This window comes from Ceratotherium simum, chromosome 29 (assembly GCF_057802395.1).
Source record: "Ceratotherium simum simum isolate JZ-2026a chromosome 29, ASM5780239v1, whole genome shotgun sequence".
Taxonomy (NCBI): domain Eukaryota; kingdom Metazoa; phylum Chordata; class Mammalia; order Perissodactyla; family Rhinocerotidae; genus Ceratotherium; species Ceratotherium simum.
In genome coordinates this window covers 31178523-31250611 of record NC_141928.1, presented here as the reverse complement: position 1 = coordinate 31250611, position 72089 = coordinate 31178523, and the positions used below count along the sequence as shown (strand labels likewise).

Here is a 72089-nt window from a genome sequence, read left to right as displayed (position 1 = left end):
GAAGAATGATTTGCTTGTCATTTGAAACGGTTAAGCTATAAAGTACTGACATGTGAAACTTACAACAGAAATTCAGAATGACCTTACTCTCAAATGATAAAAATGGAAACTTTGTGATAAATTTCTCCAAAGTAATACCTTAACAATGTACTTCAGTGTTTCAGCTCTGTAGAGTTCTTTGTAATATACTGGATTAAATCAAGTTAACTATCAGAAACTCTTGAAATGGCTCAGTATCACCTTCTCCCAGTTAGAGGAAGGTTAAACAGAGCTGGAATACCCCATACCGGATGAAACAACAGAGAAAAATTATGTTCTCTTGCTTTTTTCATCTTTGAATCTAGTCTTCTTCTACCCTATTTGTACTCCTATTTCTTCATCCTTCACAATCTCTGGACAGCCTTACTCTTCCCTTCACTTCTGCAATGCTCAGTAGATCTTATCTTCACTAATAATTGTGTGACTATTGCAGTAACTACTAACAGATTTATGTTGAGCCTCATGTTTTATAATCTATTAGATAATCTAGTATTAATTTACTTTTTCAAGGCACAGTCCTTTTCCCCAAAATATCTTCCATGCTCAAAATTATTCAGTCTCCTTAAAGAAAATATCCAGTAATATAATTATTCAAAAAATATTTATTAAGCACCTCTACGTACTAAACAATGGGCTAGGCAATGAACAGTGTGCAAATAAATACAATCCCTATCCTCATGGATTACACTCTGAGTGAGATGTAAAAGGGAGAATAGGGGATGGAAAATGAAGTGAACAGACAAAAACAGAGTAACTGAAAATTATACTAATGTTATAAAGGAAAACAATGTTAAGATGCAGAATACTAGAAAGTGTTTTTCTTCACATAGTCAAGGAAGACCTCTTTGAGAAGACCTTTAAACTGAGACCTGAAAGATAAGAGTAAGCCATGAATCTACCAAACGAAAGTGGTTGGAAGACTGCAACGATCTGGAAGAGTGAAAGAGTTTGTTATGTTTAGGAAACCAAAAGAAAAACAGTGTTGCTCCAGCATCATAAGCAAAGGGAAAAGGAAATGAAATGAGATTGTACATACAGGTAGGTGCAGAAAATGCAAGCCCTTACGGAACATCTAAGTTTTAGATTCTATTCTAACCATAATTTAAGCAGCAACTGTTTTATGTAGAAATCAAAGCCCTTCAAATATGGCCAAAACTACATTTTATGCCTTTTTACTCCCCTGCTTTGTGGGTAATCTGGCCTGCTTTGTATTCTTCACTATGATTTGTGCTATTTCTTCTTGAAAATGTTGCTGAGTCAGTTTCCTCTACTCATTATAACTTTGTTACCTTAATTCTGCCTACAGGGGCTACAGTCTTCAAAGCCTGGGGCAAATTTCACCTTCTCTGTGAAGCCAACTCTAGACATTCTAACCAGAGCACCTGTGTCTATCTGTCTGTCTTTCTATCTCACTTGCTCTCTTCTCTCCTCTCTCTTATTTTTCTTTTTACAGGCTTTACAACTTAACTTTTAAATATTCATATAAGACACAATAATAAAGAAAACTACCTTTTCATAAAGCTTGAGAATTTACAGTGATTCACATATATCCTCTAGCTATGTGGTCCATTAGCCAGATTTGAGAGATGAAGAAAATAAAGGGCACGTGAGTGAAGGGGGCTGTTGAAGTATGTTCAGCTATAAAGCAGTGGCGCTGTTATTCGAGTCCAGATACTCTGACTGTGAAGCCCATGCTCTGAATAGCTGCCATGTGTGCATAATACCTCTGCTTTGCATTTTAATCATCTGTACGCCTAACTTTTGTACTGCTTAGGCAGGCCCTTGAGATGTGAGATCAACTCTTATTTGTCTTTTTTTTTTTTTCCTTCTTAGGGTTTAGCAAAGTAATTGTCACACAATGGGCACTCAAACACCAGCTTAATTAAATGAAATAATTCATTGTCTTTCATGAATGCAACAGATGCCAACATACATCAAAGAGAAGCCGTATCTTGATTCCTTTCAAACACCACATCTTCTCTCTAACCAGCTCTACTACTTACCCATTTTCTTTCTCATTAGAATGTAATCAGCATCTTCAAGCTTTCAATCTACTTAGGTTTCTTTTCACTTAAATGGCCTCCTTCTTCACAGAGAAAATCAAGGCAACTAATTATGAACTCAGTCAGCTTCCCAATCACATTTAGAAATGTGCCTACATCTAAATGCATTGTTAATTCCTTCTCTTCTGTATCAGTCCTTTCTCGTCTCTAGTCCAAGGACAATCTCTACACATGTGCACTGATTTCTGTTTCCTCTCCTCCCTCCCAAGACCTTGTTCCATCAATGTCACCGTCATAAATATATTTGACTTCTCTCTCTCTCTCTCCTAACTTCTTCCCTTCTGTTTACCTTTATGCCTTCACATACTAAAATAAGTTCCCCTAAATCTTACCTTATTGAAGTAAACATTCAATTATTTGAAGTATTACTCATATTACCTTATTTTTTCTCTTGTGGTAGAATCATCTAACTTATCCCTGTAATGCCTTATTTTTTTTTCTCAGCAACATAAGATATTGTCTAAAAATATAGTTAGCCAAGATGTCACTTGGCTGCTGTCTATTCCAGGTCAATAAAGCTGAGGTGAGAGGAGTCAAAGGAATCTGAGGGGAGTCAGGCCTGATCAATACTAATAAAGTTAACTGGGAAAAAAATGGCAGAATCAAAATGCAGTCAGCCTAGATTGCCAGAGGTCCTACATCCATGATCGTGATGGATGGCATTGCAGATTGGAAAAGACATATAAAATCTTTCCGTTGCATCACTAGTGAGCCATGACCCTGAAATGGTACATGTGTGTAAGCCAATTCAATGTGTAAAAGATTTGTTTTAGAAATTTATCATATATTGCTTAAATTAGGAAACTGATTTGATAAAATGTTCCTTTGTGATTTACCCAAATAAGAAACATAGATAAATATTTTTTGAGACATAAGTACATGGAAAAGCAAATCTAATCATCTCTATACTTTTTTTCTGTACGTTGGCATAATTTCCAGGTCAGTTTAGTCTGTAGCTCTTAATAAGTAGTTAATTTTCCTTCCATGGTCTTCTGAAGAACAATCTTTCTATAGTTTAAATCATTTCACTTAGATATAAAAATAATGTCCACATATAACATTGGACAGTATAAAATCTGTTAAAGAGAAGTAAATCATGCATAACTTTTCACCCAGATACAATTATTGTTAACATAGGTTTGTGCATCTTTTTTTCTTGTTCTAAGCATGTGTTTTTATTTTTTTTTTAATTTTTTGTTTATTGCACTAACATTGGTTTATAACATTGTATAAATTTCAGGGGTACATCATTATACTTCTATTTCTGCATAGATTACATCATGTTCACCACCCAAATACCCATCACCACACACATGTGCCGAATTATCCCTTTCACCCTCCTCCCTCCCCCCTTCCCCCCTCTGGTAACCACCAATCCAATCTCTGTCTCTATGTGTTTGTTGTTGTTATTATCTACTACTTAATGAGTGAGATCATATGGTATTTGACCTTCTCCCTCTGACTTATTTCACTTTGCATAATACCCTCAATGTCCATCCATGTTGTCACAAATGGCTGGATTTCATCGTTTCTTATGTCTGAGTAGTATTCCATTGTGTATATATACCACGTCTTCTTTATCCATTCGTCCCTTGATGGGCACTTAGGTTGCTTCCAAGTCTTGTAAGCATGTGTTTTTAAACATTTAAAGCTCATCCTATTACAAATTTTGCATGTGGATTTTATTTTTTTTACGTAATCTAAATATTTTAGTTTAATTTAAACACTTTTTTTACTTTCTAAACATTACAAATTCTCCATAAACATAATTTTCAATGACAGAAGAATTGCTTATTTACCAATCTTCCATAACAATTATTGCATTAATACTCATTAAGAATGTTTCCAATCTGCCTTGTAAAATAATAAACATTGCACTGTAGACCATAAAGTTTTATTCTATATTTATTTTTTTTTTTTTTTCACTTTAATTTTTGTTTATTGCAGTAACATTGGTTTATAACATTGTAAAAATTTCAGGTGTACATCATTGTACTTCTGTTTCTGCATGGACTACATCATGTTCACCACCAAAATACTAATTACAACCCATCACCACACACATGTACCGAATTATCCCTTTCACCCTCCTCCCTCCCCCTTCCCCTCTGGTAACCACCAATCCAATCTCTGTCCCTATGTGTTTGTTTATTGTTGTTATTATCTACTACTTAATGAAGGAAATCATATGGTATTTGACCTTCTCCCTCTGACTTATTTCACTTTGCATAATACCCTCAATGTCCATCCATGTTGTCACAAATGGCTGGATTTCATCAAGTTTCTTATGTCTGAGTAGTATTCCATTGTGTATATATACCACGTCTTCTTTATCCATTCGTCCCTTGATGGGCACTTAGGTTGCTTCCAAGTCTTGTAAGCATGTGTTTTTAAACATTTAAAGCTCATCCTATTACAAATTTTGCATGTGGATTTTATTTTTTTTACGTAATCTAAATATTTTAGTTTAATTTAAACACTTTTTTTACTTTCTAAACATTACAAATTCTCCATAAACATAATTTTCAATGACAGAAGAATTGCTTATTTACCAATCTTCCATAACAATTATTGCATTAATACTCATTAAGAATGTTTCCAATCTGCCTTGTAAAATAATAAACATTGCACTGTAGACCATAAAGTTTTATTCTATATTTAATATCATTTCCTTAGTATTGATTCCCCAACATAGGACTATGAAGTCCAAGTGATGTTTCAGTTTTATTTTTTTGGTGAGGAAGATCAGCCCTGAGCTAATGTGATGTTTCAGTTTTGACCGTTTTAACTTTTGATGCATTGCTTTCTATTTATCCCAAGAAGAAGCTCATCATCAGTGTATCAAAAAGCCTGTACCTTTGCCATAACTGAATATTGTCATTAAAGAACTATCTTTCCTGAATAAATATATTAAAAATAGCATTTAATTATTTATTGATTCTGTATTTTGTAGGTTGCTAAAATGGCTAGGAAATTTGATAATTTCATTCATCATTGTCATTTCAGATTTTGTTAATTTTATTATCATTTTAGGACTCCTCTTCAGTAGTCTTGATCTCTAGAATGACTGGAATAGTTTTGTCCTCCACTCTAGCCCTGGGCCTGTCACAGTGCCTTATTCAGTACATACTAATTGATAAATATTTTTGAATGATTTAAGAGTGAATTGATAATAAATAAATGGATGAATGAATAAATGCAGCTATCCGTCTGGTTAGCAAAAACATGAGAATCTTTTTTTTTTTTTTTAAATTTTTTGTTTATTGCAGTAACATTGGTTTATAACATTGTATAAATTTCAAGTGTACATCATTATACTTCTATTTCTGCATAGATTACATCATGTTTACCACCCAAATACTAATTACAACCCATCACCACACACCTGTGCTGAATTATGCCTTTCACCCTCCTGCCTCCCTCCTTCCCCTCTGGTAACCACCAATCCAATCTCTGTCTCTATGTGTTTGTTTATTGTTGTTGTTATCTACTACCTAATGAAGGAAATCATACGGTATTTGACCTTCTCACTCTGACTTATTTCACTTTGCATTATACCCTCAATGTCCATCCATGTTGTCACAAATGGCTGGATTTCATTGTTTCTTATGGCTGAGTAGTATTCCATTGTGTATATATACCACATTTTCTTTATCCATTCGTCCCTTGATGGGCACTTGGGTTGCTTCCAAGTCTTGGCTATTGTGAATAACGCTGCAATGAACACAGGGGTGCAGTGGAAACACAGTTCTGCAAATGGCTGGCACTAGAATATTTCAAGGTGATATAAAGGGTGTATTTTTTCTAAGGAAGACATTTCCATCCCCACTTTCTCTTATGATATTTTTCATCACTTGACAAGAAATAGCAAAAACATACTAAAGATGTCAGTAGCTTCCCCCTAATTCATAGTGCCTTCTCTTGTCTTCTTCTGAGATGTTGACATCTTGAGAATCTTTCAGCGTCTGATGGCAAGCACCTAGGGATCCTGATATTACTAAATATCTCAAGAGTGTGGCTCAGATCTCCTATCTAGCATCAATATATGTATTGAATACCAAGAAATAAATAACACATATCAATAAGGAAAAAGATAAAAAAGTCATAAGATGATAACAGAGGCAGGTTATTACTTGATGTTAATAAATTATTTGGAAGGAGATTGCTATGCAGTTCTTTCTCCATAAGATCTTCAGACTTGCTGTAGTGAAACCTTCTGTGCCTTTGTTCTTTTAGCCTCCCGTATTTTTGCAATAAGCAATATGACTACCCTCTGACTTTCGTTAGTGTGGCTGGGGTCAGAATCAGAAGTGAAGGACTCTTCATCATTCCAGGCTGCAATAGCATCAGAGTCAAGTCATATTCATGGCTGTTGTTGGGAATTACAGGAGAAAAGTACATCTGCTTTTGAGCAAACACACTGCCACTTGGCCTTACCTTAACACAGGCAGAAGGAATTAGGAAAGAACAGGTGGATAGAATAATTCCAAGGGTAATGGCTTTGCTTGTTTCTGTTAGCTCTAGTGGTACCAAGTTGGTGTGGCCTAGGGAAACTTCCATTATACAAGGACAACCTGGGACATGTAAAATATTATATTTGTCCCAAATTAGTCAAGTTGTCTAGGAAGCAGAAACTAAGACAAATTAAACAAGTAAAAAATTTATGAGAGAAAATACCTGGGAGAAAAGAAGAGAAGGGGCCCTGAGAGGCTGAGAGAGCCATCACAATGCAATGTACTGCAATGAAGGAGAAAAGGGAAAAAGGAAAGTGGAGCAGAAGCATCTGAGACTGCAGTGCAGTTGTAAAGAAAGTGCCACAAGGTTTTTGGGAAGTTCTAGAGTCCAAGTTGCCCAGCACAGTAGTTCTGTGTCTCCCAGAAGCAGACTTGCTTGTGTTTTCCCTGCTGTTCTCGACCATTGGCTGGGAGAGGCGAATAGAAAGCGCGGCCTTGACAGGAATGTGGAGATAAAGTTCAAAGCACAGCAGCTGGAGCCCTGGGTCAGTTATGCTCTCTGCAGCGAGAGATCTAAGAGGCACATTCTCACAGCCGCCACGTATCCTAAGGTGTGGTCTTTGCCAGATGACTAACTGTCTTCTACAGAACGGGAATGAGCAAAGAAAAAGCATAAACTCTCCTCTTACAACAAAACCCCAAAATGCTATAACCATCAATCAATTTCTAATTGTGTATTAGTAAGCATATTGCAATAATATCTTTCAGTTCTAGTCAGTATGGTCAATGCTCCTAATTTAAATTTCTTCAAAGTTAAGAAAAAACTCACATGAATTGCTTTGCAACCTGTTCAGTAGAGAAAACATTTGCTGTGTACCAATAAATCATGCCACTCCAGTTTTCCCAAATAGTCTTGAACAAACAGATAATGTAGCAAAACAATTTATCTTATCACTTGCCACAACAGAAAGTTTCTACTTCTTACTCATCTCTACATAATTGAAATAAATTCACTATAAAGACTGACGTCCTAAATCCATTTCACAGTCTTGCAAGCAATTCTTCATAAATCCATTTGTTAGAGTGAGTTTTATTTTTTAAAAAAATTCACCTGAAAGACTGAATTTGAACGACAGATGCAGATGCCTTATACACAAGAAAAATCATTTTACTCCTATAACGAGCACATTTTCCAAGGAAAATACCACACATTTTAGTGTCCCTAAAGCATATTTAAGATCTAGTCATTGGTTACTGCAGCAAAGGTCAGTGCTATATTTTCAGTTTGCATGTTATGAGCCCGGGGTACTTGTTACAGGCTGACACAAAACAGAGTTGAGAAAAACTTATTTTTATTTTTATTATAAATGAGTGCATCCTATAAAAGAAGCACGTATTCCATATTGCATCTTGTTCTCAGTAAATTCAGCGATCAAATACCATATAATGCTGAAGAGGTTCTGTTTTTTTCCTGCTAAAAATAGTTGACTTTCAGTTTGATGCATAAAGGACATAGTTTTAGAGTGTAATGAAATTTAATAAAGACCTCATTGGAGGATTGCTGGGAAGATGGCGCCATAGGAGGACTCTGAACTCTCCTCTTCCCATCTGGACAACAAATTTACAACTACTTGTGGAACAATTACCTCTGAGAGAGCACTGGAAACTGGATAAAAAGAACCCCCACAGCAAGGAACAGTGCTCTCTGAGGTGGAAGAGGCAGAAATACTTTTCTGCTGAAGACAAAACCACGTTCTAGCTGCAGCACTTCATGGCTAGGAGCAATCTTAAGGTATGAAGGTTTTCCTGGAGGAGGTGGGTATCTGAGTTGGAGAGCTATGCCACAATAAGCAGCTTTGAATTCAGCACAACTGAGACAAGTGTCATAATACCTTCCTATGCTGGCTATTAAAACCAACAGGGACTACTCCCAGAAAAGCTATTGAAGGTAAGAGAAAGAAAAGCCTGCTCTTAAAGGTCCCATGTGCAAAACTTCACCCGTTCCAGAGACCAACACAAAATCACCGGAAAGAAAGGTACATAGTCCTTTGGTAAAAGAGACTCACTTCATAAACTCTGAGCACATCTTAGAGAGGCAGGAGGTGGCTGGGACCACCTCCCCAGGGACTGAGACACCGGTGGCAGCCATTATTGTGACCTAGTACAAGCATGCTGACACAGACACTGGCAGACACCATTGGATTTCTTCCCCTCACCTGTTAGCACAGCGGTTTGCCCCATCCACTAGAGCACTGATTTAATCCAGCTCAGCCAGGGCAGGCAGCCTGCCCTAGGGACAGGCCCCACCCATCAGCAAGCCCACAGGGAACTTGTAGGCCTGTGTAGGTGGGGTGTATGGGACCTCTGCAGCAGGGATGAGTGGGTCTGTCTCCTCTAGGCAGGGCATCCACTAGGAGTGGGCCTGTGTTGGTAGAGTGTATGAGACCTCTGAGTGGGGAGAGTGGGTCTTTCTTGGTGGGGTGGGCTGTGTGCATGGGGCAGGACTGCATTGACTTGACAGGGTGTGTGGGCCCACTGGTGGTGGGGCTTATTGGCTGCAGCTGACTTGTGCCTCTGGCTTTCTCAAACAGCCACATAACAGATCTGCACCACCTTCCAACGCCTGAAACAATTGTGTGCTGCCAAGACTGGGGCCAGCCCCACCCAGCTGCACTCCCAAGAGAGCTGACAACAGCCTTGCAGACCTGAGGTCTACAGCAATTTTGAGCCCCTGAGCCAAGCAACCAGCCATGCTGGGGACCTGACTGACTTAACAGCCAAATAGCAGCAGATGTGTGCTATTAGACCTTACAGCAAGCTGTGCTGGGGCTCCTCATGCCCAATAAAGCAACTAAAGTAACTGAAGCAGCTGCACACAGCAAAGCCTTACAACTAGCTGGCCAGGGGACCACCCTGGCCTACCCATGCACCTAGCAAGAGCAACCCCGCTACAACAGAAGGGCACATGTAGTCCGCAGAGGGGACACTCCTGGAACATTTGGAACTGGTGATGAGAGGGAAGTACATTGCTGGGCCTCATAAGGCATGTTTTACATAAGGCCGTATCTCCAAGATCAGGAGATGTAGCTGATCTACCTAATATGTAGATATAAGCACAGAGAAATAGGCAAAATGAGGAGACAAAAGAAAACCTCCCAATAAGGGAGGACAAATCCTCAGAAAAAGAATTAAACAAAACAGAAATAAACAATCTACCTGATAAAGAGTATAAACTAATAGTCACAAGGATGCTTACTGATTTTGGGCGAAGATTAGACGAACACAGTGAGAACTTCAACAAAGAATTGGAAAATATAATAAAGAACCAGTCAGAATTGAAGAATACAACAATGGAAATGAAAATTCACTAAAGGGAATCAACAGCAGAGTAGATGATACAGAAGAACGGATCAGTGAGGTGGACAAAAGAGTAGAGGAAATCACCCAAGCTGGATAGAAAAAAGAAAAAAGAAATAAAAAGAATGAGGACAGTCTAAGGGACCTCTGGGACAACACCAAGTGTACTAATATCCATATTATAGGTGTCCTATAAGGAGAAGAGAGAGACAAAGGAGTAGAGAATATATTTGAAGAAATAGTAGCTGAAAACTTTCCTAACCTAAGGAAAGAAACAGACATCTAGGTACAGGAAACACAGAGAGCACCAAACAAGATAAACCCAGAGGCCCATACCAAGACAAATACTTAGAATGTCAAGAATTATAGATAAAGGGAGAATCCTAAAAGCTGCAAGAGAAAGGCAGCAAGTTACATACAAAGGAAACCCCACAAGGCTATCAACAGACTTCTCAGCAGAAACCTACAGGCTAGAAGGGAGTGGCATGTTATATTCAAAGTGCTGAAAGGAAAAAAACCTTCAGCCAAGAATACTGTACTCATATTTTGGTGGTGAACATGATGTAATCTATGCAGAAACAGAAGTACAATGATGTACATCCGAAATTTTTACAATGTTATAAACCAATGTTACTGCAATAAACAAAAAATTAAAAAAAAAAAAAAAGAATACTGTACTCGGCAAGGTTATTGTTCACAATGGAAGGAGAGGTAAAGAGTTTTACAGACAAGCAAAAACTAAAGGAGTTTATCACCAATAAACTAGCCTTATAAGAAATTTTAAAGGGACTTTTTAAGTGGAAAAGAAAAGATCACAAATAGGAATAAGAAAATTATCAAACGAACAAAATCACTGGTAAAGGCAAATACACAGTAAAGGTAGCAGAGCAACCACCTATGAAGCTAATATGAAGATCGAAAGACAGAAGTACTAAAATTATCTATCTCCATGATAAGAGGCTAAGGGATACAGACACACACAAAAAGAGGTTAAGTATAATATCAAAAACATAAAATGTCGGGGGAGGGGACTAAAAGAGTAGAGCTTTTAGTAAGAGGTCAAACTTAAGAGAACATCAACTTAACGTAGCTTGCTATTTACATAGATTATTATATAAGAACCTCATGGTAATCACAAATCAGAAACCTATAATAAATCCAAAAAAAAAAAATTAAGAGAAAGGAACCCGAACATAACAGTAAAGAAAGCCATCAAACCACAAGAGAAGAGAGCAAGACAAGAAGAAAGGAAGAGAGAAGAACTACTAAAACATTCAGAAAAAATGTAACAAAATGACAATAAGTACATACTTATCAATAGCTACTTTAAATGTCAATGGACTAAATGCTACAATCAAAAGTCTCAGGGTGGCTGATTGGATAAAAAAACAAGACCCATATATATGCTGTATACAAAAGACACACTTCAGAGCTAAAGACACTCATGCACTGAAAGTGAAGGGGTGGAAAAAGATACTCCATGCAAATGGCAATGAAAAGAAAACTGGGGTAGCAATACTTATCTCAGACAAAATAGACTTTAAAACAAAAAGTATAACAAGAGACAAAGAAGGGCACTCCATAACGATCAAAGGAACAGTCCAACAAGAGGATATAACACTTGTAAATATCTATGCATCCAACATAGATGCAGCTAAATATATAAAGCAATTATTAACAGACATAAAAGGAGAAATAGACAGTAACACAATAATAGTAGGGGACTTTAACACTCCACTTACACCAACGGATAGATCATCCAAACAGAAGATCAATAAGGAAACATTGGCCTTCAACAACACACTAGACCAGATGGACTTAGTAGATATATACAGAACATTTCATCCCCAAACCAAAGAATACACATTATTTCCCAATGCACATGAAACAATCTCCAGGATTGATCATGTTAGGCCACAAAACAAGTCTCCATAAATTTAAGAAGATTGAAATAATGCCAAGCATCTTTTCTGACCACAACAGTATGAAACTAGAAATCAACTAAAAGAAGAACACTGGAAAAGTAAAAAATATGTGGAGATTAAACAAAATGTTACTGAATAACTATTGGGGCAATGAAGAAATCAAAGGAGAAATCATAATATACCTGGAGACAAATGAAAAGGAAAACACAATGTGCCAAAATTTATGGGATACAGCAAAAGCAGTACTAAGAGGGAAGTTTGTAGCAATACAGGCCTACCTCAACAAACGAGAAAAGTCTCAAATGAACTATCTAACAGTGCATCTAAAGGAACTAGAAAAAGAAGAACAAACAAAACCCAGAATCGGTAGAAGGAATGAAGTAATAAACATCAGAGCAGAAATAAATGAAATAGAGACTAAAAAAACAATAGAAAAAATCAATGAAACTAAGAGCTGGTTCTTTGAAAAGATGAAGAAAATTGTCAAACCTTTAGCTAGACTCATCAAAAAAAAGAAAGAGAGAAGGCTCTAATAAATAAAATCGGAAGGGAAGAGGAGAAATTACAACAGACACCTCAGAAATAAAAAAGATTATAAGAGAATATTATGAATAGCTGTATGCCAATAAATTGGATACTACAGAAGAAATGGATAAATTCTTAGAATCATACAACCTTCCAAAACTGAATCAAGAAGAAATAGAGAATTTGAATATACCAATAATCAGTAAAGAGATTGAAACAGTAATCAAAAACCTCCCAAAAAGTAAAAGTCCAGGACCAGAGAGCTTCCCTGGTGAATTCTACCAAACATTCAAAGAAGACTTAATACCTATTCTTCTCAAACTCTTCCACAAAACTGAAGAGGAGGGGAAGTTTCCTAACTCGTTCTACGAGGCCAACATTACCCTGATACCAAAACCAGACAAGGACAAAACAAAAAAAAGAAAATACAAGCCAATATCACTGATGAACACTGATGCAAAAATCCTCAACAAAATACCAGCAAATCGAATACAACAATAAATTAAAAAGATCATACACCATGATCAAGTGAGATTTATTCCAGGAATGCAGGGATGCTTCAACATCCATAAATCAATCAACATGATACAACACATTAGCAAAATGAAGAATAAAAATCACATGATCATCTCAATGGCTACAGAGAAAGCATTCAGCAAAATACAGTATCCATTTATGATAAAAGCTCTGAATAAAATGGGTATAGAAGGAAAGTCCCTCAACATAATAAAAGCCATATATGACAAACCCACAGCTAATATCATATTCAACATTGAAAAGCTGAAAACTATCCCTCTAAGAATAGGAACCAGACAAGGACGCCCACTTTCGCCACTCTTTTTTTTTTTTAAAGATTTTATTTATTTATTTTTCCCCCCAAAGCCCCAGCAGATAGTTGTATGTCATAGCTGCACAACCTTCTAGTTGCTATATGTGGGACACGGCCTCAGCATGGCCGGAGAAGCGGTGCGTCGGTGCGCGCCCGGGATCCGAACCCGGGCCGCCAGCAGCGGAGCGTGTGCACTCAACCGCCAAGCCACGGGGCCGGCCCACGCCACTCTTTTTTAACATAGTACTGGAAGTCCTAGCCAGAGGAATCACTTAAGAAAAAGAAATGAAAGGGATCTAAATTGGAAAGGAAGAAGTGAAACTGTTACTATTTGCAGATGACATGGTTTTATATATAGAAAACCCTAAAGAATCCACCAAAAAACTATTGGAAATAATAAAAAAAATAGTAAAGTTGCAGGATACAAAATTAACCTGTAAAAATGAGTTGTGTTTCTATACACTAACAACGAAGTAGCAGAAAGAGAAATTAAGAATACAATCCCATTTACCATCACAACATAAAGAATAAAATACCTAGGAATAAATTTAACCAAAGAGGTGAAAGACCTGTACACTGAAAACTATAAAACATTGTTGGACGAAATTGAAGAAGACACACAGAAATGGAAAGATTGTCCATGCTCTTGGATTGGGAAAATTAACATACATGAAAATGTCCATACTTCCTAAAGCAATCTATAGATTCAATGCAATCCCTATCAAAGTTCCAATGACATTTTTCATAGAAATAGAACAAAGAATCCTGAAATTTATATAGAAAGACAAATACTCTGAATAGCTAAAGGAATCCTGAGAAAAAAGAACAAGGTTGGAGGTATCACACTCTCTGATTTCAAAATATACTATAAAGCTATAGTAATCAAAACAGCATGGCACTGGCACAAAAACAGACACACAGATCAATGGAACAGAATTGAGAGCCCAGAAATAAACCCACACATCTATGGACAGCTAATTTTTGACAAGGGAGCCAAGAACATGCAATGGAGAAAGGAAAGTTTCTTCAATAAATGGTGTTGGGAAAACTGGACAGCCACATGCAAAAGAATGAAAGTAGGCCATTATCTTACACCATACACAAACATTAATTCAAAATGGATTAAAGACTTGAATGTAAGACCTAAAACCATAAAACTTCTAGAAGAAAACATAGGTAGTATGCTCTTCAATATCAGTCTTAGCAGCATCTTTTTAATAACATGTCTTACAAGGCAAGGGAAACAAAAGAAAACATAAACAAATGGGACTACATCAAACTCAAAACCTTCTGCACAGCAAAGGAAACCATCAACAAAACCAAAAGACAACTTAACAATTGGGAGAAGATATTTGCAAACTGTATATCTGATAAGGGGTTAATATCCAAAATATATAAAGAACTCATACATCTCAACTACAAAGAAACAAACAACCCAATTAAAAAATGCTCAAAAGATCTGACCAGACATTTTTCCAAAGAAGATATACAGATGGTCAACAGGCACATGAAAAGATGTTCAACATCATTAACTATCAGGGAAATGCAAATCAAAACCACAATGAGATATCACGCCCCTCAGAATGGCTATAATTAACAAGATAGGAAACAACATGTGTTGGAGAGGATGTGGAGAGAAGGGAACTTTCACACACTGCTGGTGGGAGTGCAAACTGGTGCAGCCACTATGGAAAACGGTATGGAGATTCCTCAAAAAATTAAGAATAGAACTACCATATGATCCAGCTGTTCCACTGCTGGGTATTTATACAAAGAACATGAAAACATGAATGCATAAAGATATATGCATCCCTGTGTTCTTTGCAGCATTATTCACAATAGCCAAGACTTGGAAACAACCTAAGTGCCCATCAAGGGATGAATGAAGAAAGAAGGTGTGATATATATATACAATGGAATACTACTCAGCTATAAATAATGATGAAATCCTGCCATTTGCGACAACATGGATGGACCTTGAGTGTATTATTCTAAGTGAACAAGTCAGAGGGAGAAAGTCAAATACCATATAATCTCACTCATAAGTAGAAGATAAAAACAACAACAACAAACACACAGATACAGACTTTAGATTGGTGGTTACCAGAGGGGAAGGTGGAAGCAAGGAGGGTAAAAGGGATCACAGGGCACATGTCATGGGTGGATGGATGGATGGTAATTTGTCTTTGGGTGGTGAGCATGATGTAGTCTACACAGAAATCGAAATAGAAAGATGTACACCTGAAATTTATATAATGTTATCAACCAATGTTTCTTCAATTAAAAAAAATAAAGGAGGGCCGACCCTGTGGCTTAGCAGTTAAGTGTGCGTGCTCCGCTACTGGTGGCCCGGGTTCAGATCCTGGGCGCACACTAACGCACCGCTTCTCTGGCGGTGCTGAGGCCATGTCCCACATACAGCAACTAGAAGGATGTGAAACTATGACATACAACTATCTACTGGGGCTTTGGGGGGAAAAAAAAAAGGAGGAGGATTGGCAATAGATGTTAGCTCAGAGCTGGTCTTCCTCAGCAAAAAGAGGAGGATTAGCATGGATGTTAGCTCAGGGCTGATCTTCCTCAAAAAAAACGAAAGAAAGAAAGGAAGGAAGGAAGGAAGGAAGGAAGAAAGAAACCTCATAATGTCTCTGCTTTGTTTGGAGAAAGTCAAAAGAATATTATTCTGTTCATGTTGTGTAAAACATAAAGCACATCTTGCAAAAGCTAAAGGCCAAAATTTTTTATTTAGTCTTAGTTAAAAGTAAGGTAACTATAAGCATGAATTATATTTTATATGGAGGACTACTGTGAACTGAATAGTGGGGATTTCTTCCTTCCTTCTTTCCTCCCTTCCTTTTTCTCTCTCTGTCTTTTCCTTCTTTCTTCATTCTTATCTTTCTAATTATTTAGTCAACCAATTATTTTAGTTGCTAATGTTGAAGAACAAATCTATCTTGTGACTTCAAATCCCAGGCTATTTATTAAATGTCTCAATCAGATAAAAAGGAAAAGGTTGGAGACTATACATAGTTCTGTGATCACAGGAATATAATGGACAAAAATGACTACAGAGGCCATCCAGTTAGAGTAATGCAATTTTGAAATTTGAAAGTTACATATGCTGTTTGTATTCATCATAATTACAAATATTTGCTTTATGTTTACAATCAGTGTGATAGTCAATAGTTCTACAATTCTTTATTTAATCTCCCAGGAATGGAACCATCAACTCTGAAGTCTAAGATAACCACAAAAATTATATAAAATGCTTGTTTTAGCAAGTGTATTTGTTCAGTTCTACCACCAGAAAACGTCTCTTTACTGGGTAATGAAATTGCTCCCTTAAGCAGTAAGTGAACGCAATAGCTTTGTGTTGATTAATGCACTACTCTGCAAAGAAACTTAACAACTTTGTGCTCACTAACTCTAGTCTGGAAGTCTGACTTAAATCTGCAGTCTATTTGAAATAAAGATCACCTCAAGCAATTTAGATTGTTTGTCTAATTATAAGAAATATAATTAGAAGCTAGAAGGAAAGGGAAAAAAGGCCTTGATTAAACCTAATCAAGTGGTCAAGGCAAGGTAACTGATGTCTAAACACATTTACATCTGTAATGGAAATGATTGGTTACTAGGTCTTCAAAATCAGTGCTAGTCCAGGGGGTCCCTGTACCTGGAATAGCTTTCTGCTCCACATCTGTATATATGCAAATCCTGCCCATCTTTTACAAACTTTCTGCTAAATCCTACAGTTAGAAATAATCACTGCTTCAGGTAATCAAGTATCTCATGGTTATCTCTTAAATTCTTAAAAAATCTATCAGCATCAATCTTGAAGTACTGCAATATTCTAAAACTTCATTTTCTAAAGAACATTTCTTAAGAATTTTTAATGTCTTATTTATTTTTCTCAAAGGATATGAAAGGAATCTAAATACATATTTCACAACAACCAGTGTACATGTTTTCTTTCTCTTGTAGTTACATATTCTCTTAAACTACTGTTGTGTCTTTCTAAACCCTGAAATATGTCATTTCCCATTCTTTCTCTGCCAATGTCTACCAAATGTCTGTTTCTCTCATTTTCTCCCTTCTCTTATCTTTTCTCTTTTAGTTATAGAGATGATTTAGCCTTTCTTTCCTCTAGAAGTTGGAATTTTAGCAGACAAAAACAACATTATCCCTGGCAGGAAGGAAAAGCTGCAAGTCAATGAATACCTCATGTTAATATTTGTGGCTTATTATCTTCAGAGTCAATACAAATGCTCATTGAGAAACTACTGTGTGTCAGACCCTGTACCAAGTGGATACTGGAGATATAATCATGAACAATAGAGATATAATAGTGACTATCATGCTCTGCTTTCCTAGAACTGATAATGTTGTGGGGAATCCAGACAAGTAAACAAGCAGTTTCAAAACATTATGATAACTAATTTTATGAATATTTCTGAGGGAGGTACGTGGTGCAGTGGAAGGAGGATATTGAAGAGTGTTCAGGATGAGGCCCTAATGAGACAGGAATGTTTAGGGAGCTACAAGTCATTGATTTTCCAGAAACATAACGTTTGATAACTGAGATTTCAGAATGGAGAGGTAATTTGAGAACATATCACAACAATCTTACACGATGTTATGGAACTCTACCATTAAATTTTATTTTCTTTTAGTATGTATCCTTCCCCGTTATTAACACTTTGAGAGCAGAGACTCTGTTTTACTCACATTTCTATGTTGCAACATGTCAAACACAGCATCTGACACAGAGTAGGTTCTCATTAAATCTTTCTATGGTTTTCATTATATGAATTACTTCTCCTATTAATGATAAGTTATACTCTTCATTAGCCTCCCTGCCTACTAACTTAGAACTATCCTTTGTGACTCAATTGTTTTAGTGTTCCTGATCTGTTGAAACATCCTGTCAAATAACATGTGAATAATAATACTGGAGTTTAGACTTGAATGATAGCTTATATCATCCACACGAAGAACTTCAAACTGAAAGACATGAGACAGCTCATCCAAAAGCATCAATTAGAAGTAAAAATTGCCCATCTATAGCATGCCTTCTGTTTCAGGCTTCCTTCATTGTCTGCCTCCTGTCTCAGAGAATGAGACAAAAAACTGAAAGACATACTTGAGACAACCAGAAAACAATTTCTCTACCATCATTTCTCCAAATCCCTAAGGGATGTTGCATCCTAGATGGTAGTAGTTTTATAGGTAGTAGTTATTAGCAGAACTGTTTCTAATAATAGAAACTCAAAAACTTCTTATAGATGCTGTGAATTGTTGTTTTCATGGATTCAATTGAATCCAAGTCAAAAAACTTGTTCTTGGGAGCCAAAGAATATACTGCCTCATTAGAGAAGAGATGATCAGGTATATGTTCAAACCTCGAATTTAAATTGGGAGTATTATTTCCAGTTGTATATCTGAGTTCCAGATTCTAGCCACTTAGAAGAACTGAGTTCTACGAACGAACTCTACTCCCTTTCTGTAGGCAGAAACCATACCTGAATGTATTTCACATTTTTTCAAGAATAAGTTAAAAAAATAAAGGAAATTTGAGAGGAAAAGGAAAGGCAAGATCATCTAGAAAGCACAGGGTATTATTTGTGGCAGAGTAATTATCTGCTAATTGTGTAATTAATGCAATTGTCAATTGTGTTAACTGTGCCCCAGTATCCATTCTCACTGGTCTCCTTCCCCGCCAAGATTTTAGATGGGCACGTGAACACCTAGTTAGAGACATCACTACCTATCCTCTCTTGCAGATACGTGTGGCCATCTGACTAAATTTTGGACCTTGGTATGTAAACTGAAGTGATAAATGCAACTTGGGATACACATGTTTATAAAGAAATATACACAAATTTTTTTAAAAAGCATATTAATAATGACTTGGACTAAAACCTCAGAAAATAATTTCACATAAATAAGTATACAAATAAACAAAGAGTTCGCATTATTAGAGTTTGACAATGCAGAATTTGAAGTAAAAAACACTAAGTTGGAAGAAAATAATTATTTTATATTTATAAAGTTTATAATCTGTTACAAAAAGATGAGAGGATAAAAATGTATGTGCTGAGTAATATAGCACTTGAATATATAGAGGAAAACTCTTAATTCACGGAGAAATTGATAGAATTTCAATTCTATCAATTGAGATGGGAGATTTCAATTGATAGAACTGATAAATAAAAATGGGAGAAAATAATAGACATCTCAGTTCTTAATAGTTTACGTGAACACAAACATAATTACAGAGAGTACTCAAATGTTATGATTAATAAACAAGTTGAAATATATGCTATACTTTGTATACCTTTTATCACCACCACGGAAATAATTAAAATATTATAAATATAATGGTCCTTCATAAATTCCATGAAGCAGAAATTATGTAGGCCATGTCTCTGACCAAAAAAAAAAAAATACTAGAAATATATTTTTAAAAGCTTCAACAAACAGGCACAAGGAAACCATATTTTAAAAAGAAGACCCATTGTAATTTTTGAAATAAACAGAAAACGGAAAGAAGTTCTGACTATAGATATAATAAGAAAAATAATATAGCAAAAGCTGAAACGTTAGGAACGTTCACATCTAAAATGCTTTGAACTTCAACATAGAGAAGCAATAAAATGAAATAAGAACTTAACTCAAAAATTATAAAAATAATTAAAAGAAAACTCATGGAAATGTACGGGAAAGAAATAATGAAGGCAAGAGAAGTCTTGCTTCAGGATTTTGATCTGATTCTGCATCTCTTATATTCTTTATTGCAATTACAATAATAAAATAAAAACTAGGATTAAAATCACATTTTCAAAATAAAATATTAAAGAGTGTCATCCATGCTTAGAAAATTTTAAGAATTATTATACAAAGTGATATAGGTAGAACAGATTGACTGAAGGACTGACCAGTTTATAACTAATGGATTATAGAAGAAGATTTGGTCTAGGATATGAGTGATTACTTGTGTAGTAGAATCCTGTTGAATCGACATCGGTCTTAGCAACATCTTTTCTAACACCACATCTGACCGGGCAAGAGAAACAATAGAAAAAATAAACAAATGGGACTACATCAAACTAAAAAGCTTCTGCACAGCAAAGGAAACCATCAACAAAACGAAAAGACAACCTAACAATTGGGAGAAGATATTTGCAAACCATACATCTGATAAGGGCTTAATCTCCAAAATATATAAAGAACTCATGCATCTCAACAACAAAAACTACCAACCCAATTAAAAATGGGCAAAAGACCTGAACAGACATTTCTCCAAAGAAGATATACAGATGGCCAACAGACACATGAAAAGATGTTCAAAATCACTAACTATCAGGGAAATGCAAATCAAAACTACAATGAGATATCACCTCACGCCTGTCAGAATGGCTATAATTAACAAGACAGGAAACAACATGTGTTGGAGAGGATGTGGAGAGAAGGGAACTCTCATACACTGCTGGTGGGAGTGCAAACTGGTGCAGCCACTATGGAAAACAGTATGGAGATTCCTCAAAAAATCAAGGATAGAACTACCATATGATCCAGCTATTCCACTGTTGGGTATTTATCCAAAGAACTTGAAAACACCAATTTGCAAAGGTACATGCACCCCTGTGTTCATTGCAGCCTTATTCACAATAGCCAAGACTTGGAAGCAACCTAAGTGCCCATCAAGGGACGAATGGATAAAGAAGCTGTGGTATATATACACAATGGAATACTACTTAGCCATAAGAAACTAAATCCAGCCATTTGTGACAACATGGATGGACATTGAGGGTATAATGCAAAGTGAAATAAGTCAGAGGGAGAAGGCCAAATACCATATGATTTCCTTCATTAAGTAGTAGATAATAACAACAATAAACAAACACATAGGGACAGAGATTGGATTGGTGGTTACCAGAGGGGAAGGGGGGAGGGAGGAGGGTGAAAGGGATAATTTGGTACATGTGTGTGGTGATGGGTTGTAATTAGTATTTTGGTGGTGAACATGATGTAGTCCATGCAGAAATAGAAGTACAATGATGTACACCTGAAATTTTTGCAATGTTATAAACCAATGTTACTGAAAAAAAAAAAAAAAAAAAAAAATAAATAAAAAAAAAAAAAAAAAAAAAGAATGTCTAGACAATAACAAAACAACAAATGACCTTGTGAAGAGTAATGACCACAAGTATTTGACCTCATAGAGTGTTTCCCAAAGTTACCTAATAATAAGAAGCATCTTGCTGTTTGTTAAACTTATAGGTTACCAGAACTCCCCTGGAGATTCTGACTCAGGAGATTTGGGTAGAGCCCAGGAATGTACATTTGTAACAAGCACTCCCAAGTGGATCATCTTCAGGTAAGTTACTGGAAACTTTTGCTTAAGAAACCACTGTTTCTGTATAATTTCTTGCCTAGGAAATCACTTTCAATTTGCAAGGCAGATAGTTAAGCATAGCGATTAGAAGGACAGACTTTAGGCTCTGATATTTCTTTATATTGTCATTTTGGGCAAGTTACTAAATCTTTCTAAACTACAACTACCTTACCTAGTTTCCAGAATTTTAAGAATTAAATGAGATAATATTATAATGCACTTAGCAAAATGCCTGCACATTTTAAGTGCCTATTTATTGTTAGCTGTTCTTATTCTTATTTGCTCAAGCACTCAGCACAAGTTATTATATTAATTCCCACAACAACCTTGTGAGACAGAAACTATGTTTAATTCCCAATGTAATGGTAAATGGCACAGCAGGAATTCAAATCCAGGTCTATGTGATTGGAGAGCCCACATTACCTAAATATGGAATTATGTTAGATTTCACCATAAATGCCCATGTTTTAAAACATCACAAAAATAAAAGGTCAATTAAATAATAATCAAGAAAGCTATATATATATATATATATATATATATATATATATATATCAGAGTCAACACCATTTATATATGGAGCACTTACAATTGAGTAAGAAAAGACTGAAAATACCATTTTTATGTGGATGAAGACAAGTCTCAAAAACGAAATAAAAACAAAAATTGCTCTAGCAATCAAATAAATGTTTTACTTGTTGTTAGCAAAGATATGAAAAATGCTTATTCTCAAAAGTAGGGATCAGGCATAATTGTATACTGTCAGTGACATTTAAATTAGTGCAACTTTGCTGTAAGTTGATTTGACAAATATATCAAAAGCCATAAATTTGCATAATTGTTGATTCAGTTATTTCACCACTATGAAATATGGAATGTTTATCTATAAGGATCTGGATGTGACAATTCTGTATATAAAAGTGAAAAATTATAAAATAATCTAAACATTTAACATTTAAAAGTTGAGTGGATAAGATATTTGATGTTATATACGTCTTGTGAAATAGTGGGTAGCTTTTACAAGCCGTGTTTTTGGGAATTTTAAAAAAATATTGAAAATGCTTACATTATGAGTGTACTTCTAGAAGAATGACAGACTAGATACACCGGGGTTTTTAGAGTAGAGAAGTCCTTTCACTTGGAGCCTACAAAAATGTAGTTTTTGTGTTGTTGCTGGACTCTCAGGTGACAAGAAAAAAAAAACAGAAAAGTCATGAACTGAAAAGAGAGTGATGATTTTCAGAAGATGAGAAGAGATAGGATCTATTGTATGGGTAGAAGGGCTGATCTTGGCCATAAAGCATAGTTCATTCACAGTAATAAGAGGGAAGGCAAAGTATATGGACACCAATGCTCATGGGTAAGTCGATGTAGTGCCAGGTCTTTTGTGGGATATCTCTTCTGATTGCTTCTGTTTTCTCAGTGAAATTGGAAGTAATGTCATCAACAAAGAGTATCAGAGAGGTCGTGGGGGATGTTCAAAGAGAGAAGAGATGTGAAGTTATTCAGAAAAGAGCAATGAAGAACGAGAATGGACTAAAGAAATATGCCATAATTGTTGGGCAGCATTTCAGATATAGTGAAGTTATTATGGTGACTTCAAAGTTAGACCGCTGTACATGGTTATTTGTCTTGCTCCAACCACAGGTACAGCTGTTAATGGCAGAGAATTGGATTTAACCAAGGCTGAGGTATTGTCACAGGATTATAAAATAGAGGAAGGGAATTGAGACTCTATGCCATGCAGTGATTAGAATAATTAGTCAAGGGATGTAAGCAGGTAAGGAAGGAAGCTAGAAATTCAGAAGTGTGAGATAAATGAGTCTCAGGAAAGCATCTTCACACCTATAAGATTCGTATGTGCTCAATCTATAGATAACACACCTTTGAAGGTATTAACTGAGGTGAGAAAATAGCAGTGTCGTGAAATAGAAAAAAAAAGTAAAGATTTTGATTGTTTTCTTAAATAAGGTGAGGGTTCATAAGGGTTCATTTTTCAATACTTCGTAATTTATCAATATGCTATGTGTGTACTGTTTATTTATCAAGCTTTACATGATTAAAAATTTAAGAAACAAACGCGTTCTTATATAATTAATGAGAATACTATGAAAATTATAATTACTCAAAATAACACCTTCTCTCCAAGACCTTCTTGAACCAGTAAACCATTATGCCCTGGTCAGGCTCTTTGATTTTATATCACTTACTTCCACACAGAACATTTCAGCATCTGATATTATCTCACTTGCTAATTTGTGAACATGCATATTGCTGTCTCCCCTTGCTATAGTGGGAGTTCCTTCAGGCAAGGGAATCCATCTCATTTGCTATCGTATTTCCATTGCTGGTGCCTGACTTGTTGTAGATTTTCACATTTTTTGATGGACTAATCTTGTTAAAATGTATATGCTTAGAAAGAGATGTGTACAAAGATGATGTATCAAAAAGAGAGCTATTAACAGTGTTTATAATTGGGTATAAGCTTCTAGGTGATTTTCATTTTCTTTACATTCTTGTATCAAGCTTCATTCTCGAAATGAGGTAGCATATCTTCTTCAAGGTAGTTATTTTCATCTATAGTTACACAAAAGGGCTGGGAAGCTTCAGAAGAAAAAAAATATGTAAAAAAAAAAATTTTGGCGTACATAGACATGTTTCATGGTTTGAGGCACTCAGCATGTTTAGAGTTTCCTAACCTAAGGGTTGAGTTTCCAAAAGGTTAGTCATACCAAATATTGGTTGCGTGTATTACATGCCTTGTTCTTGAAACATGGTTCTAATTCAGCTTGATAATAAACAGTTGAACTAAGGAGCAAAAATACCTGACTGATGTCCATAAGACATTGTCTCAGTTACTTCTATAAACGTTTCGGATCCAAGCTGTTTTGCTGTGGATACATACCCCAGGCTGAAGGTGACTCAGTCAGAGGGAATTATCTCTTTTTGCTTTACAGGAATTAAGAGGTAGAAGGTTGATGAGTGTCTCAAGGCTTGCTGCCCAGAGGAACTAGATTAGTAATGTCTATAGCATGTTTATTTGTGGCAGAGGTCTAATTCTAGGAAAAGCATGTTATTTCCAGCTCAGATCCAGTGGGGCCAGGAGATAGTTGGATTTAGTGGAACAGACACTAATTAGAGTTATAGGGTCAGAGGTACCAACAGCTTGGTTAGCAGAGACAACGGTAATGGAAACAGATCTCTAGCTCACCTCACAACAAAGTGAGAGAATCTTGACTCAGTGGGAGAATGGAAAGTGGTGGAGTCAGCAGAGACAAGGACAATGAGCGTTGCTATTGGCAGGTCAGGGTAGGACTACCAGGGAGTCTCCAGCAAAAGTAGAGGCAGTAATTGATAACTAGAAGTAACCTAGGAAATCTCGCTACTTCCCAGGACCTTTGTTTCCTTATCTGTTTAATGAAGACAAAATAATAAGTACTTCATTCATTTATTATAATTAAAAATGATAAGATATATAAAGCCACAACAAAAATGTAGAATAGAAGGCCCTCAGTGAACTAGCTTTTGTAATGATTATTACTATCATTACTATTAAAGATATAGTTATAATATACAATAGGAAGTGGATATCGTGAATGCGTGCATAAATGTGGGTGTTGATACAGATTTAAGCGTGTCCATTATATACAAAAGTAATGCTTCATAAAAAACAATGACAAAAACCAATGTCTTAAAACAATAAGTATTTATTAAAATCTTGAATTAGAGAGCCAGCTGATGATTCTTCAGTTCTTGGTTGGGCTTACGTACGCCTCAGTGTTCAGCTGGTAGGTCATCTGTGATTGCCTTTATTGATCTCTCCCACACGTCTGGGGCTTGGGCTGGGATAACTGGGCTGATGCAGTTCTAATTCACATGATGTCTTATCCCCCAGCAGACTAGCCCATGCTTATCATGGCAGAGGCAGGGTTTCAAAAGAGGGGAAAGATATCCACAGGCCTCTTGAAGGAGAGAATTAGACTGTCACATTGTCACCTCCACTGTATTCTGTTGGCCAAAGCAAGTCAGAAAGCCATCACAACGAAAGAGTAAATGAGGAGTGAAGGGGCCTAAATGTTACTGGGCAAAAGGCATGGATCTTGGGAGGTAATTCATTGCAGCCATCAATGCAGTTAACATACTCCAATAAGTTACCATCTCTGAGTAGATAGTCTCTTTATGGTCATCATTTTTAAATTGTTTTCATATATTTTTCTCTATTTTGTAAATTTAATGCAGTGAATTTATACCTCTTTTAAGATCCAAAAATGATAAAATATTTAAAATAAGAATAGTTGCATAAGTATTTCATTGTAATTTAAGTTGTTTTTTCAGAAGTTGAAATATAAAGTTCTTGAGTAATTTGTGGGCACCAAGAATTAAAAACATAAAACGTGAGGAAAGAAGGGAAGGAATTGAATTGGAAGCTCTGTCATTTGATTAATAAACCATATTTTTTTCCCTGGCAATAATTATAGACTTTAACACCTAGAATTCACCACCATCTGCTTAATGCTAAATGAATGAATCCTGGCTAACCACTGTCACACACCTGAGATATTTTTGTACTATATTTATGGATAGCACAGTTTTGAAGGTATTAATTGAGATGAGAAAAAAAGCAGTTTCCTGAAATAGAAATCAAAAGTAATTTACAGGGGCCTGCTCCATGGCTTGGTGGTTGAGTGTGTGCGCTTCGCTACTGGTGGCCCAGGTGCGAATCCCGGGTGCGCACTGACGCACCGCTTGTCCGGCCATGCTGCGGCGGCATCCCACGTACAGCAACTAAAAAAGGGATGTGCAGCTGTGACGTACAACTATCTACTGGGGCTTTGGAGAGAAAGGGGGAAAAAAAAAAAGAGGAGGATTGGCAATGGATGTTAGCTCAGAGCCGGTCTTCCTCAGCAAAAAGAGGAGGATTGGCATGGATGTTAGCTCAGAGCTGATCTTCCTCACAAAAATAAATAAAAAGTAACTTACAAAATTTAACATCACTATTCTGTGTAACACTAAATAAGGTATCCCTATAGTCAAGGAAAGCAGCTTCTTGATTTACAAACATAACCTAATTGGAGGGAAAAAAAAAAACAATCTGGTCCTGGATTTGTCTTTTACAAAGTGACCTTAGAAAAGAACTTTCCAGAGACGAAGTCAAGATGGCGGCATAGGCAGACTCTGAACTCACCTCCTCCCGCGGACACAGCCAATTTACAACTACGTGTGGAAAAATTACCCCTGAGACAGAACTGAAAACTGGATAAGAGGAACTCCTGCAACAACGGACAATCCTAATTGAGGTAGAAGAGGCAGAGACTCCCTTCTGAAGAGGAAAAATGCCGCCTTCACAAGCCGCAGCGCCTCACGGCCGCCCAGGAGCAGCCCACAGGTACGTAGCCTCCCTGGAGGCGCGGGGCCCTGAGCCGGGGAGCGCCCCCGCTGTGGGCATTTTGTGGACCCAGCACAATCGAGACCAGTGGCCTAATATCTGACTTTGCCTGCTACTAAAACATTGGGGAATACCCCTGTTGGGAGAGAGGGAGAATCTCCCTCTGCCCTTTTCCTTAAGGTTATTATGGCTGGCCAAATAATTAACAAGACAGGTTAGCAGGAGAAAATAATACCAAGTTTAATAACATGTATACATGGGAGAAACTCAGAAATGAGCAACTCGTCCCTCTGTCTAAGCTGCCCGCTTAAGTATTGTAGCTAAAGGCGAGGAAGATGTCGGGGGTGGGTAGTGGTCTGGGACCTCAGAGGGCAAGAAGACAACTCACGTGGAGATAGAAATGCAAATGTTTGCCTGACAACTCTTCTCAGGGTCATCTATAGATAATGTGGTCAGGGAGAGATAGAGTTTTTGATAAAAGGGTCTTGGTGCCTTTCCTATTGTAACCTCTATCCTACATTATCTTTACAGCCATCATGATAATAACTCCTTCCTGAAAGAGATCTTTTGTTTTCAATTCTTTAGGCAGTTTGGGAGGGGAAACTCAAATATTCTTCCTGAGTTCTCTGAGTCCTTATTGTCTTCAGCTCGAAATAATCTGCATACCAGAGTGGTGCCTCCTGGGGTAGCTTGCCCTGAGCACCATCACCCCCAGAAAAGCTGGTTCACAAAGAAATTAAAACCGGCTCTTAAAGGGGCCACACGCAAACTCACCCATTTCAGAAAGCAACCTAAAATTACCAGAAACAAAGGTGCACAGTACTTTGGTGAAAAGAGACTCACCTGATAGGCCCTGAGTGCATCTCAGTGGGGGGTGAGACCTCGCCAGGGACTGGGACATTGGCGGCAGCCATTGTTGTGGCCTGGTGTGCGTGTGCTGACACAGACGCCATTGGAGTTCTCCCTGAGACCTGCTAGCCCAGGGTCTGCCCCACCGCTACAGCACCGATTTAATCCAGCTCAGCCAGGGCAGGCAGCCCATCCTAGAGACTGGCCCCACCCAACAACAAGCTCTCAGGCAACTTGTGGGCCTGCATAGATTGGTGACTGGATTCTCTGCAGCCTGGCAACGGAGACGACTTCAGTGGGGCAGGGCGTGCACAAGGAGCGGGTGCATAGTGTGGGGCGGTGGTGGAGTGTGTCGGGCTCCTGCTGTGGAGAGACTGGGTCCATTTCAGGAGGTCGGGGCAGGCACACGGGGCAGGACTGTGTTGACTGTGTGTGTGGACCTGTGGGTGGCAGGGCTTGTCAGCTGCAGAAGACTTGTGCTTCTCAAAGACCCACATACGGGGTTTGCCCCACCTTCCAAAGCCTGAAACAATTGGGTGCTTCCGTGCCTGAGGCCAGCCCCACACAGCTGCAATCATCAGAGAGCTGACAAGAGACCTAAAGGCTGGAGGCTTATAGCAATTGTAAGGCCCTGAGCCTAACAACCTGCCACGCTGGGGGCCTACTCACTTAAAAGAAATACTGCAACACAAATGTGGTATTAGAACTTGCAGCCAACTGTGCTCGGGCTCCACACACCAGATAAAGAGATTGAAGGGTCCACAACAACTACAAGCAGCTGAGCATTACAACAGCTGGCCAGGAGCATAACTCGGCCTCCCTGGGCGCCTACAGGGAGAGCAAACAGGCAACCACAGGAGGACACACGTAGCCCACATAGGGGTCACCCCTGGAACATTGAGAACTGAGGGAAGCACACTGCAGGCCCCCTAAGGCATGACTTACATAAGGTCACCTGTCCAACAGCAGGAGACATAGCTGACCTACCTAATACATAGACACAAGCACAGGGAAAGAGGCAAAATGAGGAGGCACAGGAATACATTCCAAATAAGGGAACAGGACAAAACCCCAGAAAAGGAACTGAGTGAAACAGAAATGAGCAACCTACCTGACAGAGAGTTCAAACAAAGAGTGTTAAGGATGCTCACTGATCTGGGGAGAAGAATAGATGATCTCAGTGAATATGTCAATAAAGAAATGGAAGATATAAAAAAGAACCAATCAGAAATAAAGAATACAATACTCGAAATGAGAAATTCACTAGAGGGACTCAAAAGCAGAGTAGAGGATACAGAAGAACGGATCTGCGAGCTGGATGAAAGACTAGAGGAAATTACCCAAGCTGAACAGGTAAAAGAGAAAAGAATTAAAAAGAGTGAGGACAGTCTAAGGGACCTCTGTGACAACATCAAGTGCACGAACATCCGTGTTATAGGTGTCCTGGAAGGAGAAGAGCGAGACAAAGGGGCATCAAAATGTCCAGAATTAAAGATAAAGAGAGAATCCTAAAAGCCGAAAGAGAAAGTCAAGTTACATACAAAGGAAACCCCATAAGGCTATCAGCGGACTTCTCAGTAGAAACCTCACAGGCTAGAAGAGAATGGTACGATATATTTAAAGTGCTAAAAGGGAAAAACTTACAGCCAGAATACTCTACCCAGCAAGGTTATCATTCAAAATGGAAGGAGAGATCAAAAATTTCCCAGACAAGCAAAAATTAAAGGAGTTTGTCACCAAGAAACCAGTGCTACAAGAAATGTTAAAGGGACTGATTTAAGGGGAAAAGAGAAGACCACAAATAGGGAGAATTATCTATTTCCATGATAAGAGGGTAATGGATACAAATGCACAAAAAAGAGATTAGATATGATATCAAAAACATAAAAGGAGGGAGGAGAGGAGTTAAAGAGTAGAGCTTTCAGACAGAGGTCAAACTAAAGACACGATCAATTCTGTATAGAAGAAGAAAGGAACAGAGAAGGACTACTAAAACACTGAGAAAAAAGAAAAAAGAAGAAGAAAAAAAAAGTTAAAAAATGGCAGTAAGTACATACTTATCAATAGCTACTTTAAATGTCAATGGACTAAATGCTCCAATTAAAAGGCATAGGGTGGGTGATTGGATAAAAAAACAAGACTCATATATATGCTGCATACAAGAGACACACTTCAGACCTAAAGACACTCACAAACTGAAAGTGAAGGGATGGAAAAACATACTCCATGCAAATGGCAATGAAAAGAAAGCTGGGGTAGCAGTACTCATATCACACAAAACAGACTTTAAAACAAAAACTGTGAAAAGAGACAAAGAAGGGCATTACATAATGATCAAGGGAACAATCCAACAAGAGGATATAACACTTGTAAACATCTACGCACCCAATGTAGGTGCACATAAATATATAAAACTGTTATTAACAGACACGAAAAGAGAAACAGACAGTAACACAATAATAGTAGGGAACTTTAACACTCCACTTACACCAACGGATAGATCATCCAAACAGATCAATAAGGAAACATTGGCCTTAAATGACACACTAGAACAGATGGACCTAGGAGATATATACAGAGCATTCCATCCAAAAACTGAAGAATACATGTTGTTTTCAAATGCACATGGAACATTTTCCAGGATTGATCACATATTAGGCCACAAAACAAGTCTCCATAAATTTAAGAAGATTGAAATAATACCAAGCATCTTTTCTGACCACAACGGTATGAAACTGGAAATCAACTATAGGAAGAAAATCAGAAAAGCCACAAATATGTGGAGATTAAACAAAATGCTACTGAACAACGACTGGGTCAATGAAGAAATCAAAGAAGAAATCAAAAAATACCTGGAGACAAATGTAAATGAAATTACGACATGCCAGAATTTATGGGATACAGCAAAAGCGGTTCTAAGAGGGAAGTTTATAGCAATACAGGTCTATCTCAACAAACAAGAAAAATCTCTAATAAACAATCTAAGAGTGCAACTAAAGGAACTGGAGAAAGAAGAACAAATAAAACCCCAAATCAGTAGAAGAAGGGAAATAATAAAAATCAGAGCAGAAATAAATGAAATAGAGAACAAAAAAAAAAAAGAAAAAAAATAAAAAAACCAAGAGCTGGTTCTTTGAAAAGATAAACAAAATTGACAAACCTTTAGCTAGACGCACCAAGAAAAAAAGAGAGAAGGCACAAATAAGTAAAATCAGAAATGAAAGAGGAAAAATTACAACAGACACCTCAGAAATACAAAAGATTATAAGAGAATACTATGAAAAGCTATATGCCAACCAATTCCACAATCTGGAAGAAATGGATGAATTCTTAGAATGATACAACCTTCCAAAACTGGATCAAGAAGAAGTAGAGAATTTGAATAGACCAATCACCAGTAAGGAGATTGAAACAGTAATCAAAAACCTCCCCAAAAATAAAAGTCCAGGACCAGACGGCTTCCCTGGGGAATTCTACCAAACATTCAAAAAAGACTTAATACCTATCCTTCTCAAACTCTTCCAAAAAATTGAGGAGGGGCGGGAAGCTCCCTAACTCATTCTACAAAGCTGACATTACCCTGATACCAAAACCAGACAAGGACAACACAAAAAAAGAAAATTACAGGCCAATATCACTGATGAACATAGATGCAACAATCCTCAACAAAATACTAGCAAATCGCATACAACAATACGTTAAAAAGATTATACACCACGATCAAGTGTGATTTGTTCCAGATATGAAGGGATGGTCCAACATTCACAAATCAACCAGTGTAATACACCACATTAATAAAATGAAGAATAAAAATCACATGATCATCTCAATAGATGCAGAGAAAGCATTTGACAAGATACAGCATCCATTTATGATAAAAACTCTGAATATAATGGGTATAGAAGGAAAGTACCTCAACATAATAAAGGTCATATATGAGAAACCCACAACTAATATCATCCTCAATGGTGAAAATCTGAAAGCTATCCCTCTAAGAACAGGAACCAGACAAGGATGCCCACTGTCACCACTCCTATTTAACATAGTACTGGAAGACCTAGCCAGAGCAATCAGGCAAGAGAAAGAAATAAAAGGGATCCAAATTGGAAAGGAAGAAGTGAAACTGTCACTATTTGCAGATGACATGATTTTATATACAGAAAACCCTAAAGAATCCACCAGAAAACTTTTAGAAGTAATAAATGAATATGATTGCAGGATACAAAATCAACATACAAAAATCAGTTGCATTTCTATACACTACCAACGAAGTAGCAGAAAGAGAAATTAAGAATACCATCCCATTTACAATTGCAACAAAAACAATAAAATACCTAGGAATAAACTTAACCAAAGAGGTGAAAGAGCTGTACACAGAAAACTATAAAATATTGCTGAAAGAAATTGAAGAAGACACAAAGAAATGGAAAGGTATTCTGTACTCTTGGATTGGAAGAATTAACATAGTTAAGATGTCCATACTTCCTAAAGCCATCTATAGATTCAATGCAATCCCTATCAAAGTTCCAACACATTTTTCACAGAAATAGAACAAAGAATCCTAAAATTTATATGGAACAACAAAAGACCCCGAATAGGTAAAGGAATCCTGAGAAAAAAGAACAAAGCTGGAGGTATCACACTCCCTGATTTCAAAATATACTACAAAGCTATAGTAACCAAAACTGCATGGTACTGGCACAAAAACAGACACACAGATCAATGGAATAGAATGGAAAGCCCAGAAATAAACCCATACATCTGTGGACAGCTAATCTTTGACAAAGGAGCCAAGAACATACAATGGAGAAAAGAAAGTCTCTTCAACAAATGGTGTTGGGAAAACTGGATAGCCACATGCAAAAAAATGAAAGTAGACCTTACCTTACACCATACACAAAAATTAACTCCAAATGGATTAAAGACTTGAATGTAAGACCTGAAACTATGAAACTTCTAGAAAAAAACATAGGCAGTACGCTCTTCGACATTGGTCTTAGCAACATATTTTCAAGCACCACGTCTGACCGGGCAAGAGAAACAATAGAAAAAATAAACAAATGGGACTACATCAAACTAAAAAGCTTCTGCACAGCAAAGGAAACCATCAACAAAATGAAAAGACAACCTAACAATTGTGAGAAGATATTTGCAAATCATACATCTGATAAGGGCTTAATCTCCAAAATATATAAAGAACTCATGCATCTGAACAACAAAAACATTACCAACCCAATTAAAAAATGGGCAAAAGACCTGAACAGACATTTCTCCAAAGAAGATATACAGATGGCCAACAGAGACATGAAAAGATGTTCAAAATCATTAACTATCAGGGAAATGCAAATCAAAACTACAATGTGATATCACCTCACTCGTCAGAATGGCTATAATTAACAAGACAGGAAACAACATATGTTGGAGAGGATGTGGTGAGAAGGGAACTCTCATACACTGCTGGTGGGAGTGCAAACTGGTGCAGCCACTATGGAAAACAGTATGGAGATTCCTCAGAAAATCAAGGGTAGAACTACCATATGATCCAGCTATTCCACTGCTGGGTATTTATCCAAAGAACTTGAAAACACCAATACGTAATGATACATGCACCCTTGTGTTCATTGCAGCGTTATTCACAATAGCCACGACTTGGAAGCAACCTAAGTGCCCATCAAGGGACAAATGGATAAAGAAGACGTGGTATATATACACAATGGAATACTACTCAGCCATAAGAAACGATGAAATCCAGCCGTTTGTGACAACATGGATGGACATTGAGGGTATTATGCAAAGTGAAATAAGTCAGAGGGAGAAGGTCAAATACCGTATGATTTCCTTCATTAAGTAGTAGATAATAACAACAATAAACAAACACATAGAGACAGAGATTGGATTGGTGGTTACCAGAGGGGAAGGGGGGAGGGAGGAGAGTGAAAGGGATAATTCGGCACATGTGTGTGGTGATGGGTTGTAATTAGTATTTGGGTGGTGAACATGATGTAATCTATGCAGAATTAGAAGTATAATGATGTACACCTGAAATTTATACAATGTTATAAACCAATGTTACTGCAATAAACAAAAACAAAAAAACAAAAAACCAAAAAAAAAAACAAAAAAAAAGGAAAGAACTTTCCATAGTTGAGGTTTAGTTGTCCCATCCATAAAATTAAGAGATTGCGTTAAAATTCTAAGTCACTCCTATCCTCTACATTCTCTTTTCTAGAATTTTCCCTTAGATTATTTAAGTAAAATATGGCCCTGGAGAGGAATAGCATTTGCAGGAACTCAGTAGCTAAGACAGGCTGCATAAATTTGCACAAATTTCTTTTTTTTTTCTCATTCTATAAAGATATATCATTTCCAAATCACAGTGAAAGGAACTCAAGTAATTTACCAATTTTGTTCTCTACTATGTACCTTAGAGATAGTTCACTAAAAACTGGTATCTGACATAACAGAAGGACATTTGCAGAATGTAATATTGTAGTGACAGTACTGAGGCTGATTGCTACAGACATATTAAACTCTTTGAGTAGTAAATGGTTACATCCTAATTATTTATATAGAACATTGGTCCAATAACAGAAATAGAGAACAGCAGCTGGAAATTTATCTCATTCAGTGTTCACAGATAAATGGGTTAACCCTTCTTTCCATTATTTTCTGCAGCTAAGTCCTTTTTTTTCATACTGAAATCTGATGACAATAAAATTCTGGCATTTTCCCAAGCTACTGTATGAAGAGGATGCTGAAGGCCATCACTATGCAGCATATTGCAACATAAGGACTCTTCCATTCACCAATTCTGGCACACTTCCAAAATATACCCAACAATCCAGTTTTATTTCTGTCCAGGAGGCTGGGTGCCAAGGATTGGACATAAGCACAGGCACATATAAGCAGCAAGATCACAGTCAACAGACTCTGAAAATTGAAAATGGCAGACAGTGAGCTTGGACAAATTTCTTAATCTCTCAGTCCCTCAGTTTCCTTACCTGAAGATAAAAATAGTAGCAACTTCATAGAGTTATTGGGAAGTTTAAAGAGTTATATAATGCTAACTCAGGAATGTTGGAGGATAATAAAACTTTCAGAATAACAGTGACAGAAATTTTCATCATGTTGCTGTGGTGGTAATTCCTCCCTGCTCCGCCACTCTGATCCGTGTCTATTTTCTCTGCCTTGCTCTGTGCCTGGAAGGAATGATTCCAACGAACTTCATCAGTTAGGTCTCCTTGTCAGTTGCTTACTGTTTGGTTCAGCCAGTGGGAGACACTAGATCAGAAAGTGAGAGGAGAGAGAGAACAGAAGCGTCTCCTGGTCTGCTCCCTGGTGCCATGTGTCTACCACTTGACTATAATTTCTACCAGATGGCCCTTTCATCAAGGTTTCGGCTCTCACTGGGTGGAATAACACTTTGTTGTCCTCTTGACACATCAGCCTTAAAAATAGTAAGTAAGATTCTCACTCTTGTTAGTCTTGGGTGATGCAATATCCCTTGGTTATTCCCTGAAACCTACAAAATCCTTCACCGAATTCTCTTCATTTGAACCATGTGAATTTTGTTTTCTGTCTGGATCCTGACTATTTAGTAGCTATACTGAATTTGTCAGAAGTTTTTTTAAGCAGTTTTCTCAGAGAATATACTAAGACAATTTGTCCTTTTCATCAGATTAGAAACAAAAGTTCTGGCTTGATGAGTAGAATTTAAAGAAGAAAATATTAAGAAAACATTAGGAGAAATTAGGAAAAGATTTTTAGAAATAAGTAGAGTGAAGATCCAAAAAATATCCTCATGCTATACATTAAGTGCAAACATGGTGATGATATGGAAATGTGTATATAGGTATTAATTTGAAAGCAGAGTGATTATGCTGGAGATGAAGAAAATAGCTATCTTCTATGCCTATAAGTGCCTATAAGCATCAGCTGGACATTTTTATTTATTTATTTGCGAGGAAGATTGGCCCTGAGCTAACATCTGCCAATCCTCCTCTTTTATTTTTGCTGATGAAGACTGGCCCTGGGCTAACATCCATGCTCATCTTCCTCCACTTTATATGGGACACCGCCACAGCATGGCTTGACAAGTGGTGCGTTGGTGCACACCCAGGATCCGAACCGGTGAACCACGGGCTGCAGCAGCCAAGCGTGTGCACTTAACTACTTGCACCACCAGGCCAGCCCCAGCTGGACATTTTAAATACATTATCTGATTTAATGTACACCACAACTTGCCTCCTACGTAGGTGCTCTTTCCAACACACCACACAGCCTCTTATAGTTCATTCTGGACACCTTAAGTATCAGGAATCTGGTGAATATACAATCTTGAAAGAATCAAGAAAGGGCAGAGAAGGCAAGTGTCTTGGAACAATGATAAAATGTGAAAATTATGGAAAACAGATACATTATAGTCCTTTTAGTTTACCTTAATATCAAATTGACTTTTACCAGCTGGATAAAAATGAACATCTGGGCCTTTAAAGCCATACATATTTCTCAAAGCAAAATCAAACAGTACCTCCTTGTTTTTCTTATTGCAATTTAATTTATTTCTATTTTATTTCATATAATTATTTGAATATTTATCTCTCTTTCTCCAGTTAAAGTTGATTCCTGCACATCATGAACTATAGTTTGTCTAACTTTTTATCTCTAAAAAACTTGCCTCACCCATAGTAGGTTTTTAAATTAATGAAAAAGTTAATAAATAAATAATTGCAGGTACAATTCTGCTGGTTAAAATTGATCCATTAATCAACACTAGCCAGGTACCCTTTTTAAATCAGCTACACATTATCTTAAATATACTACCTGATAGACTGAGATTTACCAAATTCATTTAACTCTGAATACTCTGGCATGTTAATGGGGCACCAAAGGCATATGTTTAGATTGAAGTGGACAAAATAGCAATAATAATAATAACCCCACAAATCAATTCCTTCTGTTGGGCACTGATTCATTGTGAATGAATGTCTTGGGGTATACAAGTTTAATTTATTTTAAACATCAAATGATATAAAATACCTAGAACATCACAATTGTATGCATAATACATACCCTGGGTCTCAGTTGGTAGGTAATGACGGGGCATCAAAATACAAATGCAACCTTATGCATTCACACAACATCATATGCTCCTTCCTACAACTTCCTGGACTTCTCAGATCTGGCACACTGTTTCTTAAAGCCTAATATCACATAGAGATGAGAAAAATATTGAAATGCATTCGTCATTTTCTTACATAGCATTAAATATTAATTTGCATAAACTCTAGAAGAAATTATTTTATATGTGTGTATATATGTGTGTGTATTTGCCACTGATGCTTGGAATATAATGTATTTTGGAAAACACGCTCTTTCTAAAATAGCCACCTTAAATATCTGACCAATGCCATGTTTTAATCGGGACAGTAAATTCTGTACAAGTCTAATATTCAAAATTTTTCACAATAAAGACATAATTTTAGTTTGGTGAGAATAGTTTGTACGGAATCTATTCAAATGTCAGTTATTTACCATATCCTTCTCCCAAAAAAGGATATAATGTAGAAATTTTCATTAACACCCTTTTACTTCACATAACAGTAATCGGTCACTAAGTCCTGTCGATTCTATTTCTGAAATTGCTTCTGCATCTCTTCCCCTTACCATTTCCCAATTCCTGTGGCCATTTTAATTTCCTTCGATTTCCCTTAGTCCTGACCTTCATTTCCTTCTAATGTGGTCACCCACCGCAGAATCCCCTATCAGATAGCCTGCCCCTAAGCTCCACCCTCTCCCATTCAGCCTCCATACTCCAGTCTGAGTTATCTTTCTAAAATATAAATTGGTTGTTCCAAAATTTATCCTAAAGGCCTTTGCTTTTCACCTTTCTTAGGGAAAATTAAGTTCAATTTTGTGAACAATTAATTTAAGGTTGTTAACACCTGACTACTGCTGACCTTTCCAATCTAATCTTGGCTGATTCCCTGTCGCCTATTTCTACCATATACTCACAGGCACCCGTAGGATCCATAATCTTGCCATATGACTTCCAAATCCATGCCTCTGACCACGTTGTTTCTTCTACCAAGTGCCCTATAAAGAGTTAATGAAGGAAGTTAATATCACTTCCTTCATGGAATACTTATTGACATTCCCCAACATGGTACAAATTTTCAAGCTCCCATACATACGTTTTAAATACATATACTTCCTGCACTATTATCCTGTAACTGGTGATATGTTTCCCTTTTCCTGGATAAGGGGCTCCTAGAACAGGGACTGTTTTGTTTACAACTCTATCTCCAGAACATAACATATAGCCCATCACACAGTAGAAGTACAGAACATTGATGACTTGCTAGTGAAACTACTCATTCAAAGCCAACACAATCATAAAAATTCCATTAAATTATCTGTCTTAAATTGCCTTTCAGAATTTATTACTATTAATCAATATTTTTTTCTTGGAATGCTTTTTTTCCCCTTGGAATAGTGACAATACACTATTTTAAAGAATCATATCTTTTGGACAACTTTTTATAGTCATTTTCTTGATGTTTTTCATTTCCACTGATTACATGAAGCCATAATCCAATTTTACCCTTCCCTTTCCTCTTCTAGCTTTACAGACTCTCCCTGGGCAATCTCATCCAAGCTCATTGTTTCATTAAGCATCTCTTTTCAGATAAACTCCAAATCCATTAATCCATCTCTGGTCTTCCTACTGTGTCTGACTTAATTTCACATCACTTCCTGGTTGATTATTAAGGTGATCAAACAACATTTTAAAAAAGAAAAATGTATCTGACTTCAAACTTTATCTGTCATTGGAATCAACATCATTCCCATCTGAGAGAGAAAAAAATAAAACTTTAGAATCAACATTGGTCACTTCCTCTCCCTCATGTCTCACTCCCATTTTATTCTTAATTTATTGTTGTCTCTACCTTTGAAATGCCCCTGACATATGTTTCCATATTTTCATTCTCAAAAAACTCTGCCTGGCTTCAGACTCACATTATGCTTCAACTGAAATATAAAAAGTTAAGATATTCTTTATCTCCTAGTCTCACTCCATTCTCCAATGTTAATTTTGGGTTCATCTTCAGGATCTCTGTCTATATGAAGATATACATATATTTCATAACTTTTTTACAACAAAGTTTAGACTCTATGTATATGAAGATAATGTGTGTATTATCTTACTTGCTTTCTTTTTAACTAATGTATATCTTACGAGTATACCTTGGAGAATTTGCATAACAATAAACATTTACAGACAATTGCAATGAAAATTAAATTAGCTAGAATGTATAAAGTGTACATCACAGTGCTTAACAAAAATATCATATTGCTTGTTTCCTTGGTTATCTCTTTAGCATGACATACAAAGTATTCACAGCCTGTGCTTCATCTATATTTCCACCTTTTCTCTGATACTTGTTGAGATTAAGTATAAATTTTTTTTCTAAGTCTTACTTGTAGCATGAATCCATTGATTTCATTTAACTTTTTTCTCCAGGCAAGCAGTGGGATCCAATTAATTGAGATAACTCAGTATAAGTTCTAATAAAAAAGCATGCCTCCATTTATACAGTAAGAAACTTGTACCGCGTACACTCGGAAACACACTCTATTGTCATTTTCTTTTTCCCCTCAGATTCACTGAGGTATAATTGACTAGTAAAATTGTATATATTTAAGGTGTGCAATGTGATGATTTGATATATGTGCATATTGTGAAATGATTACCACGATCAAGTTAATTAACACATTCATCACCTCACATAGTTACCATTTTGGGGAGTGTGTGTGGTAAGAACACTTAAGATCTACTTTCTTAGCAAATTTCAAGTGTATACTACAGTATTATTAACTATAGGCACCATGCTATGCATGGGGCACATGTATGCGTGTTCTGATCCCCAGAACTTATTCATCTTATAGCTGAAAGTTTGAACCCTTTGATGGAATCTCCCCGTTTCCCCCACCCCTTACCCTCTGGCAACTGTCATTCTACTCTCTGCTTTTATGAGTTTGACTTTTTTAGATTCCACATATAAGTAAGATTAAGCAGCATTTGTCTTTTTCTGTCTGGCTTATTTTACTTAGCATAATGCCCTCCAGGTTCATCCACGTTGTTGCAAATAGAAGGATTTCCTTCTTTTTATGACTGAATAGTATTCCATTGCATATATATATACAGCACATTTTCTTTGTCTATTCTTCTGTTGATGGACACTTGGGTTTTTTCCATATGTTGGCTATTTAAATAATGGTGTAATGAACACAGGAATGCAAATATCTCTTCAAGACCCTGTCATTTCATTTCCTTTGAATATAATACCCAGCTGCATTCTAGAAGTAGGGGCAACAGGCTCGGAAAAGGAGTGTCAAGACCTAGTGAATCCAAGCTTTTGTCATGTTGCTGGGTAAACTCCAGCATATCTTTATTCTTTAAGATTATGTTTATTACTGATAACAACAAGGAGGATAATTCATTCATTCAACTGACACTATTGAACACATATTGTGGGCCAAACACTACGAAAGATACAGGAGATATAAAAATATCTTCTTGTGGAGCATACAGTCTATATTTTAAATTGCACATTGCAGTCAATATATTAAATAAAAAGAATGCATTTTATTGTGTAGCATGTATGGATCTCAGTGGACCCACTCATACCTGTGAGAAATATGTCAATGTCTATTCTACGATGGGAAAAACAAGATATGTGTATCTCTTTCTAGCCTAGAAAAATTCTTTTCATGTTTTTACCTGTTATTTCTGTGTCCCTGATTAATCTTCATTTTCCCTCCACTCTTTAACCTATGTTCTTTTTTTTTTTTTTTAATTTTTTTTATTTATTTTTTCCCCCAAAGCCCCAGCAGACAGCTGTAGGTCATAGCTGTATATCCCTCTAGTTGCTGTATGTGGGACGCGGCCTCAGCATGGCCGGAGAAGCGGTGCATTGGTGCGCCCCCCGGGGATCCGAACCCGGGCCGCCAGCAGTGGAGCGCGTGCACTTAACCGCTAAGCCGGCCCAACCTCCCATGTTCTGTTTGGTGGTTGTTTGATTTTTAAAATTTTCTTTAGTTGGGGCTTCTAGAAATTAATAATATTAAAGAATTAAGGAATTGCTAGCTACTCACACAAACCCTATCCCCAAAGGCATTAAAGACAAAGTCACTGTCTGCTTAAATGGGCGAGGGGGAACCTGGGAGAAGCAGAGTGTTGGGATTAAAGAGTATATAAAAGGAGAGTAAATATGTTTGTATTGTTAGCGATCCCAGGAAGTATTCCATGTTTGGGGGGCCTTGGGGTCTCCAAGCAAATGCCATCTTGTAAAATCTTTTCTTACTATGGATACACAATTGTCCCTGTAATTAGTTGAAGATTGTAAACCTTAAATCATGAGTAATTTTATGCCATATTTTAATGTGGTGACTTGATTTTTTTTTCACAAGTGCCATTTGAATTAAGAGAGTGTATTTGCTTTTAAGCTGTATAATTTTAAAGAATTACTATGACATAGAGTTACTGTCACATAAAGGTTCAGATAAGAGGCATAAAATAAATGAAGAATCCTCTCGTCCTCTCTCCGGGACACTGAGATTATATACATCATCAAATATCCTTTTATTTTCATGTCAGCTGGAACCTATCCTGACCAGATGAGGAAACCCCAGTACTCCTCTGGGTCCTAGATGCTCAAATGATGTCTGCCCCTCTCTTTACCAGCATCCTGTGTCATATGCAGGGTCTAGAGTGGTGAGGAGTGCTAGTAGCCCTTCCTCTCCTCTAGGCACAGGATCCTTTCCTTTGTCCCCAACTGGGTCTCAGTGTGAGGAGGCATATGCAGAAGGTGGCATTAAAACGCTGAGATTTTCTTGTTCTCAAAGATGTTGTGTCTCTGTTCTCTAGCTAAGGGCCAACCCAGAGGGAAAGAACCTGCTATTAGTTCCAATTTTTAATTAGGAAATGAATTTTTAATCACACCAAATCAATCAACATCTCAATATTTTCTCAGCTACAATTAATTAATTTAAATTGTGATATGTCCTACAAGGAAAAGAATAAGTACAAGGTACTATGAAATTCTGTAACAAAGAGATTTAAGCAAGTCTTGTTGGATTAAGGAAGGCTTCTCTGAAAAATACTGCTTAAGATTGAAATTAAGGTACTCTCATGTTCCAATTATAGACAGGTAAACCACACAGTATAAAAAGGAAAATTCCATAAATCTGGAACTAGTGTTAAGATCTCATTTTCTTGCATCTCCTTTCCCTACACTGTGCAAAAGTCATACTGAACTACTCCTGTCACTCAAGCCTGAAGCCTCACGTACTGTAAGAGTTCTTTCACATTATATTAATTTTTTTTCCATGTTTGTTAATGAACTAACATGCAAAGTTCACACCATCAGGAACCAGATTGTTTCCTTACTCATTTACAAATGCTAGAACTTTATATTTGATGCATAATACATAGTAAATTCTCAATAAATATCTACTTAATATGTCATTGAATATCACTTGGCTGATTTTTAAGTTACATGGTACTCTATTGTATCTATTCATCATTATAATTTATATAGTATATTTTTCATAATCCAAAATTACAGTGATCAGCTACATAGTGATCACCATAAAGAATTACCTGACAATCATCTACTCAAAATAATACTTCTCTATCCAGAACATATGATCTTTAACCAATTATTTATCAGTATTCTAATTAATTATAATTATATTATCATAAGTTGTCAAAATAAAAAATATTAAATAAAAAAGCATAAAGATTCAGCCATATTTTTTCAGATCTTCTGGCACATTTTGTGGCCTGCATATGAATTACTTTTTAAATTTCTCAGTTATATCAGTCAGAAAATATCATGTGTGACTGGTAGATTTTAATTTTAGTACTACCTTAAACCTACTCTAGAATCCATTCATATTTAAATCATTGTAACTGTCGATTGATGCTTTTAGTATGCAACAGAGACTTGAAATCATTTGAAAATTTCCTCTTTACTATGCACTATATAGTGTTGATAGATTCATTGGTGCTCATGAATATAAGATCTTCCTAATAATTAAAAACTCTGTATATCATGGTAAAGCATATTTCTTTTAAAAATCCTCTTTGGAAGTATTAAAAAGATACACATCTTAAAAAATTCTAATAAATGCTACTTTTCTACTTATGTGGAATAATTTCTAGTGATTAATTCTTTTCAAAACACAAATAATCATCAAAATTTTGTCTCTTAGTATAATTGTACAGATCTACATCTGTGATGCTCTTGCAAGTAATTCAATACTATCATAAAGTAACTTTGGAATGGGCTGATGATTTGCTCCCAGTAGGAATTCTGGGATCTGGAATTCAACCTCAGATCTAGCCTAAGGCCCTAGATTGTCATGTCTCCCTGTAGACTAGATTCCCTCTAGACTTCACTGATACCTCCCCTTAGCCCTTCACTGAGGCCTTTTCAGATTGCATTTCCTGTCCCATCAATTATGTCTTTACTGATTATTAAAATTCCTTGTCACTGGTCTAAATCAATCTATATATGTTGAGCTGTTCCCTGTTATCAAACTATCTTATAATGAGAAATTGTAGATAGCTGACAAAGAGGATGAGGGGAAAGAGGAACTAGCAAAGTGCCAGGAAGCAGTGAATTTATGAGGTTTTGAATGTTGAACAATAATTCTGCATAATTTTCTCCATTGCACTTCACTAATAGTATTTTTAAATTCATCTTTCTTGCACCATGTTTGAAGGAGCTTAAATTGTCTTTCTGCCTCTAGACTCATATTTTCTAATCAAATTTCACTTAACTGTCAAAATGATCTTTCTAATTAGCAATTCTGCCCTTGTCACATTTTTTAAAATCCTTTGATGGCTCTTATTTTTTCAAACAAATGCCAGATTGTTGATACGACAAATAGCCTCCTCAATGAGCTTGCCTAAACTCTTCTTTCCTCATGGCCTACTACTGTTTCCCCACACTTTACTGTTTAGAAATTGAAAACTCCCTCCACATATCGTTTGATTACACCCTGAGGTGGGCTGTGTCCAGTTCCTGTTGGCTTCTACTGGCTCAGAAGAGCTGACTGGTAAATATTCAGAAATGTTGCCATAATTATTAAATAATTTGGCAGCTTGAAATTAGCCGTGGTGGGAGGATACACTATGGAAAAAAGCAAATGCTGGAAAACAGGCCTTTTCCCCCCTCATATAGGCAGATGACCAGCTCTGTAAGCAGCTCATGTGTTTCATATCTCAATATTCTAAAGGTTGCTTGGATTTCCATGCCCTTCCACTTGGAAGCCTAAAGAATGGAGATAAAAATGGATGGCAGAGACAGGGCTGCAAGGCTAATCCTTTCTCAGTCTGTACAAATATGCTGAGTCAAGGTCCTGAGATGAAAAAAGTTAAAACTTTATACCAGAGATAAAAACAACTGCTATAATAGCAATGACAACAATAAAAATCCTTTGTGTTTGGTTTTATGTATATATATATATATTTTTTTTAACGTAAATTATTTTGCTGTTGTGTCAAAATTTAATCAAGTTTATCTGCAATGTAGCCCTTAGTCAATATTTCTAAATAAGATAATTGATTTGTGATTTGTACCTCATGCTATAATATTTACACAAAATAGTATTCAAAATGATACTCATACTTTATGCATCATTGATTAAAGCTATACTGAGTAAGACTAAAACATGATGGGTAATTCCCTCAGTCTTTGGAATTAAAAACTTATACTTGTGTTTCATATAGAAATTTCCAGATCTCTGTTGCAAAAGACATAATTTCCATCCAAAATATACTTATATGATGAATATTCATTGATCTCACCAAGGAGTTTTAGATTTGTGAATGTTTCACTTGGTCAGTGGGTCTGCAATTATTTTTTAACCCTCTTGTTAGGTGAAAAGATTTGAGCTAAGTGATTCAGGGTAACTTTTCTCCACTAGAGTAAATTATTGACAAAAAAGTGTTTGTGAAACACAGCATATCTCTAACGTAGAAGAATTTCAAAATTCTAGTATAGGGTAGAGTCTAAAGACATCCTAAATTTCAGAGCTAGAGAAAATTTTAAATAGTGCACATTGATTGCTTCATTAAATTGGAGAAATACTCTGGGTTTAAATGTTGCATATTTTAACCTCATGCTGTATTTAACACAGCAATAGTATACTTCATTATTTCTTTATCTGGTAAATGGATCCAGAAAACTACAACCTCTAAGCTTTTAACTTTTGCCCTTATTGACAATGTAGGTTACATGCAATACTTGTATTGACCTATCAGCTTACTGATACATGATAGATAGAGGGAAAAAGGAAGTAATAACTAAGAAAAAAATATCCAGATCTTTCAATGTTTATTTTCTATGCTGAATATCATAAGATATCTAGAACTTAAACTTGAAAAGTCCTATAACTCCTAAAGTCCACGTGGACCCCCCAAACTGCAGAGATTTTTAATCTTCCTACGGAATATAAATACAACTTTTTTTCTGAGGAAGATTCGCCCTGAGTTAACATCTGTGCCAATCTTCCTCTATCTTGCTTATGGGTCCCTGCCACAGCATGGCTGACGAGTTGTATAGGTCTGTGCTCAGGATCTGAACCCGTGAACCTGGACCGCTGAAGTGGAGAGCACAGAACTTTAACCACTTGGTCACAGGGCTGGCCCCTAAATAAAATTTTTATTGCTCTCCCAAAGATCATAACAAGCATCCTGGGCAATTCCTATCATCTGGTAATATACGACATGTCATGAGTGAGGGTAGAAATACATTGAAACTTTGCTATACATTTGTTTCTGGATGTGAATGGGCATCTAGGCATTGACTACAGTATACTATTTTGTCCTGTCAGGGAGACAATTTTTGAGAAAAATGGGCTTGATGGCTTTCTTGACACAGTGCCTCTTTGACTACCAAGATTTTGCAGATGCTACTCCCTCTTCCTAATATATCCTTCTTGCCCTATTTCCTTGTGATCTTTTCCAAATTTACCCATTTGACTGACTTAGAATTCATTAATATATTCTTGCATCAAATATGCATTAAGCACTTACTATGTACGAGGCATTCATCTAGGCACTAGGAATTCAGACAAAAAGCCCTGCCTTCAGGAAGCTTACATTCTAGTGGAGGAAATACATTAAAAATAATTAATTAAATGTGTGATAGAAAGAGATAATCATCATTTAAAGTTCAGTTTAGGCATAAGCTTCTCTGGAAAGCCTTCCTTGATCACCCCAGCCTGGTTCTGCTCCATTTCTAGATGCTCTCAGAGGATCCCATGCTTCCCTCCATTGAAGTGGCAGCTCCACGTTATTATCAACATCTTTTTATGTTTGTCTCTGACAGGTACCATATTTTCTCTATCTTTTTTCCTTTTTTTTTTTTAAAGATTTTATTTATTTTATTTTTTCCCCCCAAAGCCCCAGTAGATAGTTGTATGTCACAGCTGCACATCCTTCTAGTTGCTGTATGTGGGACTCGGCCTCAGGATGGACAGAGAAGTGGTGCCTCAATGCGCACCCGGGGTTCCGAACCCGGGCCACCAGCATTGCAGCGCGCGCACTTAACCACCAAGCCACAGGGCCGGCCCTCTCTATCTTTTTTCAAAGTGACTAGCCCGATTCCTGAGTCATAGTATGTATTATAAAAATAGATACAATTTACTGAGTCCTTTATTCATGTAGGATATTATTATAAGCCTTTTCCATGTAAAATCAGTTTTATTTTGTTGCGTAACAAACTACCACAGACTTTGTGGCTTATACACACACATGTATTATCTCACAGTTTCTGTAGATCAGAAGTCTGCACACAGCTTAACTGGGGTCCTCTGTTGAGGGTCTCACATGGCTGCAACCAAGGTGTCAGCAAGGCTGTGCTTTTATCTGGAGACTTGACCGGAAAAGAATCTTCTTCCAAACTCACTTGGGCTGTTGGCAGTATTCATTTCCTTGTAGCCATATGACTTAGGACCCTGGCTTCTTAGTGGCTGTTGGCTGGAATCTGCCCTCAGTTCCTAGAGGCCACTCACAGGTCCCTACCATGTGACTCCATATGCAGTTCACAACATTGCTGTTTGCTTCTTTAAGGCAACCAAGTGATTCTTTCTCTACAGTCTGACAAGACAAAAAAAAAAAGAGTCTCATATAAGGAAATGTAATCATGAGAGTGACATTCCATCATCTTTGCCATAATCTCCTGCTTAGAAACATGTCAGAGGTTCCTCTTATACTCAAGGGGAGAGGATTTCATAAGGGCATGACTTATTGGGGGCTGCTTTAGAATGTACCTGCCATACCATGTATTGTCTCATTTAATCCTCACAATTCTATAAGGCATGTGCTATTATTATGAAGTTAAAGAAGCCAAGGGCACCAATGAATAAAAAGTTAAGCCAAGTTTCAAGCCAGGCAGTACTACTCCTGAGTCCAAGCTTTTATCTTACATTACATTGACCCCACTAAGTACATGTCCACTGAATTTATGAATGAAGTAGTGAATGAACAGATGAATGGATTAATGTTGATATAGCTTTTCCCTTTAAGCATAGCATGTTGCTTAAACTAAGAATCTGAGAAAAGATAAGTTCTTTTGTCTCCTATGTCTATCGTGTGGAATGGAAAAAGGAATTTCCTAGGCTATTTAACCTTTACTTTATTTCATTTTTTATCCTTAATTTTGAGTTTTTGTAGCATTATATATTTCGATTCCATTATTTAAAATTCCTTATGGTACTAATCTGTTGTGAAGTCACTAGTAATTATTGGATAATATTGTATCATGTTATGTTATATTGATAGAATGATTTGTTTATTAATTCATTCATAGTACATCTTCCCTAAGAAGAATATAACTTCTAAGAGAAGAAGGTCTTACCTGTTTTTAACCACTATTGTATCCTGAGAGCTTATAAAATAGTAGGCACACAGTAGGTACTCAATAAATAACTTTGAATGACTTGAGTTAATCAAATAAAGTAACATACTAGAAAAATAACTTCCAATCTACTATCGTTTTTTTATTTTGCTCTAATATTATCATTGATGTTACTGTTTGTATTTTAAATACAAATCATCTGCAGAATAAAATAATGGAATTAATGCTCAAGCTTCATTTGGCTTTAATACACAATCAAACAAAAACGTATTTTGAATTTTTGGTTGTTGTTTAAACATCATAATCATTTAACTAAATTTTAAGTAGCTAGTGTTGGAAAGAATGTCTAACCTTGCCAAAACATAATCCACATAGATTTAAAGGAAAGTTGTGTTTTCCGATACGGGCTTAACTCAGAAGGTCTAACATATAAAGTGTTGCTCTGATCTCTGAAGACACACTCATTTCTATGATATATATCATATAATCAAACTACCTAAACTATTTTGGAAGCAAGATTCCAACAGCATTTTTCCCTTCTTTCATTTTCAGCTAGAAAATATCCAAATCATTTATCATGAGGTAGATCTCTCTTGTATGTTATAGCAATAAACTCACAGCTAACATATGGTGTTATTTAGCTGTGTAACAGAAAAGATTAATCAGCCGACAAAATGTCATTATAAAGGAAATATTTTAAACTGTGATTTTCTTTTTTCTCTCACTTATGGGCATCCAGCCAAATTCATCGGCAGCTGGCTTAAAGAACATGTGGAAATAAAAAAGCAAACTCTTAAATTATCAGTCGCATTTAATATATTCAGGATGCCACACTGGAGGTCCATTGCTTATGAAATGTAAATGTTTCCCTTTAATGAGAAATTACATTGTTGTTTTAATTGTGTGTGTATGAAGTGAATTTTGGAGGGTTCATTGAAAGGATTAACATTACCAGTGTTGTCAACAACAGCCATGTTCGTGCACTTACTATTGGCTACCTAAGACTTGTAGTAAAGGATTACATACCCCAGATTTTTCTGGAAAGAGAAGGTTTTAACCCATGAGTGGGAGGACTCATAGGAATGACCTTAATAAATGTTGTAGCTTCTTCTGAAGGAACACTTCAGCATTACTGAATTGCTTGATATGTTAGGACGATCCTATTATTAGGGCAAGGACCCACAAGCAGGAAAAGTAACACCTTATTAACAATAGGTATTATTACTTTTTCAATGTTATATAATTGCTGTAACAAATAAAAGAAAATTCATTTTAAGAGTTTTAAAAAATCATAGTAGCCTTTGATCAATTTTTAAAAAAATTTTAAATCAAGCATAAAAACAGTCATATAAAGATTGGAGATCCACTGCTGCTTTTGATATGCAGCCCTTATACTAAATAAAATATTGACAAGCACTGCATTATCTCATTTATTCCTCATAAGGTCCCCATTCACACCTTAAATTGAAGAAACTAACACTAATTGTGTGCTTAATTTTAGATAATGACTTTACTAATGAATCCTTTAATCATCCCAGGAGGCAGGCACTACTTATCCACAGGTCATGATTGTGAACAGAGATCTGTTTTATTTTAAAGCCTTTACTTCTCAAACTGACCAGCACTGTAGTTTTTGGACCAATTTAACATTTGTCTTATTTATATGTATCCTGGAGAGACTGTAGGTTTTCAGCAGTTTTCCAGAATCAATGAATGCTGCTCCCATTTTATGAGGGTCCCATCATGCCACAACTTATTTCTTCACTATGGTTGTAAATTTATGCATTTACATATTCACTTTATAAATCTAACAAAGAACACATTCCCATAACTTTCTCAAAACCTGCTGGATATGTGACACATTAATTTGGAATATATTTGTATAAATTAACATTCTAAGTATTCAAACTGAAATTCAGACTAGCTAGCAGTATGAACCCTACCTCATTTATATTTCCAGAGCATGAATTACATTTTTTTTCCTGAAATAGGACAACCCTTTCTTAATGAGTTCTACCTAAAAATAATGACTTAGATGTTAAACATGAAGTCACAGAGGTTGTTTACATTGGTAATTGTTCATAAAATTAGTATTCCCTTAGTTCTCAGGGATAGTAGCTAAATTGTTTATTAGCAAACACGAACAAATTAATGTGTTGGAAGAAAAATAAGCACAATATCCTTTGACATTTTCATGCATGATAAACACTGGTTTATTCTGCCAAGGTTATGGTGAAGAGAAAATAATATACCCAGTCCAATTAAATAAACATACATTGAATGCTTGCCATTAACATATTATTCAGCTAAATGTTAAGTCCCAAAGATATCTAAAACACAGTTTTTGGCCTCAAAGAATATAATGTCTTTTAGGGATAATAAGATAAGTAATTTTTTAAGCGAGTCTTAAGGGACTAGCATTATAGGTTCTATAAAAATGATGCAAAGTGCTATGAGAATTTAGAGGAGAAAGAACTAACATTGAGTTGGGGAGATAAAGAAGAGCCTTAAAGAATTGCTGCAGTTGAGATCGATCTTTAATTATGTGTTTTTATGATGTGAAGGTACATAAAAAGAAAGGTCTTTACACTAAGGGTATAGCTTAAGCAATAATATGAAAATGAAAAGCCTTCATTATGTTTGGGGGAATAAGTATTCCAATTTGACTACAGAACAAGCCATTCATTCTTTCACCAATGTTTAATGAAGGCTTACCATATGTTAGGCACTCTTTTAGGGAATTTAACAATGAACAAAACAGACAAAAATCTCCACCTCTGAAGTCTGTACTTCATCGTGATGAAAGATAATAGACTTATAAAAATACAAATAAGTGAATGAGTGATACAAAATAGGGCTGTGGTGTCTATAGATGAACTCAGTAAAAAGTAATCTTGAATGCAGCTTTGGTTGTTGTTTTTAATTCTCTTTTAATTTAACATTTGGAGAACTTGTGAGTGATAGGAGAGGCGCTCTGATATATAACAATTAGCATGCGCCCGTGTGAGATGCGTTAGAATTGAAGTAACAGAAATGGAACCAGGTAGGAGGCTACTGTGAGCAGTCCAGGTATAATGTCACAATGGAGTAAATTAGGGTGATGGCTGTGGGAATAAAAAGAGAGAAAATGTGTGAAATTCATTAAAATGAAGAATTTGTAGGATTTGGCAACTGTTAAATGTGTGAGAATGGGAAAAGGATAAAGTTTCAAGGATCTAATCCTTTAATATTGGGGAAAGGCTCCTGCCATTATCTGCAAAGGAAATCAATAGAAGGTGGCTTGAAAGAGAAGGTAGTGATTCTAATGTTTATCATTCGAGAAATGATCAGGATATACCAAAGACAAAGTGGAGCAGCACTTAGGAAGTTGGATTTGCAGCTATAAGTGAGGGGTCAAATCTAGACATAGAGAAGATTTAGAATGATTTCATTGATTTAGTGATGCTATTTTGAGTGTCACTTGGAATGAGCATGGAGGAGGAGAATAGAACTCCTTGGAAGTATCTATATTCGAAGAGTTCAAGACGGGTTAGGGTTAATGTCAGAATGCGAAGGAGGCTATGCTTTGAAAGTATTCTTATTCTAGCAGCATAGAAGGAGGAGAACAAGACAACTAAGGAGACAGAGAAGAAACAATGTACTGTAGAAAGAACATAAGGTTGGGGGCGGCCCCGTGGCTTAGCGGTTAGGTGCGAGCATTCTGCTGCTGGCAGCCCGAGCCCAGATCCGGGGCATGCACCGATGTACTGCTTCTCTGGCCATGCTGGGGCCGCGTCCCACATGCAGCGGCTGGAAGGATGTGCAGCTATGGCATACAACTATCTACTGGGGCTTTGGGGGAAAAAAATAAATAAAAAAAAAAATTAAAAAAAAAAAGAACATTAGGTTGATGGCATAAGGAAATGAAGGAAGTATGATTAACAATGATCCATTTTGTAAAGATCTAAGAAAATGAGGACTAGGACTATGTCATTTCTTCATAAAATTGAGATCATTCATAAGGTAGCTTTCCAGAATTCAGTAAAATCAACAAAGCCAGACACCAAAGAATACATACTATATGATTCCATTTATATGAAATTCAAGAAAATAGAAAACTGATCTATTATGGTAGAGATTATAGTTTTATTCTTTTTTTTGTTTTGTTTTGTTTTTTTGCCAGGAGGACTAGCCCTGAGCTAACATCCGACGCCAATCCTCCCCTTTTTTCTTGGGGAACACTGGCCCTGGGCTAACATCCGTGCCCATCCTCCTCTACTTTATATGGGACGCCGCTACAGCATGGCTTAGCAAGCAATGCATCGGTGCCGCCCGGGGTCCGAACCTGCGGATCCCCGGCTGCCGCAGTGGAGCACGCGCACTTAACTGCTGTGCCACCGGGCCGGCCCCTATAGTTTTATTCTTGAGGGAAATACTGATGGGGAGGTGATATAAGGGAAACTTCTGAAGATGCCAGAAATGTTCTACATGTTGATTTAGGCTGCTATACCACTGTATATATTTGTAAAAATTAGTCAAGTTATACACCTAAGGTTTGTGTACTTCACCATAAATACATTAAATATCAATTAAAAAGTGAATAAAAAAAGAAAAAAGGAAAGCAGGAAGGAGCAATGGAAGGAAGGAAGGAAGGAACCAAGGAACAAAGAGAGGAAGGGAGGGATGAAATCTGACCCATAATGGCTTTATTTAACACTGGATCTGGCTTCATGTATAATCAAGCATAATTCTAGACCCAGAAGTAACAGGAGTTGCTAAATTCCCTGTAATATTTATGCTAGCTTGGATTACATATTCTGTTATTTGCGATATAAAGAGTCCTAACTTGTTTATATTTAGATAAATGTTTAATTGTCATTTTGCAATTTGAATCATAGTAACAAATAGTATGATGTTTAAAAAGTCACAATAAAAGCAAAATAAAATAAAGTATAATTTTGGAATATGGCATAGTTGATATAACTAGGTATTATTTATTTATTATAAAATTAGTATTTCGAATATTTAAACAATAAATTCAGAAATGCTATGCATTTTATGAATTCAACTTAATGTTATAAAGCAGCCCTTTAATACATGACAGTATCAGATTTTAAGGATATAAATAGTCATGAAGCTGTTAATTATACTATGTCATTATTTCTAGTAGATTATATACAAAAGATAGGGTCATGTTAATGAACAGTAGACATCCACATAACAATTTTTGAAGTTTTATGTTAATTGAAATATTGAATATAAAGGAAAAATGCAAAACAAAACATGTAAATTTATATATGTACATATGCATGTGTATATAGTCTATGTATGTGTATAAAATTATCAAATGAATCTATAAATTTAATATATTCCAAAGGAAAATATTCATGTGGATTCTGTGTAAATTGATAAAGCTGATTCTAAAGATCCTCATAAAAGTAAAATATATAATAATACTGATTAGCAGACATTTGGTCCTGTCGAAAATGTCCATAAGATATTTGGTTTGTAAGACATTTGGTCCACGCCAAAAAATCCTTGATATTTGGTCCTGTCCAAACAATTTGGCATGGACCAAATACGCTCATGGATGTTCTAGACAGAACCAGATAGCAAGGACCTGTTGGCATGAACCAAATGTCTGGTGGACTAAATGTCTTACGGATGTTTTGGACAGGACCAAATGTCCTACAAGGAATAAGACAAGAAAATACAGCAAGGTGGAAATAATCAGAGAAATTTCTTCAAAATATAACAATATATAAAGTTACAATATTTAAATAAGTATGGCATTAATGTAAAGAATAAGATCAGTGCAGCAGAATTAAATATGTAGAAAAACATTAGTTTACATGTGGTACAATATTATATGTATGTATTTTAAATCAAACTACTGGAATTATTCAATAAATTAAGATAGGAAAACTTTTTTGTTATTGTTGAAGGGACCTAATTAATCCAACTATTAAAACCATTTAAAGAAAAATGTATAGATTAAAGGCCTTTTTTTAGTCTATAAAGTTATTAGTAAGGGTTACATATTGGTATGTCTATAACTGGGATTAAATAGCCTTTCTTAAATAAGAAAAATAATAAGCAAAAGTCATAATGAAACAGAATCATAAATTAATCACCTTATCTTTTTAAAAAACACATCTATCCAACAAGAAACATCATAAACAACTTTGGAAGCATAAACTGTCAATATGTGTGTGTGTGTGTGCGTGTGTGTGCGTGTGTGTTTGCATGCGTGTGAGCTGATTAGGCATCCAGAGTACGTGAAGATCTTTTACTAATGTTTAAAAACAATGAAATAAACCCCAAATTCAATCAAAACAAAACAAAATCTCCTTCTTAAAATGGTATACACCAAAATAAAATAAACCTCTGAAGAAATAGAATGCCAAGAAAGAGAGCCAGGAAAAACAAATATTGACACTGTGAATCAATTAAGATGAAATTAATTTTACTAAACAATCTGAAAAAGACTTTTAAACAGTTTCTAGTGGCTATTTAAAAAGTTAAATAGAATTTTAACGTCCACTTAGGATGTAGAAAGGTGAAAAGTGTTGTTGCACAAGATAAGATTAAGGTTACCTCTAGATGAATTGAAAACCTATGGTGCACTGAGGGTAATCACAGTGTCCCAAACCTGCACAGATTGATTCAAACTTCCACACTAGAGACCTACTGAGAGAAAAGATGTGCCCATTTCCAGGGATAAATATACAAGATACGAAGTTTATTCATAAATCGTAATAATACAAAGAAGAGGATGAAGAAGAAGAAGGAGAAAAGAAGAAATCCAACACCTTGTCTAGAGACAAGCAATCAAAAGAACCACACTCAGATGTGACACATGTTGAAACTATCAGATGGGGAATAGAAAACAAGTATCATTAGTATGTTAAAGACTCTAGGGGAAAAGGTAGACAATATTCATAGATGTAGAAAAAGCATTTGATAAAGTCCAATATCCATTCTATTCATGATTAAAAACTCTTGGCAAACTAGAAATAGAAAGGACTTTCCTTAACCTGACAAAGAATATATATAAAATCCTGCAGCTTAACATCATACTTAGTGATGAAAGACTGAAAGTTCCCTGCTACCCCTGAAACGCACAAGACAAGACTTTTCACGCTAATCACCCCTGTGTAACATCATGCTAGTATTTCCAGCCAATTCAATAAGAAAAGGAAAGAAAAAGTAAAAAGGCATACAGACAGGAAAAAAATAAAAATATATTTACTCACAGAAAACAAGATTGTCTGCATAGAAAATCATACAGTCTTCAGAAATCTCTTAGAACTAATAAGTGAGTGGAGCAAGTTCACAGAGATACAAGAACACAAAAATCAATTTTATTTCTATATGCTCACAATGATCAATTGGAATTCAAAATTTTAAAACAGTATCTTTTACAATAGCAACAAAAATCAAATATTTGGGAATAAATATAATGAAATATGTGCAAGTTTTATATGCTGAAAACTAATAAAACACTGCAGAAAGAAATGAAGACCTAAATAAACGGAGAGTTACATCACGTTCATGAATTGGAAGATATAATATTAAAATGTAAATTCTCCCCAAATGGATCCACTGATACAACGCAATCACAATCAAGATCCCAGCAAGATTTTTTGTAGATATTGACAAGCTGATTCTAAAATCTGTATAAAAAGGAAAGAAACTAGAATACCCAAAACAATTTTGATGAAGAACAGAGTTTTAGGGGAATCATAATTCCTGATTGAAGATAGACTGTAGACTACAGTTTAAGAACAGAATGTGGTATTGATAGACAGATAGATGATAGATAGATAGATAGATAGATAGATAGATAGATAGATGATGGATAGATAGATAGATATATGATAGATAGATAGATTACATAGATAGATACATAGATAGAGCAAAGAAACATAAAGGACAGTCTAGAAATGTACCACACAAATATTGTCAATTGATTTTTTGAACCCATTCTATTTAGTTCACCTCTGTTGTTTGCAGTGTGATACTCCTATATTGCTTATCTCACATTGAAGATTCTAAGGCAGTGATTTTGACAAAGAAGATTTCAGAGAGCGTAAAGAAACTGCAAAAAAGCATTCTTAGCAGAGGCCACTAAATGTGTTACAGTGGAGCAAGATGTAAACCACAAAAACATCTCTGGGGTCGTGTGAGTAATATATTATGACTGGAGCATAAGGTGCATCTCTGGCGATGGCAGCTGAGAGGCAAGAAAAGTAGATTGGAGCCAAATCACTAAAAGTCTTTTTGGCTTGGAATGCCCTTGGGAGCTTCCACAGACTTTTCAGCAAGTGGTCATAGGCGTTGCGTGCGTGTGGTGGTGGAGGGCAAATATCAAAGGTGAGTAAGTTGAAAGAGCTGAAGGCAGGGAGCCAAAGGGTAGCCATTTGAAATAGCTCATAGGAGAGATTATGTGATTGGAGTACAAGAACAGAAGTGGAAATTGAGAGCAAGGAGAATGGATTTAAGAGATTTTTTTTTTTTCAATTGATGTTTCACATTATTTGGTGACTCACTGAATATGGGGCTGGGGGCAAGAAAGCAAGAATATGACTTTCCAGATTTCTGACCAGCCCAAGAAGTCTTTCATTTGGCCATTGATTCCGTTAATATAGTTAGCAGATACCTAAAGGACAGTAGTTGGATGATGCAAATGGGGCTCATGTGATAATTAGATAAGTTTTGGACTTAAAAAAATATGTTTTAGGGACAGACACATGGAAAATATAAAATAGGCCGTTTGAAATACAAGTCTGATGATCAGAAAGTAGATGTGTTCTAGCAATAAATTTTTTTGGTTTATTCAGACCAAACATTCATTCATTAACTCAGGAAATATTTTGGGGCCAAACATGTAATATATGTAGATAATTTATATTTATATTATGTCATCTAATTGTTTGCATCAACCCTATAAAGAAGGTGTTGAGGCCCATGAGTGCAAAAATAGATAGACAGACTCAATAGGGCTGAGGATTCTCCTTTTATTATCTCTAATTTTACGGTGCAGGTTGAAGAAGAATCAATCAAGCAGAAAGACAGTATTTTAGGAAAGGTAACAGAATGGTGAAGTTGAAGCCAAAGGTGCATGCATGGTTTCAAGGGTGATTAAAGAGTTTAGACGAGTTAGAAATAAAATGAGAAGTCTTTGGATTTTCCATTTAGATGATTATGTATCAAGTCTGGATATTTTTAAAATTAATTTGTGATAGTTGAGGCAATGAAATGAATTAGTAAACCAGAGATAGAGAAATTAAAGACTGTCTGTATAGACTATGCTTTCAAGCTGTTATATTGGAGAGGCAGAGAGAGAATATGAAACCTGATAAAGACATTTCAGTATAAGGTATGTCTGGGCATATTTGTAGTTTGAAAGAAAGTTGACAGTACAAAAGAAAGGAATAATTTAAGATTTATGTGGAAAGGATAGATTCTAGATCAGCCAAGCAAACAAGATCAGAAAGAGAACTGAAAGCTTAAGAAGCAAAGAGTAGGTGTGAAATCAGAAAATATTTGAGGAGCGGTAGGGTAAAAGGAGAATCATGGCTAATGCAAACCCAATTTCCAATCCACTCTCAGCATTTAATTATGAAATCTTTATCATCAAAATGCTTACTTTCTGTATTTTATAGCATTTGAAAAGGAACATTTGAAATAGATCCTTAGAGCTATTAAATTAGGTTTTTAACGTATGTGCAAATAAGTTTGAAAGTTGAAGACTGTTAACTCTTATTCTTGGCAGATAAAATGAAATATTATAAAATTGTTCTTAAATCTAGCTGCAAATCTGGATCTTTCAAATATGCTTCAATTTACTACTAATTTATACCTGGGTAAGATTTACTTTAATTAAATGTTCTGTGGAACACAGTGCATAAAATAGAAATATAGTATTTGCATAGAATAACTTATTTACACCTTTTAAAGATATACAGTTTTAATTGTAATTGGGTTGTGGGATATGAGTGAATTGTTTGAAGAAGGCTGTTCATTAAATTATCTTTTGAGACTTAATTATAGAATCATATCTTTAAAATTGTAAGGTAATTTGCATTAATTTCTTGAATTAGATGATTCAATGTACTTATTTAAGTAACTGCCTTTCAACAATGAGATTGAGAAAACTCTGCCAAGCTTTGCATTTCAGCAGCGTCTAAATCACTCAATAATAACTTCAAAAGTAGGCTGATACTCTGCTAGAGAACAAAATCATGACTCTGTGGAATATAAGCATATTTAAAATACCTGGGTAGTAAAAAAACATAAACAGTCTGGAAAAATATAAAAAGAAATGTTTAGCATCTGGTGCCAGGAAATTACTACAGACAGATCAAGGAGGCATTCTGAACTTATTTCCCAGCATTTCACAAAATAAGTCTTTGATTAAGAGTGATGATACTAAATAGAATGTGCTTTCAAACTAAACATACAGTATAACGTTTATATTAACTATTTTGTAATAACATCATTCTTAGATTTACACGTAAAAAAAATCTAGTGCATTACCAGAATTTCTCTCTACTTCACACATATTAAGAAATCTCAAAACTTACTGTTGGAAAAGTCTAAACCAAATATTTAATATCTCTAATAAATCAATGACTCATTTGCATTTTCTATTTATTAATTGCAGCTCCACTTAAAAATTGTTCACTACAGAAAATAATTCAGTATAAGATGAATTATGTCTAAGAGAGATTAGCAGTTCTATTTATAATAAAATTCATTTTAAGGTAATTTATAGATATGGTGTGCCCATATAATTTCCATGGGATTTCCTGCAATATTCCTGTTTAATTTTTAAAATATTCAAAACAGGCTAAACTCTGTAAAGACTAAAAAGTATAAGTCTTTGTGCTTGAGAATTGTCATATTTTAAATCAGTTGACTATAAATTTTCAGCTTCTCTTTTGTACATGTACACTGAAGACAACGAAAACTCTGTCCTCGTAAAAAGCCAAATGATTTTATAAATTTTGAGTGAGTTTCAAGTCTGTGTCTTATGTATAGAAACCAAAATACCTGTCTGTTTTACTTAACTCAACCAGTCTGTCATTTGGAAAGGGAGTTAATAGTTAAATAATTGACGTAATGTGGATTAAAAATGAAGATGCTTGCTTGAATGTTTTTATTTTTAATCTATTTTTATATCATAATAACATGATGCTAATTGAAATACATATCTGATATTTTCCTATATTCATTTTTCTTAATTGTCTTTTAAAAATGTAAGCCATAGACATTCAGGGAAAAGCAATGGCTAAGTACTAAATATATGTTTAGCAGTAATATAAACAATATTATTAATCATTTAAATTCATATGGGGTAACATATTATGGTAGTAATGTCTGGATTTGAGATTGTACAGTGACTAACTACAGGTCTTGACAAAGTTGCTTATCTTCTCCAACATTGGAGTCCTGATTATATAATTCTAGTTATGACCTCGTGATTTTATATGTTGTGTGTATTTTTCTTACAGTCTTTCCTTTTTCTTTCTTTTCCCTTTGGCTCCTCCCTCTTCTATCAATCCTTCAAGATTCAGATCAAATGTCTGGAAAACCTCCCACAACACCCCCAGAGAGAGTATTTTTTTACATGCTGTGCTCACGTAGCACTTAGTTAACATAATTTTTAATAATAAACATAGTAAAATGTACATTGAAAGACCTTAAATATTGTAGAAAAAATAAATAAGACGGAAATTGCCCAGATTCTGCCTCTCACAAAGCAATAATTTGTTGGCGTGTTTATAAAAGAGATGGTAGCTTGAAATAGCATCACACCTACTCTGTTACATGATTGAAATAAACAAGGAAGGTTACAAACAGAGGCACCTCAATGGTGGTGTCAGATGCTAGGTAGGATTGCATCCAAATGCCATAAATTTTCAGTCATGCCCTTGAGATATAGCAAAGATGCAATCAAATAAAGAAGAGCCCCTTAGCTTGAATTTCTCATATCTTTTTTCATTGATCGGATATTAGGAAATTGTAAACAAGCAATAAACATATTTTCCTGTAAGCAAATAAAAGTGCAGGGTTGAAATGGCACAAAGCTATTGGGCACTAAGCCAGTTTTGTGGTTTAGAGACATTAAACATCTGCTGGCTGTTTTACTCAACCACTGTACACAGAAACTTAGGAAATAATCTGTTCTGTCTGACTTGGTTCAAATCCTTAAACATTAGTGACCACCTCAGACAAGCTAGGTATTAGTAAAGACCACAGATACTGGAGCAAGACTCAGATCCAAGCTCTGTCTATTCCTAATCATGTGAAGTTGGGCAAGATATTTATCTCTCTGTAACTTAGTTTCTTTATATCTGAAATGATGATATTAAGAGTAACTACCTCATAATGCTGTTATGAGGATTAAATGAGATCTATCTATCTATCTATCTATCCATCCATCCATCTATCTTAGAGTCTCAGTACACCGGGTCACTAGGAGTCAGAATCCGCTCGAGGGCACTAACAACAAATGAAAGGAGTGCTCTAGCTTTAGTATTTTCAGTTTGTCTTGAAATGCATGATTGTGTTCATGCCTTTTGCTATATATTGTTCCATTCAACTCACTCTCTTATTATATCTATTATATTCAAGCAGATTAAACATGCATGACTATTTATGTTTACATGCATACATTTTTTTTTCTAGTTTTAACTTAGTCTGTCCTGGTGCTACATATTTAAACTATGTATTTTACCTGGATGATGGACCTTTGAGTAGCACTTGCATGGAAATCATCTGGCTCCAATGAGAACACCTGGACCTGATGGATTCACTAAGTGTCGAATAGAACCTAATAATATATGGTGTATATATGTATAATGGAAATATGTCTCATTAAGATAGGTGACAGTAAGAGGCAGATTTGTGGTTTTGCCTACTCTAGATAGTAATAATCACACCAGATCATTCTTCAATGCCTTTATAACAATCTCTTTTGGGTTCTTTAACTTTGAAATTTTTGAAGTTGATGATATAATCTCTTGAGAATTAATGAGATCATACTATTTACAGTAAGCGTATATAATGATATATTTTAATTTAAAAATGCAGGACTTAACAGACATACAGGATATTTCTCCCAACAACAACAGAATACACATTTCTCTTAAGCACATATGGAACATTCTCCAGGATAGATCATATGTTAGGCCACAAAACAAGTCTTAACAAATTTAAGAAGGTTGAAATCATATCAAGTGTCTTTTCCAACCACAATGGAAAAAAACCCAGAAATCAGCAACCAGAAAACTGGAAAATTAAAAAATATGTGCCTTTAAACAACAGACTCTTAACCAACGGGTTGAAGAAGAAATCAAAAAGAAAATAGAAAATGTATTGAGACAAATAAAAATAAAAATACAACATACCAAAACTTATGAGATGCAACAAAGCAGTAGTAAGACAGAAGTTTATAGTGATAAACACCTACAATAAAAAAAGTAAAAAGATTTCAAATAAAAAACACCCCAAAGAACTAGAAAAAGAACAAATTAAGCCCAAAGTTAGCAGAAGGAAAGTTAGAGTAGAAAGAAATGAAATAAAGAATAGAAAAACAACAAAAAATCAATGAAACAGTTATATTTTTGAGAAGATAAAAGTGACAAATTGTTAGCTACACTAGCAACATTTTTTCCCTGCTTTAACAGATTTCTTTATTTATTAATATGCCATTCTAAACATTATGTAAATACAGCCTATATAGTGCTGGAATATCAAACATTGTTCCACTAAGAGGTTCAAGAGTACATTTAAGGCCATTTTAAGAAATATTGGACTGGCCCCGTGGCTTAGAGGTTAAGTGCGCGCGCTCTGCTTCTGGCGGCCCGGGTTCGGATCTCATGTGCGCACTGACTTACCGCTTGTCAGGTCATGCTGAGGCCGCGTCCCACATACAGCAACTAGAAGGACGTGCAACTATGAGATACAACTATCTACTGGGGGTTTTGGGGGAAAAAAAGGAGGAGGATTGGCAATAGATGTTAGCTCAGAGCCGGTCTTCCTCAGCAAAAAGAGGAGGATTAGCATGGATGTTAGCTCAGGGCTGATCTTCCTCACAAAAAAAAAAAAAAAAAGAAATATGAATACTTTGGTTTTCATTATTACATCAGGTGAAAAAAGCCATTCAAAGAATAATTTTCATCTGCTTCTATGATTAACAAGAAAATCAAGTAGAAAATTAAGAGAGTATTTATTTTAAAAAAAAGATACTCAAGTACTTTTTGAAGGACTTATTCCTGTTCTCTTCACTACATACTTACTCATACACGTTACTCAGTTATTATATGAGAAGTTGTTCTTCCCCTGTGTTAGGAACTCGGTAAATATTTGTTGAATGAATGCACTATCTGTGGAAATTGATCTAACACTTTAATTTGTGCTTTTTTTTTTTCAAGTAAGAGCAAGAGTGAACATACTGAAGTTCTTGTTTTGTCCAGATCATAAGCCTACAGAACAGTGATTGTTACAAACATTGTATGATATATGAAAAGGCGCTTAACATTACTAATCATCAGGGAAATGCAAATCAAAACCACAATGAGATATCACCTCATATCTGTTAGGATGGCCATCATCAAAAAAAAAAAAAGAAAGAAACTTGGTGAGAATGTGGAGAAATTGAGCCCTTGTACACTGTTGGTGGGAATGTAAAATCGTGCAACCACTATGGAAAGCAGTATGGAGGTTCCTCAAAAAACAAAAAATAGAAATTCCATATGATCCAGCAATCTCACTTCTGCCTATATATCCAAAAGAATTTGAATCAGGATCTCAAAGAAGTATTTGCAATTCTTGTTCATTGCACCATTATTCACAATAGCCAAGATGTGGAAACAACCTAAATGTCCATTGTTGGACAAATGTATAAAGAAAATGTGTTATATACATACAGTGGAATATTATTCAGCATTAAAAAAGAAGGAAATCTTGACAACATGGATGAACCCTGAGGACATTATGCTATGTGAAACAAGCCAGTCACAGGAAAACACATACTATATGATACCACTCACATGAGCTATATAAAACAGTCCAACACATAGAAGCAGGAATTAGAATACAGGTTGCCAGGGGTTGTGGGAGGAGGAAATGAGGAATTGCTACTCAAAGGGTATAGAGTTTTACTTATGCAAAAGATGAATAAGTTCTAGAGATCTGTTGTATAACAATGTGCCTATACTTAACAATACCATACTGTGCACTTAAAAATTTATTAAAAGAGTGGATCTCATGTTGTGTTCTTACCACAATAAAAACAAAAGAGATGTGTACACCTCCAAAAATATATATATATATGTTTAGTAACAATTTCATCTTAAATCAGCTTTATCACTAAAGAACTTGTGAAACGCTTAACAAATCAGATGAAAGGGAAATTCTGGTATAATTTGGATTTTTTCTTTTAATTTGTATAGTTACTAGTATGTAACTTGCATTTGTCTTATTCTCTTTTATCTTCACTGAAAGGCGATTTATTTGATGCAGGGTACTTATTACTGAGGGCTTATTCTTGCCAAGTCACCTTCTTGAAATGCACCTTTATATTTTTATGGAAATTTTAATTCCTCCAAAATGCTAAATGTGTGCATGATGTTTCTAGTCTGTGTCTCTAGTTTATGCAGTCTGTGTCTTATACATTGGCAGCTGTGTTGTCTCTGCTGCAGCTAAGAGATAGAATGCTGCAGCCAGCATTCTGAAGCCCTCTGCTGATGCGATAGGCAGGATACTGTGGTAAGAATTGTTGGAGCTTGTGGTGAAAATGAATTGCTTCAAGGTACAACACTATGACAGCCCTGCGTATACCATTACGTATTCCCCTGACAAGGACAGCTTACATCATTACTGTTGAATCGGTCTGTGCTCAATATCATGTACTGTGGATATTCTTTATCATTATAAATTTGAATCAATAAAAAATATATATATAAAGAAATTTTGAAAGTTTTTCTCTATAATCAGTCAGGTTATGCTAGATTTTGCTACAGTGAAAACAATTCCAAAATCTCAGTGGCTTAAAACAGCAGAGGTCCGTTTCTTATTTTATGTAACTATTTCTGAACAAGGACTCAGATTCCACTATCCATAACAGCTTCGTGTCCACTACAGGAGAAAGAATGAGGTAGAGAACTGTGCCTTGATTTCTAAGTGCTTCCGCCCAGAAGAGACACAAATTACACTACTGCTTACATTTTACTGGCCAAAGCAAGTCATGTGGTAACACTTAACCTCAAAGAAATGCTAAAGTAAAATCTTCTCGTGTGCTCCAAAAGAGGTGAACAGGAAATATTGGTGAGCATTGTTAACATCTAATAGAATGTTTAATTGTTCATGTAAGGGAGAAATAAAAAGCATGTCATAATTTCAAAACACTGTGTCAGTCTAAGTAGTGTGTAGAGAGAACAACACTGCAAATTTATGTTCAGCCTCTGGAAAATAACACCCTTAAACATGTTTTATGGAGCTCACAAATCAAGGCTAATTTTCAAGGAACCCTAAAGACTTCAAATGATTTTAAAAAACAGGTCACCAAAATTTTAATTAAAGGGAGGTCAGCCATAGAAGGACAGCTTCTTGGTACCACAGGCAGTAAGAGCCATGATCCTTGATGAGGGCAGTCAGAGCAGGGTTTAACTATCAGGGACATAAGTGGGGTTGGAAGTAGTTGACAACACTGGAGACATAAAAATTCCTGCTGTGTCATAGATTTCTCATAATGAAGGAGGAAGGCAGTAGTGTGGTTCTCTGGAAACATTTATTTCTCTGACCAGAGTGCAGGCATTTGATTTTCCCCATAACTGGTGCAGCATTGGAGAACAGGAATTACAATCCTCCTCTCCACGTTATCAGGCTTCCTTTGGCCATGTACTCACCACACATTCTTTTCACTGAAAGTATTGCTCCCACATCCCTATGATAAATGTACTAAATCTAATTCTTTTTTTTTTTTGTGAGGAAGATTGGCCCTGAGCTAACATCTGTTGCCAATCTTCCTCCCTTTGCTTGAGGAAGACTGTCGCTGAGCTAATATCTGTGCCCATCTTTCTCTATTTTGTATGTGGGCTGCTGCTCGATGGGCTTGATGAGTGGTGTAGGTCTGCGCCCAGGATCCAAACCCACGAACCCTGGGCCACTGAAGTGGAGTGCACAAACTTAAGCACTACACCACCAGGCTGGACCCATAAATCTAATTATTCTTAACAAACTCACAACATAACTGTTCCTATTTAGTTTTTACCCAAACTACAGTCCCCCAAACTCTAACTAAAGCTTTTTTCTAACTAAGGGAAAACTGATCCAAATCAGCCTCTATCCTTTCGCATTATTTTTCTCTTGTTAAATATATGTAAACATCATTCTGCTCAATATTTCAGACAATTGGCATATACCTCTTTTGTCTCTCTGAGATGCCGGTCGTGTTTAAAACTGCCTTGGTTTTAAATTTTACCCGTGTAAACTACTACTCAGGAAGCAATATTGAACACTGGGACATAGTCAGACTCACCCTGTACACTCAAGGAAAACGAGTAATGCAGTTGGCAACACCCAAAGGAACCACTGGTAGGAATGAGTGAGAGAAGCAGTTTTGAAAAAGAAAGGGGGTGTTGTTAACAGAAAAAAAGTAGGAATTGTGAGGGGCATACTCAAACTATAAATGTTCCTTATTGCGGTTGTTAATGAGATAATAGTAAGAAAAGTACTCATATTATTGCTAGTGAAAATCTAAGCTAGAATAAACTTTTATAGTAAGAAAATTTGCAATTTTTATGAAAAGCCTAAAATTATTTATATTTTTTACTTAATATTTCCTCTTAAAAGTATAGCCTGAATAAATAGCTTGAAACTGGGAGAGACTTCTGAAATGGCAGCATGATGATCTTTGTAATTACCCTCCTTGATAAAAGCAATGAAAATAATGGTAAAAAAAATAGTCAAAATCAACTTTTCCAAAATTCTGATTATTAAACAAAGATATCCAACAATCTGAGAACCCTGTAATATAGAAAAACTGCTAACCTCAGTAAAAGTAGCAGTGTTTGTGGCTTTTTGACTTGGCTGATTCCAGTCTTCTACTTCCCACCTCCATGTAAAGCCAGTAGCCTCAAAACCATGGAAGTTATGAAAACCACCAATCTTGCCTCTATAAGCAGGAGCAGTCCAGATTTAGAACTCCTCAAAAAGTCCCATCCCCAGAGCATGGTCACTATTTGGCTTATCTTGGAGCTCTGTGGAAATATATTTATATATAAAGCCTTTTTGTGAATTCTTCCTATTTTCTAATTTATATATAGACATTTATACTTCCAAAATAATTTTAAAATATTTTGACAGAAAGAAAGTTACCTAGTAAATGTAATTTTTGTGATATTCACAAATTCAGAATTAGTTTTCTGAGAAAACTGTGATTTTTATGATATATATTTCAAATTGGAATTTCAATACATATTGTTAGACTTACAATATAATTTGTCACATATTTGGATCAAATTACATGTTTCTGTATTTATTCATTGGTTAAAATACTTTTATATGTTCAAACACACTTTTTCACTATTTTGCATTTAATAATATAGATTCGATTTTTAAATTGAATTTAAGTAAATCATAATGTATGGGAGATATATATCACTGAATACCTGCATATAAATTGAATTAGTTAAGTCTGGTAATATTGACGGAATACTCTCCATGCAGATATTCAAAAATGATGATGTGGGAGATGGGAAGTGGGGTGTTTACTAAAGGTTGCCTGACTGAAAACAGCTTGGTTTATATTATTCTCTTATCAATATTTATATTATATCTAAGGCTTGCCATACACACAAGATGCTTATGCATTTTGAGGCTGACTACATTTTTATTTTGGAGCATTTAATAAGTTGCTGTTGGCTGAATTTAATAGGTTCTTGAGCAAATGTGGTTGTATCTCCAGATTCATGCTATCACACTAAGCCAGATTTAGCATTTTATTATAGAAAGAATGGAGTCAGAAGTCACATATCTGAGACTCTTTTGAAATAGGACAGCAAAAGCCCAGAAGTAAAATGGTGATGGGAAAAGACAATTTATTTTCCTCTGCCTGTCTGCATTTAAAATAAGGGTATATTTAATCCAGAAAAGAACAGATGGACTGTATTTATAATAGTCAGAGATAAAATGGTGTATTATTCAATTCTTCTATTAATTTATTTCTATTGCTTCCACTGCCAAAAGTGTGCTGTTACACATAGGTGAATTAAATGAAAAGAAAAACGATACAGCATGTATGTAGTATATGATTTATGGAAAGCTATTTATTTCAAGTTTACTTTGAAGTATTTTCTTGTTTGAGTTTTACCTACTGAACTCAGCCTCAAGGTAAAACATTGTATTAAATTTTAATATGTTTATAATTTTTGGTACAGTACATTGTGACAGAAGAGCTGCTAAATGTCACCTCGGTAATGTCTTTGGAATAGAAGTGTTATATATATCCATCCAATAAACAAGAGCAAGGTGGGAAAGATATATGAAGCATAAGTCATTATATCCTAAAAATTTTACTCTGAATGGGTGAGACTGAATAGAATAAATTACTTTGCTTTGAAATATATGAGGTGTTTTCATTTTTTAAGTTATGTTTGGTATATTTCAAAAAAATAATCAGTAGAAATGGAATGAACTGTGCTTTTGAAAAGCTCTTCTTTGTCTTCTATACTGGACTGTGAATTTTCATTTGTATCTGTTTTGAGCATTTCCGTATCTCCATTACTTAGAACAGAGTCAGGAGCATTGATGAAAGGACCCTTCATACTGTGTTAATACACAGGTATAGTAGAAATACTTCATCCCATAGTTAGGTCTTTACTACCAAAAAAGGTAAATTGGACTATAGATGTAAGAAAATAAAACAGTTTGCATGCACAAACCATATGTAATAAGGTTATCAAAAACCAAATATACATAAATGTTCTTGCATAGGAAGCAGTGTTGGGTAATGATTTTGACATTAAGCAGTCATTTGCTAGATTGATAGCTCCCTCACTAACTACTCATACAAGCTAGGCAAGTTACTTAACCATTTTGAGCTTCTTTTTCTCATTTCTAAGATCGGAAGAACATCTTGTGATATAAGAAAATGTAAATTTAAATTCTATTTTTCTTATTTTGAAAGAAATACATTCCCTGGGAATTAAATATTTGTAAATCTATGATAATTGCACTACTATTAACTAATACTTGTTTTAGTATGTATAACCCTAGATATATTACTGTATCTCAAATTACATCATTTGAACTGCATCTAACTTAGGTCCTGAGTAATCATGCCAACCGGACCGTTATCACTCCAGTTTACAAGATAGAAATTGAGATTACCAAAGATGATTGTTTTCGAGTCACAAAATAGGCTATTCAGTCAAATATGCAAACACAATTCAATCCACAATCTAATATCTTTGAATAAATAAAATCAAGAAATGTCAAGATGTCTTATAGCCCCTTTTCCCCCCTAGCTGTCCTGTCAGCTATGAGCATAACAACTTGAATCCTCATCCCTAGAGTGCAGCTCTTTGCATTAAGATGGTGCTTTCCCAAACCTTTGGTTTATGCAACACTTGAGTATATCCTCTATCTTATTTATACATCTCCCCCACAATGCCCATGACACCTATGGGAATGGGTAAAGTATGCTACAGACCACCAGTCTTCTAGTCAATAGGCCATGGGAAACATAGATAATGGGGTGTGTCTTACCAAATTTTACTAGAAGTATGAAGTCAAAGTAAGTATTATTTTCCTAAAAATTTCAAATTATGAATTAACTACTAATATACACCTAAAAAAGAGATTTTACTCTATATTATAAAAATTAATATAAAACCAACAAACTGAATATATGAACCACAGGAGTAAGACTAAAATGACTGAATGTGAGTTAGAGGGAGATCAGTTTCAGCTCAGGATGAGGACGGCCCTTCCAACAGTCAATGCTGACTTTTGAAGTAGTGAGTTCCCTGTCACTGAAGAGGTTCAAGTAGTTGATTCACATGCACTTTGTAGAAGAGAAGATTGAACCACTGAATGTGTGCTTTGACTAGATGATGCTCAAGAACATTTCCACCCTGAGACTGAAATTCTGTGATCTTCATGGAATAATGGTACACTACAGACCGCGTATTAAGAACATAGGCACTAAATCCTGTACTTACGGATGTTAATGGTGAGGAGTAAAAATAATGAATGACAATTGTAAGATTATTTAGAGTGTACAAAGCGATTTATGTAATGTTTAATTCTCACACCAACCCTGCATGAGAATTATTATTACTATCATTCCTATTATACATCAGGAAACTTGAGCTCAGCAACGCTGAATGACTTGGCCATGATCATCTAGTAAGGGATGAAGATGAGTCCTGATACAAAACTCTCTTTCCAAATCTCTTGACTATTCTGCTATATGATTATAATCAAAGATAGGTAATTTAAATTTTTCCTGGGTTTCCTTTGCCTAAAAAAAAAAAACCTCATAGGAAACATTTAAAAATCAGTGAGAATCTACATGGAAGTGTTTTGGTACTACATTTTGATTTAACTTCCTAAAGGATTATGTGCTGTATGCCTTGTCTGGCAAGACATTATCATTAAAACAAGTCCCTGGAAAAGGTCTCAGCCTGTTTACCATAACATAATGTGCCGTGGCATCATGCCCCGGTCAGCAACCATTTCTGAAAGGGTCAATCTCCTTTATGAAGACCCTCAGGGAAACCAAGAAATCGGGAACTGCTGATCTGTCCGTTTTGCCTCGGTCACACTCATCATCTGAATTAGGAATGCAGGGTGATTTTAAATATGCTGCTTCAGGGCTTCCTGTGGATCAGAGTTTTTAAATTCTGTATGAATCTCATTTTGTACTGAGCTGGTTGACAGTATCCAATGCCAGTTCCGCAACCTCACCCATGGGACAAGATGGACTTCTTTATGCCCTTTAAGAAACACTTGGCTATGCGACACCCCACAAAGGCAGGACTAAATTCTCTTTCTCCTCCACTGCTTGTCTTACTCCATCACGTTCCTCAACACTGAGGGGGAAGAATTTTTTTTAACCTAATAACATCAATTTTCTGCCTGTTTTAATGTGGCTTAAATATAAAATATGACTGTTTTAGTAAAACAGAACAGGTTTCTTATTATCTCTTTATTTTGCTGCATTAGAAGATTGTAATGCAAAGACGTCCCCTTCACCTTCTGAGAATGTTCCATGCTATCTGACTTTGAGGAAAGAGAAATTGTGTTTTAATGCCTCATAGCTCTGAAATTAATGGGCCAAAAAGGCTGCTTATAAAAGAAGCAAGAGGACAATAGGGTTATGAGTTGATTGTTTAGTAGTTTTTCTGTTTTGTTGTTTTTTCTTCCTGGACATAGGAATAAAGTGAGTTTGACTGCAAGAACTCAGGAGGTCGCTAGGGTGGGGTCGGGAGTTTTAAATAAAGTGGAGGTTCCCTGGATGCCTGGGAGCTCATGCTGGGTAAGTTGTCCTAGGGTTATATTGGAAGAGTCATATGTCGCAACCTAGTGAAGAAACAGGGCAAAAGGGATTGTTTGAATTTCCAAAAGACATGTAGAAGCTAGATCTTTATGAGCCTAGCCCCAGCCTGCAGAAGAGAGGCAGAAAATTTTCATTCCCTCATTCAGTTGATCTTCTCTGACTCAGGATAATATGGCTTCATCAGTACCAGCACTCCTTCACCTGCAGATCGTCTGCACACACAACTCAGCCACAATGCCCTATTATACTAATAAGCACAAAAAGTGGTAGCCTGGAGCGTTTCGAGGGTGATGGTGAACTGTCCAAACACCTCTCCTTGGAATGCTGAACTGAACAATCTGGAGACTCCTGGTATGAAACAATGACTAGTGACACCTAAGTTATACACACGTCTAAGTTATGCAATTAGAAATGAAAATAGCAATAAAATGGCTTGTCAGTCTTTCATAAACTCTGAAGGATGTAAGGATCCAGGAACAATAGGGCTTACAGATGTACATTGCATTAATTCACTCAAATCTAAGCATTGAGTGCCTACTTGATGCGAGGCCCTGTTATGGATTCTGTGGGTGGATGAATGAACCAGACATACAAGGTGCCTGAACTCATAATACTAACTTCCTAGAGTCTGTTGACAGAAAATAAGCAAGATAATTCAGAGGGTGCTGTAAGGACAGAAAATAAGCAAGATAATTCAGAGGGTGCTGTAAGGAAAGGGTATTATACCATATAGTGACGGGAGGTAAAAGAGTGTGAGCAATTTTACTTTGGTTTGAAGAGGACAGTCTTCTGTATCTGGATCCAGAGCATTTCTGGTAGAAAAACTAATGAGTACAAACCAGGAACAGGTTTTCTATGTTTAAGGAAAGGAAAGAAGGCCACTATGACTGAACGTAGAGGGCAAAGAGGAAAGTGGTAAGAAATTAGATCAACAAAATAGACAAAGGCCAGATCATATAGAGCTGTGTAGGTCAGTGTAAGGAATTTGGATTTTATTATAAATGTAATGAGAAGCCATTGATAGCTTTTAAGCAAGAGGGTAATATAATGTAACTTATGATTTGTTGATTTTGTCTTGATTGTTAAAATATTTCTTGCCATAAAGAGAATAAACTTTATTAGGAAAAGAGTAGAAGCAGGGAGACCAGTTAGGGGGCCATTGCAGTAGTCCTCAAAAAAGAGAATAGTGGCTTGCATTAGGGTGGCCACAGAGTAAACAAAACAGAGAGATGGATTTGCAATATATCCTGAAAGTAGAGCCATAGAACTTGTTTATGCTTTGGATGTCAGTTATGAAGGAAAGGAAAGAAAAGTAGATGACGTATAGATTGCATTTAAAGCCATGGGCGTAGATGAGTCTCCCTAGTAAGATAATTTAGGTCAAGAATGATGGAAGATCTAGGACTGAGCCTTTTAACTCTCCAATATTATGCATTTAAGTGGATAAAAAGGCAGCAAAGACACTAAGAAATATCCCTCTGTTGATGATGCCTAAGGTTTGGGCTTTCACAATTTGAAGAGTGGCCAACATTTACTTGGTGAGATGGGAGAACAGATTTGACATGGGAGCAAATCAAAATGAAAAAAGTTGAACTCATAGAAACAGAGCATACTGGTGGTTGCCAAGGGCTGGTGGGGAGGGGAAATGGGGAGATGTTGGTTGAAGCGTACAAACTTTCAGTTATAAGATGAATAAGTTCTGCAGATCTAGTATACAGCATGGTGACTATAGTTAATAATACTGTATTGTATACTCGAAACTTGCTAAAAGAGTAGAC

The 72089-nt window shown here is 35.9% G+C and overlaps 1 protein-coding gene across 1 annotated transcript; it reads right to left on the bottom strand.

The window, feature by feature from the left end:
• Window positions 1-34478: 34478 nt before the first annotated feature.
• Window positions 34479-48730, bottom strand: LOC101399889 (protein kish-A-like). Its single transcript, XM_004423718.3, has 3 exons — window positions 48709-48730; window positions 37782-37917; window positions 34479-34780 (listed from the first exon to the last, which is right to left on the bottom strand). Exons 1-3 carry the CDS (start codon window positions 48728-48730, stop codon window positions 34558-34560), a joined length of 381 nt encoding a protein of 126 aa, XP_004423775.1. The 3' UTR covers window positions 34479-34557.
• Between the last annotated feature and the right edge of the window lie 23359 nt (window positions 48731-72089).

Excerpts from the sequence above, each read along its gene's own strand:
- LOC101399889 (XM_004423718.3), bottom strand. The coding sequence starts at position 48,730 with ATGGCTGTTGTTGACAACACTG. Across the intron at positions 37,918-48,708 it reads GGCTGTTGTTGACAACACTG|GGCACTTGGTAGAAGAAACA; the intron begins GTAATGTTAATC and ends AACTCTTTATAG. Across the intron at positions 34,781-37,781 it reads GCCAAGATTAGATTGGAAAG|CTCACTGTCTGCCATTTTCA; the intron begins GTCAGCAGTAGT and ends AATTTGTCCAAG.